The sequence below is a fragment of the Nomascus leucogenys genome, unplaced genomic scaffold (assembly GCF_006542625.1).
Source record: "Nomascus leucogenys isolate Asia unplaced genomic scaffold, Asia_NLE_v1 Super-Scaffold_258, whole genome shotgun sequence".
Lineage (NCBI taxonomy): Eukaryota > Metazoa > Chordata > Mammalia > Primates > Hylobatidae > Nomascus > Nomascus leucogenys.
The window spans coordinates 3,560,719-3,628,592 of NW_022095769.1; the positions used below are offsets into that span (position 1 = coordinate 3,560,719).

The 67,874-nt window shown below is 50.1% G+C and overlaps 1 protein-coding gene across 2 annotated transcripts; it reads right to left on the bottom strand.

Annotated features, from left to right (window-relative positions):
* Positions 1-1,156: 1,156 nt before the first annotated feature.
* SP2 (Sp2 transcription factor) lies at positions 1,157-34,275 on the bottom strand. 2 transcript variants are annotated; one of them, XM_030808015.1, is made up of 8 exons: positions 34,111-34,275; positions 20,574-20,640; positions 14,946-15,022; positions 13,204-14,178; positions 6,845-7,157; positions 5,008-5,182; positions 4,560-4,753; positions 1,157-2,397 (listed from the first exon to the last, which is right to left on the bottom strand). In XM_030808015.1, the coding sequence occupies exons 3-8, from the start codon at positions 15,006-15,008 to the stop codon at positions 2,297-2,299; spliced, it is 1,821 nt and encodes a 606-aa protein (XP_030663875.1). In that variant the 5' UTR covers positions 15,009-15,022; positions 20,574-20,640; positions 34,111-34,275; the 3' UTR covers positions 1,157-2,296. The 2 variants fall into 2 exon arrangements, with proteins under 2 accessions (XP_030663875.1, XP_030663873.1); XM_030808013.1 differs by lacking the exon at positions 20,574-20,640 and having other exon boundaries at positions 34,111-34,274.
* Between the last annotated feature and the right edge of the window lie 33,599 nt (positions 34,276-67,874).

Below are 67,874 nucleotides of genomic sequence, written 5' to 3' on the forward strand. Positions count from 1 at the left end.
GTGGATTCAGCTGGTGGTCTAGTATTGCCCAAACGGCTTCCGTAGGGATAGGAAAGGCCCCCTGCTTGTTAACAAAGAAGAGGGGAAGGACAGAGAACCTGGATCCATCTGAGATCTGTGGGCTTTTTACTTTTTCAGCCATTTGAGGGTTGACTGGCTCTAAGGAAAAGCTGTTTGCTGGCAGACACAGGTGGCTGGTGACAAAGAGAACAGAGCAGGGGAATGGATAGCTCAAAACGAGCCTCACCACTTCTGAACAGAACAGCAATCCCAGCTGTGTCCTTTCGAGGGAGAGTGAAAGCACATGCTGTCCTCTACATGCTTGAGGCGGACTTGCCTGTCTCTTCAGGCTGGATGCTCTTCAGGGCCCTGTGGGGCTTAAACACATGTACTGAACTAGCTCCAATCTTAATCTGCACAACATCGCAACCCCTGAGTTCCTATTAGCTCTGCAAAACAAAGCAAAACAAATCTCCACCAAAATTTCAGATTTGTAGCATCTGCTAAAACCAAAAGGCACAATCAACTTCTTGTTCTCTCTGGGTTACTGGGCAGGGGATATAGAAGGAAACAGAATCTGTGGCCAGAGTCCTCTCTCGGGTGCAGCTGGGCTCCAGGCCTCTCTAGATGCCAAGCCCTCCCAGGAACCTGCCTCGCCCTTCACTTTGGGAAGGGACCTTGGCTCTTGGGGAAATGCATTTTTGCCAGACTGTAGCCTTCTGGAGGGGACTGAGCCAAGGCCCCATTGGCTCTCCTCTCTAAGCTTCTTACTAATGGGCTCTGAGGCCAATGCCTTCCTCCAGGGGTTGGGGAGGTGGGTGGAAGAGTTAACTTGCTGGCTGAGGTCACTGCTGTGACTTGGCTCTTCGTATCTGCTTTGTGTACAGGCAAAACTGGCTTACAGAAGAAAAAGGCAGGAACACCCGCATTGGGCCCTGGCCCTTGGAGGTGCTCTGGGGGCTCGTGCCAGTGTCATGAGGTACATGTGGCCGAGGCCCTTTTTGGGCATGTGGCCTGGGTTTGCCTGGGTTTGTCAGGAGGGCAAGGTCCTACCTTGGTCCCAGTGTGGATCACTCTGAGAGACCACAGCTCCCTCCTCTGGAGTCTCCTCTCCGAGCTCTCCAAGGGAAAAGACAAAGGAAGCCGAACTGCCAAGTTGAAGATTTTGCCTCAGGCAACTAAATTTATTAGCAAGAAAAAATTTTTGTCAGCCCAGCGCTGACCAACAAAGTACGTTAATAAAGGGTAACAAATCTGTCACTTAATTCATAAAACATACCTCAAGCAGTTACAACTAAAAATAAAGTTGGATTTTTGTTTAATTTAAAAGCCTCAAAAATAACAAGCAATATGTTTTTAAACATGTAGTAGACACAATTGTCTATTATACAATATACACTGTACACAAGTAGAGCTTGGGCCGGGCAGGGGTGAGGTGAAGGGAGAGGGAGGAGGTGCAGGATGTGCAGGTGCTGTTATCTGAATCCAGATTTGAGTTTAAATGCTGTGTCATTTAGAAAAGGGAATTGCTAGAGTGAGAAAAAAATTCATATGCTCATCATTGCCCCCTAACCCTCAACTGAAAGCAGGCATCGGGGAGGTGAATAACAAGGAAAGGAAGAGGGGAGCAATTAAATAAAACTTCTTTAAAGCACACACAGTACACAGTGTTCATCATCTGAAGTAGAGAGTATAAGGCAACGTTCTCCATAGAAAAAGAGGGGGATCAGGAGGAGTCGGTGGGTGTCTTTACTTTTTAAATAGAGCTGGAATGTGCTGGAGGAGAGGTTGTGGCGGGGCTGGGCACATGGAGTGGAGGTGGCCCCGAGTCTCTCCAGAGGTGGGTGCCGAGCCCCAGGGCGTCCACAGTGGCCGGCAGGGCCAGGGAGGTGCAGGAGAGGGGACATGGCACGATGCGACTCCGGCAGTGTTGGGAGCGGGGATCGGGGTGGGGGGTAGGGGCTCACTTTGCTCCTCGACGGAGTGAAATGCATGTTTTTCCTTTGGAAATAAGGGTTCCCACGCGTCCTGGTTTAGAACGTCTCATTGGGCACGGCCAGTGTCCACAGTCTGGGCAGGCCGGGAGCTCGTGGTGAGGGGAAGGGCCAAGGCGGAGCCAAGGGGCTTCAGAAGGAGGACAGTACAGGGAACAGAGCCCCTTCCTGTGGGGACAGTTGCAGAACAGGAGTGGGGCTGAGGGCAGGCCCAAGGCAGCCACAGGGCTCCTTTCTACCAGGGGCCCAGGGAGGACACAGGTGGGGGATTGCATCTTCAGGGCCTCCCGCCGCAGTTGGCCTTACAAGTTCTTCGTGACCAGGTGGGTCTTGTAATGCTTGGTGAGGTGGTCACTCCTCATGAAGCGCTTCTGACACTGGGCGCACTCGAAGCGTTTGTCCCCTGGGAAGAGGAGATGCCCATCACCCACAGACCCTGTGCACAGACCCTGTCTCTGCCCAAAAAGGTAGGGTGCGTGTGAGGTGCACCCAATCAAGCTGACATGGCCTTGTCACCACATTCTGCCCACCTCCTGCTCTCACATTTGCTCACTGGTGCCTACTCATCTAAATCTTTTTTTTTTTTTTTTTTTTTTGAGATGGAGTCTCACTCTGCTGGCCAGGCTGGAGTGCAGTGGCACAATCTCCACTCACTGCAACCTCCACCTCCCAGGTCAAGCAATTCTCCTGCCTCAGCCTTTCAAATAGCTGGGACTACAGATGTCCGCCACTGCGCCCAGCTAATTTTTGTATTTTTGTAGAGGCAGGGCTTCGCCATGTTGGCCAGGCTGGTCTCGAACTCCTGACCTCGTGATCCGCCCACCTTGGCCTCCCAAAGTGCTGGGATTACAGGCATGAGCCACCACGCTTGGCCCCTACTCATCTAAATCTTTTTATCAATTCTCATTTCTCTCTGACCCCCATTTGACCTCTCCAGTCTATTTCGTTCCCATTCCTTGTCCCTGGAGCCCATGCACCTAAGAGTCTTCCCGTGCAGGGCTGTCTGCCTGCTTTCTTCTTTTGTCCCTCTGACTTTGAACCTGGATCAGCATCCTCCCCATCGCAGGAAAATCCCGCTCCACCCTGACCTTGCCAGCCCTGAGCACTCACTTAGTTGGAACCATGTTGACCCCAACTGCTTTTCTGTGGAGTGTTGACTCCTCTGCCTTTTGGGGAGTAGGAACTGTCCCACCACACTGGCCAGGAGCCAGAGCTCTGGGTCACGCTTCCCTCAGCCCTCTAGCCCCAGGACAGGTATCTGCTCACTGCAGGCATTCACTATAGCACTGTTTGCCAAAGTGTATGTGTGGACCACTGTGGATACCCAGGACAATTTCAGGTGGTAGATGTATGAATTTTTTTTTAAGAGATGGGCTCCCACTATATTGCCCTGGCTGGTCTCGAACTCCTAGGCTCAAGTGATCACCTGCCTCAGCCTCCCAAAGAGCTGGGATTATAGGTGTGAGCCACTGTGCCCAGCTTGGATCAATATTTTTAATAGTTTTGCATTGATTTGCTAGTACCTAAAACTATAACTGTGATATCTCACTTTGGGAGGCAGAAGAGGGAGGATCAACTGAGTCCAGGAGTTTGAGACCAGCCTGGGTAACAGAGTAAGACCCTGTCTCTATAAAAATTTTAAAATTAGCCAGGTGTGGTGGTGCATGCCTGTAGTCCCAGCTACTCAGGAGGTTGAGGTGGGAGAATCGCTTGAGCCCCGGAGTTCAACACTGCAGTGAGCCAAAATTGTGCCACTGCACTCCAGCCTGGGTGACAGAGTGAGACCCTGTCTCAAAAAAAAAAAAAAAAAAAAAAAAGCCATGGCAGGGCCTGGGTTTAAACCTGGCTACACCAGTCACTAGCTGTGTGACTAGGCCACCTCTCCATGCCTCAATAAAACGGGCATCAACAGGCCGGTGCAGTGGCTCACGCCTCTATTCCTAGCACTTTGGGAGGCTGAGGTGGGTGGATTACCTGAGGTCAGGGGTTCGAGACCAGCCTGGCCAACATGGTGAAACCCCATCTCTACTAAAAATACAAAAATTAGCTGGGTGTGGTGGTGGGTGCCTGTAGTCCCAGCTACTTGAGAAGCTGAGGCAGGAGAATTGCTTGAACCCAGGGGGTGGAGGCTGCAGTGAGCTGAGATCGCACCACTTCACTCCAGCCTAGGCAAAAGAACGAAACTCCATCTCCAAAAAAAAGGCATAAACGAAGTATCCTCCCATATAGTCCTTACCGGGATCAACTGAGGTAATCAGTAAAGTGCTTAGTACTGTGCCTGGCACACCATGTCAGTGTTTGTTAAATAACTATGCTGACATGGCAAAAGTCATCAGGTTGTGTCATGCAACGACAACTATTCCTTTCCCATTACTTGGGGAAACAACAGTGATAACAGAATGGCTTGAAAATAATTTCCTATGTCATCCTTGGATAGTCTGTAGCTCTTGCTCAGTGTGGCAGTTCCAGGAGTGTCAATGTTGCTAAAGCCGGTAGAGTGGGGGTGGGAGGAGAGGCAGGAAGTTGACCTGGGTGGGTGGAGGGTCCCGAAGGCAGGGGGCTGACCTGTGTGGGTGCGAGCGTGCCGTTGGAGCTCGTCACTCCGTGTGAACCTCTTCCCACAGAAGAACCAGTTGCAGACAAAGGGCCGCTCGCCAGTGTGCAGGCGCACATGGGCACGCAGCAAGGACGTCTTACGGAACGTCTTGCCACAGTCGGGGATGTGGCACACGTGCTTCTTCTTGCCCTGCTCTCCAGACCTGAGAATTGGGGTGAGGGTGGAGTGGAAGGAATAGGAAGAGGAGAGAAAAGAGGTAGAGGATGGGGCAGGAACAGGATGCAGTGAGGATGTGGGGTCAGGTCAGAGAGCACAAGGAGGCAGGGGGCAAGGTGGCACAGAGCTGCCAGCTCTTCCCTGCCTGGTCTGTGCCAGCTTGCAGCTCTGGACAACTGTCCAGGAGGGGCTTGGGGAACACAGGCCAGCCTTGTGGCTTGGGCCCTCTCCTTGAATTACCTCTTCTCCCCATCCTTGCAGTTGGGACACGTGCAGGCCATGCGGCGCCGCTTCTCCCCGGGCTGGGTCTCTCCGGCCAGGGCTTGTTCCATTTGCAGCTGGATCTGGGTGGGGCTCAGCCCACTGATGGTCAGGTTGTTCCCAGAAACATTCTGCACTGTCAGCTGCTGCTGCCCTGTGGGGACAAAGAGGGCAGAGTTCAGGTTGAGGAAGCCTGAAACCTCGAGTCAACCCTTCTGCCCTTCTGCACATGACAAAGATGATAATCACAGCAGCTATTTTTGAGAGCCTGCTATATGTTGGATATCATTTTAAGGACCTTTGTATAGGGACTCATTTAATCTTCATGACCCTATAAAATAGGTACTATCATCAGCACTTTACAGATGAAGAAACTGAGGCTCAATAACATATCAAGATCACCCAGCTAGTAAGTGGTAGAACCCAGATCTGAACCCAGGAAGCCCATTTCAAAGTCAGTGCCCTGAACCACTGTACTATGTAGGCAGAATTTGCTTTAGAATATTGCCCACATGATTTCAGCTGGGAAGGGTCTTAAGACATTTCTTCCTGAATCTCCTCCAACCGTAGGCCCTTGTGAGATACCAACTCTACTTTTAGGAAAGTCTCCAGGGATTTCTGTTAAAAAGACAGAGGTCACAGGCTAGGTACAGTGGCACATACCTATAATCCCAGCACTCTGGCAGGCAGGACAATTGCTTGGGCCCAGGAGTTCAAGACCAGCTTGGGCGACATAAGGAGACCCTCATCTCTACAAAAAACTAAAAAATTGGCCGGGCATGGTGCTACATGCCTGTAGTCTCAGCTACTCATGAAGAAGAAGTAGGAGGACTGCTTGAGCCCAGGAGGCTGAGGCTGCATTGTCATGATCGTACCACTGCACTTCAGCCTGGATGACAGAGCGAGGCCCTGAGGCCATGTCTTAAAAAAAAACAAAAAACAAAAAACAAAAAACACAAAAGAGGACACAGTTCTATGGGCTTTGGGAAAAATCAGATCCTCTAGGATGCCTTATCCTCTTGGGGGTCACCTCAAGAGGGAAAAGCAAATGTGTTAAAGTGCTAAAAATTCATTAAGGATAGGCTGGGTACGGTGGCTCACACCTGTAATCCCAGCACTTTGGGAGGCTGAGGCGGATGGATCACCAGGTCAGGAGTTCAAGACCAGCCTGGCCAAGATGGTGAAACCCCGTCTCTACTAAAAATACAAAAATTAGTCGGGCGTGGTGGTGGGCGTCTATAATCCCAGCTACTCGGGAGGCCGAGGCAGAGATTGCGCCACTGCACTCCAGCCTTGGCGACAGAGCGAGACTCTTGTCTCCAAAAAAAAAAAAAAAAATTCATTAAGGATGAAGAGAAATTCAGAGAGCTCCCAATACATAAGGAGCCATTTTTGCTAGGTTGCTCCAATTTTTCCTTTGGTTATTTGCAAGGCTGGTTTCACAGCATAAATCTCACCACTGAACTGAAGTGCAGCACAAACTATTCCGACTGCCAGGGAATCCCTTCTTTTCTTACAACCTTAACTCAAGGCTTTCTCCTCCAAGAAGCCGTTTTTGCGTTTGGATGTTAGTTGGAAAGTTTTCCGAGTACATCTGTCTTCTCTGTCTTCAGCTGTCAGATGGGGACATGTGCCTTAAACTATCTCTGAGTGCTATTGTAAGGACTAGGTGAGAAGCTGCAGGTGGACATACCCTTAAGTTATGATGGACAGCGTCCTCACTATTGTTACTGGAAATCCCGGGGCCAGCCCATAGTTTCCACCTGCTAGGAGCAGGTACCACTGCCAACACCCTGGCCACAGGGGCCACACTCACCGCCTGTGTTGGTGATGGTGACAGGCACACCCTGGACCTGGACACCATTGATGTTGATGGTCTGCATTGCCTGGGCAGCTGCCGCCAACTGGGCTGCATTCAGGCTGATGATGCTCCCGGCGGGGGCAATCTTTGGCAGGGGACGCTCTTTTCGGAGAATTGCAGCTGAGTGCTTTTTGCTGGTCCCACTCAGATGGGGAGCACGGGATGCAGGGCTGCTACAGGTGGTGTTAGAGGTGGCTGCAGCTGTTGCTGGGGGGCTGTCCTGGACAAGGACTGTCTGCACCTCACCGGAAGGCGTGCGGATGTAGACCTGGGAGGGGCCAGAGAAAAAAAGTCAGTGCCTGGAAGAGACTAGGTTCCTGGGGCCTTCAAATGTCCCTGCCCAAGTGAGAACTGGGGGCGCCTGTCCACTAAAAGTCTCTTCAATTCACCCAAACCTACAATTATACACAGCTAATGCTCAACAAAGGGCTGCTGGCATCCTATACTAAGCTGGCGAATGTCGACTATTGATTTGAAATCAAATGTTGAATTTTACTTAGCATGGAAAAAGTAATTGCCAAGAATCAGAATTGGAGATTTAGAAGGCAGTGCACTGTGAATGACCATCAAACAAATGACACAGGTTCACTTTAGTTTTTAAGAGCCACATTTTAGAGCCCAGGAGTTCCAGGTTATAGTAAGCTATGATTCCTCTACTGCACTTAGCCTGGGTGACAGAGCAAGACGCTGTCTCAAAAAAAAAAAAAAAAAAAAAGTTTCTGGTCTTTGTAATCGGAAAAAAAAAAGAGCCACATATTAATGAAAAACAACTTTTCTCCAATTCAGATTGACAAACATGGAAAAATAAAATATGCTCATTGTTGGTGAGACAGCAGGAAACAGACACTTGTATATTAGGAGTGGAAGTATGATGTGGGCTAACTTTGCTGGAAGGAAATTTGGGAATATGTATCAAAAACCTTAAAAATACGCATATTAGAGGCTGAGCAGGACAAGGAGGGCGTTTGTAGCGGGGAGGAGGGTGTCCGTGGTGGGTAGGGAATGGCGGCGGCAGGCTGAGGAGGGTGTCCCTGTGGGAGAGCTAATGGCTGTGGGAGACTGGCTGCATACCAAGGACTTATCCAGAAAGGAAGCATGTTAAGGATAATAGGAGTGAGGGCTCTCACTGTCACAGAAGGGAGTTATGGAAAGGGAAAAGGCTAGACGGAACACTGTGGTGCTAGATGGGAATTAGAGACATTAGTGGAAACTCATGGGTTTCAATATATATAGACAGAAATATAGATTCAAATGTGTGTATATGCGTATGTGTATATATGTGTGTGTCCTTATATAAGTTTATCTACATCTATCTATGTAGACATTGCATAGGTATGTCTATTTATATATACTTCCTAGCTGTGTCCATTGAGAAGGGCTGGGACCAGCCATGCCCAGTAGCAATGAGCTTACCTAGCACCCAGGCCTTAGCTTGTAACTCATATGTTCCACTAAAAGGAACCCAGACTCCTTGGAGAAATAGCTGATTCCAGGGTTGGGGCAGGGAAGGTATAAGAACAGCTTGGAACACTTGTACCAGAAAGTAAAGAAACACTTACAGAATGGTGGGGACTTGAAAAGATACAAGCCAGCTTAAAGGGGCACCCACTGGCCAAATCTAGGTCAATGAAAACATCAAAATAATCTTAACAGATTATAACCCAGTGAATAAAACAAGAATCTGGCCGGGTGCAGTAGCTCACGCCTGTAATCCCAGCACTTTGGGAGGCCAAGGCAGGCAGATCACTTTAGGTCAGTGGTTCGATACCAGCCTGGTCAACTTGGTCAAACCCCATCTCTATTGAAAATACGAAAAAAAAAAAAATTAGCCAGGAGTTATGGTGCACGCCTGTAATCCCAGCTACTGGGGAGGCTGAGGCAGGAGAACTGCTTGAACCTGGGAGGTGGAGGTTGCAGTGAGTCGAGATTGTGCCACTGCACTCCAGCCTGGGTGACAGAGCGAGACTCCATCTCAAAAAAACAAAAAAGCAGCAATCCATGAGTCCATAATGACATAAATAAATAAATGGGGAGAAAGAGAATGACAGAATTAAAAAGAGGCAATCACATCCTTCAATGAGAGGAACCAGGAATCCGAGAAGAAATGGTTGACCCTAAGGCTGAGGTTGGGAAAATACAAGGAATGAAGTTCAGACACATGCTACAACAGGATGAACCTTGAAACATGCTAAGTGAAGGAAGCCAGTCACCAGACACATGCTACAACATTGGATAAACCTTGAAAACATTACAAATAGACTAGTAGTTGCCAGGAGCTGCAGAGAGGAGGAAATAAATGGGGAGTGATGGCTAAAGGGTAGAGAGTTTCTTTTTGGGGTGATGAAAATGTTCTAAAATTATATAGAGGTAATGGCTGCACAACTCTGTGAATATACTAAAAATCACTGAATCGTATATTTTAAAAGGTTAAGTTTCATAGTATGTGAATGTCTCAATAAAGCTGATTTTATAAAAAAAAAAAAAAAAAAAAAAAAAAAAAGGCCGGGCGCAGTAGCTCACGCCTGTAATCCCAGCACTTTGGGAGGCCGAGGAGGGCGGATCACGAGGTCAGGAGATCGAGACCATCCTGGCTAACACGGTGAAACCCCGTCTCTACTAAAAAAAAATACAAAAAAGGAGCCGGGCATGGTGGCGGGTGCCTGTAGTCCCGCTACTCGGGAGGCTGAGGTAGGAGAATGGCGTGAACCCAGGAGGGGGAGCTTGCAGTGAGCCGAGATCGCGCCACTGCACCCCAGCAAAACTCCCCCTCAAAAAAAAAAAAAAAAAAAAAAAATTAAGAGCCTGTCAGAGGGATATAAGAGCCGACCTGAAGGCTGGGCGTGGTGGCTCGCGCCTGTAATCCCCGCACTTTGGGAGGCCGAGGCGGGTGGATCACGAGGTCAGGAGTTCAAGACCAGCCTGGCCAAGATGGTAAAACCCCGTCTCTACTAAAAAAATACAAAAATTGGCCGGGTGCGGTGGCTCATGCCTGTAATCCCAGTACTTTGGGAGGCTGAGGTGGGCGGATCACAAAGTCAGGAGATCGAGACCATCCTGGCTAACATGGTGAAGCCCCATCTCTACTAAAAATACAAAAAATCAGCTGGGCGTGGTGGTGCTCACCTGTAGTCTCAGCTAGTCGGGAGGTCGAGGCAGAATTGCTTGAACCTGGGAGGCAGAGGTTGCAGTGAGCCGAGATGGCACCACTGCACTCCAGCCTGGGTGACAGAGTGAGACTTTGTCTCCAAAAAAAAAAAAAATTCAAAAATTAGCAGGGCGCAGAGGTGGGCATCTGTAATCCCAGCTATTCAGGAGGCTGAGGCAGGAGAATTGCTTGAACCCGGGAGGCAGAGGTTGCAGAGAGCCGACCTGAAAAGAGCTGCCAATGGCCAAAGTTGACCTTTGGACTTCAAAAGTGTCAAGGTCATGATGGTCAAGTAAAGAATGAGGAAGTCATCCTGGCCAACACGGTGAAACCCCGTCTCTACTAAAAATACAAAAAAAAAATTAGCCGGGCGTGGTGGCACGCGCCTGTATTCCCAGCAACTCAGGAGGCTGAAGCAGGAGAATCGCTTGAACCTGGGAGTTGGAGGTTGCAGTGAGCCAAGATCGCCACTGCACTCCAGCCTGGCGACAGAACGAGACCCCATCTCAAAAAAACAACAACAAAAAAGAATGACGAAGTGTTTCAGATCAAAAGAGACTAAGGAGACAACTAAACGTAATGTGTAATACTGGATCAGATCCTTTTGCCACAAAGGAATTAGTGGAGCAAGTGGTGAAAACAGAGTGGGGTCTTGGAATTAGTAGTGTGTTTCATTGCTAATTTCCTGGGTTTGACAATTGTATTGTGGTAATGTAGAATGTCCTTGTTTGTAGGAATTAAAGCATTCAGAAATGACAAGGGGGATCATGGTGGCAATTTACACTCAAATGAGTCAAAAGGAAAAAAGTGCTTTGTAAAAAAAAAAATCCTGTTGTCATTTTGATTGGGGTTATTTTTAATTCCTGGATCATTTATGACTGTGCTTCTTCTCACTTAAAAGCTAGCAAACATCTCATCTCTTTAAAAAAAAATTTTTTTTTTTTAAATAGAGACAGGGTCTCTGTCACCCAGGCTAAAATGCAGTAGAATGATCATAGTTCACTGGAGCCTCGAACTCATGGGTTCAAGTGATCCTCCCACCTCAGCCTCCCGAATAGCTGGGACTACAGGTGTGTAGCACCATGCCTCACTAATTTTTAAGTTTTTTGTAGAAATGGGGTCTTGCTATCTTGCCCAGGCTGGTCTTGAATTCCTGGGATTCCTGGGCTCAAGCAATCTCTAGCCTCAGCCTCCCAAAGTGCTGGGATTACAGGCATAAACTACCTCACCTGGCCCATGTCTTAGTAAATATGCAAATCTCATTCCCAGTTTTCTGATATGTGCCCCTTTTTCAAATCACTGATATTTTATGTCTGATTTTGTGTGTGTGTGTGTGTGTGTGTGTGTGTGTATGCATGCATGCGTGTGTGTGTATTTGCATCTGAAGGTTCAGCAAGCTTTTTTTTATAAAGGGCTGGAGAATAAATATTTTAGGCTTTGCGGGGCATATTGTCTCTGCTACTTAACTCTGCTACTACTGCAGTGCAAGGGCAACACAAATGGACGTGTCTGCATTCCAATTAAACTTTATTTACAAAAACAGGTGGGTGGGCTAGATTTGGCTTGAAAGTTGGTCACAGACTGCAAACCTCTAACATAGAATACAAATTTTTAAAAAATGTACGTGTCCTTGACCCACTTTCAGGGATTTATTTAGCTGTAAGATTGGAAACAGCCTAGATATATACAGTTAACAAGGTATCAGTTGTATAATAATCAGCATGTTGGGATGATATAAAGCTGTGTAGTCATGAAAAAATTATACTGTAGCTAAATCTTTCTGCATATGTATCATTATTTCCTTAGGGAAGACCTGGGTTTTGGTTCTGTCTCCATCAACCTCAAGATATGGGACCTCATGGAAGGGAGGGGAGGCCAATGCCGAGGACATGCTCCTGAGCAGGTGCCACAATTCTTCACCTGTAAGGTAGGTCTGATCATGGGAATTCACGGATATTGTGATAAATGACTTATAAAAAATACCTGGCAATATTAAATATGCCAGAAGGGTGAATTCCTGTGTGATTTCCATGTCCACAGTTCAAATTCAAGGGCTCTCTTCTCCACCCAGGAAATTACACAACTTCCCACTCTCAGTCATTCGGTTCTCCCTCTATAGACAACTAGGTCATACATTCCTCAATGGCAGGAACTGTTTTTTATATTAAAAAAAAAAAACTCCTCAATTTTAATGGTAGCACCTGCTACACATAAGACATAAAAGTCAAGGTGGAAGACGGAAGAGTGTGGGGTCTGAAGTTACAAATCTCAGTTGACTCCTGGTTCCTGTCATTTATGCCCTATTTGATCTTGGACACTTCATAAATTATCTGAGTTCTGGATTATCCATCTGCAACATGGACACAATTACTGGCACTTAGTAGGCATGCACAAAGAATAAAACTTGCCTCACAGAGCCAAAGAGATTCCACAGTATTAGAGCACATTAATAAATGCCAAAAATAAGAACATTCTTGTTGAATTCAGCATCCCAGTTTGGCAGGAAGCAGTGGCTCAGCCTGGCATGGTGGCATACACCTGTAGTCCTGGCTACTCAGGCTGAGGTGGGAGGATTGCTTGAGCCCAGGAGATTGAGACTGTAGTGATCGCATCACTGCACTCCAGCCCGGACAACATAGTACGACCCTATCTCAAAAAAAAAAAAACCACCCTAAAACAAACAAACATTCCAGATGAATCTAGCCTAAATATTCCTGCTATAAACTAGGCTGCTCTTCCTGTTTTTTTCTTGTCATTAATAATGGTCAGCATTTTTCTCATTAATTTGCTTACTTTACATAAAATTCTATGGACTGGAATGTTTTCATTCTTGCTAATGTTTTGAGTATGTAATTCTATAATCAAAAATAAGTGCTATTAAAAAGTATGTATCTGTCCCCTCGCCATCCCCTGAAAAAAAACAACCCATAAAGAAAAAGGGCCAAAATATCCCTATGTTTCATCTAATTTCTAAAGATGAGCAGTACTTGGCCCTATGAACTAAAGAGAGCCCATCTGTCAGGTAGAAACAGCCACTTACTGCCCACCCCAAAAGATACTGACTCTCAAAGGTCAGATCAAGCTGGGAGATGATCAGCATCATCTTCAAAGCAAGCCAAAAAGAGGTAACCAGAGGAGAAGAAGGAGGACAGTACAGGGGGTGTGGTACCTGAGTAGGTGTCGGCTCAGCTGCCTGGATCTGAAAGTTCTGGGAGGGCTTCTGGGGGACAGTGGGGAGGGTGGCAGATGCCGCCTGCACCACCCGCAGAGCCTGCTGGGGGATCTGCACCACCTGCTGCTGCTCGGCCTTGGGAGGCACCACCTGGACCTGCTGGACCACAGCTGGCTGGCCCCCACCAGGGCTCTGAACAATGAGCAGGTTATTTCCTGCCTGGATGATGTTGTCCGCGGTGGTCTCGATCAGCACCGTCTCCACCTGCTCAGCCACAGCCACAGGGGGCTGGGAGGCAGGAAGGCTCTTCTTCCTTGCTTTCTTGTTAGTCTTAGACAGCGGGGTTGGGGGGCTGTCAGTGAGGAGCTGAGTAGGGGCCCCGGTGTCACTGGCGTTCACGAGGTTGTTGACGGGCAGAGTGAGCGTCACATTGCCGCCCCCACCTGTCAACTTCACCACATTGGCCCCGCTCTGCACGGGGGTGGTGGTCGTACTCGACTTCTGGATGGGGGCTGGCTTGATGGGGACAGGCTTGTGACTGGACGGTGAGGGGGTGATGATGGCTTGGTTAGTGCCAGGGATGATCTGGATCTGGTTGGTGAGATTGGGTTGTACTTGGATGGTTTGGGAACTGCTTGCCTGAATCTGAGGGACTGCCTGGTACTGGATATTGGCATTTGATCGGGTCCCTTTGTTGATCATGGTGGGATTCTGGATAGCGAACACCAGCTGCCCTCCAGGATAGGAGGCGCTCAGTTGTGACCCCTGAATCTGAAGTATATTTCCTTTGGAGGACAAGATTCCAAAGCTATTCTTGCCGGGGCTGAGAGGGAGAGGGGCAGGTTTGATAGGGACAAGTTTCCGCGGTGTGGGCTGTGGGGGAGCAGGAGGTGTCACAGCAGCTTCAACTGCTGGAGGGCCAATTTTGCTACATGTTGCAGCAAGCAGGGCTAAGGGAGATGGCTGGGAGTCCTGCAAAAAAACAGCAGAGAAAAGGAGTGAGACAGGAAGGCCCACTGCCCAGCCACCTCTGTCCATGATCCTCTCCTCCTGGCGGCATTCCACGCCACTCTTCCCCACCTCCGGGGCAGGCATGTTGCCAGCACCCTCCCCTGCTTGGCTCCTGTCTCCTCTTCTCTATTGGTTTCTCCATTAAGTGAGGGAGAAAAGGTGGGCAATGTCTTTCTCAGGAAGGAACCCCTGGCAGCACCCCACAGACAGGGTAAACTAACAATGCGATCTGACTTCCTACTCCCCGCTGGCCTTGTTTCTAAGGACAGTGAAGCATGTTTGTCTCTTAGATGGAGTTTGTTAGCCCACCCCAGAGATTGAGGGGTCCCTGATTGCTCAACTGAGGAAAGGAGGGAAGAAAAAATTGAGGGGCAACAGGAGGAATAAATACTTCAGTAAAGTGCCTTTTAGTACTCGGAACATGTAACTTTATAGACTGGGGAGGGCTACACTTTCGAGACAATGGGAAAGCCTCTGTTTTCCTTTTCCTTTTTTAGTGAGGTCTGGTGGAAGGAACACAGAGTTTAATCCTTGTTTTTCCCCCTGGCCCAACTGCAGCACCTTAGGTAAATGGCCATGGTTTCTCAGTAAAGAAAACGTGGCTAACTGAACCTTCCCCAGTCTCATAACCTAGGGTATTTATAGTGAGACAGTGAAGAGAGTGTGTTTTCGGTGAGTCTGTCCAGGATGCTGCAACCCTAAGCCCTCGGAGCCCACTGCCTACTCACCTGGGTGGTGGAGGCGGCGGGCTGCAGGTAGTCACTGGGACTCACAGCAGCAGTGGCAGCCATGCTGGTCTGTGGATCTGTTGGAAGAAAAGAGATGGAGTAATGTATAAAATGCCCAAAAAGAACGCAAGCCCACTTGCCTCAGATTTTCTCTTTTTATTTTTTTTTGAGACGGAATTTTTGCTCTTGTTGCCCAGGCTGGAGTGCAGTGGTGTGATCTAGGCTCACGGCAACCTCCCACTTCCAAGTTCAAGCGATTCTCCTGCCTCAGCCTTCTGGGTAGCTGGGATTACAGGCGCTGCCACCATGCCCAGCTAATTTTTGTATTTTTAGTAGAGATGGAGGTTTCACAACGTTGTCCAGGCTGATCTCGAATTCCTGTCTTCAGGTGATCCACCCGCCTCGGCTTCCCAAAGTGCTGGGATTACAGGCATGAGCCATTGCACCCAGCCAGATTTTCTTTTTGCCTCTATTTGTTGCTGCTTCTCCAAGGGAAGTTAATGACTTTTCCCCAGACTTCCCCACCCTGGGTTGACAGCCTTACATCTATTTCAGTAGATTACTTTCTCCTCTCCTCAGACTCAGCCATCTGAGGCTGTGAGGACAGCTGGTCCTGCTGTTGTTGGACTGCCCCCTCCAGCCACCATAGAGTCTGAGATAACACAAAAATAATCAAGATTATACCAGGACTCTCTTCTGTAACTCAGCTATGCCCTCTCTGCTGGGCAGGGGGTAGCTCCCCAGCTAATCCTCTAGCTCAAACTCAAGCCTCCTGTTCACTCCTGCTGTAGACAGATGCCAAAACTGGGAGGGAAGTATCGCTCAGCCAGGATTTCTGACAAGGAGGACATACCTGCTCCATTGCCAAGTCTTGGGTGTTTTATGCTCAGCCTTCACCACAAAGGCCGTTGTCCCCAGGCAGCATATACAGCACATGGGTCCATTCTTTTTTTTTTTTTTTTTTTTTTTGAGAAGGAGTTTCACTCCTGTTGCTCAGGCTGGAGTGCAATGGTGCGATCTTGGCTCACTGCAACCTCCACCTCCCAGGTTCAAGTGATTCTCCTGTCTCAGCCTCCTGAGTAGCTGGGATTACAGGCATGTGCCACCATGCCCAGCTAATTTTTATATTTTTAGTAGAGACAGGGTTTCACCATGTTGGTCAGGCTGTTCTCAAACTCCTGACCTCAGGTGATCCACCTGCCTCGGTCTCCCAAAGTGCTGGGATTACAGGCGTGAGCCACCATCCTTGGCCTCATAGGTCAATTCTTTACTTGAATTTACACTTTTACATAGTACAATAGGCATGGCCCCACAGGCATCAACCAAGACTCAGTAGAGCTAATGACTAACTGGATATAACAAGGAGAATGAAAACAGAGTAAATTCTATTTTTGTTTAAATGTGTATATATTTCTATATATTAATATAATCAAATAGGAAAAAGTCTTAAGCCATTATCTCCTAGTGGTTGAGTTTTGTTGGACTTAAACTTATTTTGCACCTTGTTTTTCTGTACTTTTTCATTTTCCCATGATAAATATATTCTATTGTACTTTTTTTCTCAAATAAAGATAAATAAGGTTGAGGAAGTAATGAAGGGACTCTCTACTGTGCACTTAAGTCATCCAAAAGAGGCCAGGTACAGTAGCTCATGCATGTAATCCTAACACACTGGGAAGCCGAGGTGGGAGGATCGCTTGAGCCCAGGAGTTCAAGACCAGCCTAAGCAACGCAGTTAGACCCCATCCCTAATAACAATTTTTTAAAAAGAAAGAAACACAGTATCAGGAAAATGAAAGTCATGAGAATTTTAGGAGAAAGAATCTATGCCATCTTAAAGTTCATAAATCACTAAGGAAAAGAACACCAGGCAGAGTCAGACTTCAATCCTGGACCTTTGGAAAGCAGATTTCAGTAAGTACAGAAATAAGAGGGGTATTACTTTGAAGACTCAAAGAGACAAAAAGGCTCAGGGTACATTCTGCCTGGAAGGCTGAGATGGAAGGATCACTTGAGGCCAGGAATTTGAGGCTGCAATGCCCTATTATCACACCTGTGAATAGCCAAAACACTCCTGCCTGGGCAACATAGCAAGACCCTATCTCTTAAAAAAACAAACAAAAAGGCGCAGGGGTTGAGTCCTTGTAAGGAATTTGGCAAAAAGAGGATAGATATTGGGCTGGGTGTGGTGGTTCACGCCTATAATCCTAGCACTTTGGGAGGCTGAGGGAGGCAGACTGCCTGAGCTCAGGAGTTAGAGACCAGCCTGGGCAACATGGTGAAACCCCATCTCTACTAAAAAGACAAAAAATTAGCCGGGCGTGGTGGCAGGTGCCTGTAATCCCAGCTACATAGGAGGCTGAGGCAGGAGAATCATTTGAACCCAGGAGGTGGAGGTTGCAGTGAGCTGAGATTGCACCACTGCACTCCAGCCTGGGCAAGAGTGAGACTGAGTCTCAAAAACAAACAAACAAACAAACAAACAAACAAAGGCTACATATTGGGAAAGCAGAAGTGTTCACATTTTGGCTGGCCTCAGGCTTCTCTGTTTGGAAGAACAATTCTTAAGTGGGGAAAGGTAAAGAAAAGGTGAAGGCACTGGACGCAGTGACTCGTGCCTGTAATTCCAACACTTCAAGAAGGTGAAGTGGGAGGATTGCTTGAGGCCAGGAATTTGAGACCAACCTGGGCAACATAGGGAGACCCTGTCTATATAAAAAATTTAAAAATTAGCTGGACATGGTGGCACATGCCTATGGTCCCAGTTACTTGGAAGGCTGAGGTGGGAGGATCGCTTGAACCTGGGAGGTCGAGGCTACAGTGAGTCATGATCATACCACTGCACTCCAGCCTGGGTGATGGAGCAAGATCCCATCTCCATAAAAAAAAAAAAAAAAAAAAAAGGCGAAGTGGAAACTGAAGCCCTGGATAGGTGATGAGCTGGTAAGAAAGCACACCAGTGCCTTAAATGTTTACCAGGCCTGAAGTCCACACAAACTGTACTCCAGAGGAGGGGAGACTTTGCAGACACACCTGCAAATGTGTATGGAGCTGGAGGGCAGCTCTGGGCAAAATTATATATGCAGATCCTGTAATATTACAGGCACTGATCCTTGGCAAAATCCTAGGACAAATGATTGAATAGTATTGTAACTACTGAGGAAAGGAAGGAGTGACCACAAGGAATAGCATTATAATATAGAAGAACAGGTCATGCTGAACAAATCTGTTTCTTTTTTGTAGGGTTTTGGATGGATACATCAAGAGCATGGTATACACCAGGTATTTTATTTCAACAGGCATCTGGCTGATATTTTCATAATATTCTTGTGAACAAACAAGGAGGAAACTTGGGCAATATGATAGTCTAGTTTGTCTGGGGCTAAGCTGAGCATGCCTCCACCTAAGTGCTGAGAAGTCTGCTGCTGCAAGGTGTCTTGAACTGGGGTGGGTCTCAGGACCAGGGTTCACAGGCATCTCCACAGAGGCCTTTTTATTCTTTTCTTGTGTTTTCACTGTGATGATTTTTTTTTTTTGAGACAGAGTCTCGCTCTGTCACCCAGGTTGGAGTGCGGTGGCGTGATCTCTGCTCACTGCAAGCTCCGCCTCCCGGGTTCACGCCATTCTCCTGCCTCAGCCTCCCAAGTAGTGGGACTACAGGTGCCCGCCACCACGCCCAGCTAATTTTTTGTATTTTTAGTAAAAGAGGGGGTTTCATCATGTTAGCCAGAATGGTCTCGAGCTCCTGACCTCGTGATCCGCCTGCCTTGGCCTCCCAAAGTGCTGGGATTACAGGCGTAAGCCACTGTGCCCAGCCAATCTTTTTTTTTTTTTTTTTTGGGATGTAGTCTCACTCTGTTGCCCAGGCTGGGGTCCATGATCTTGGTTCACTGCAACCTCTGCCTCCCGAGTAGCTGGGATTACAGGCACCCACCACTACACTTGGCTAATTTTTTTTGTGTTTTTAGTAGAGACGGGGTTTTGCCTTGTTAACCAGGCTGGTCTCAAACTCCTGACCTCAAGTGATCCGCCCACTTCGGCCTCCCAAAGTGCTGGGATTACAGGCATGAGTCACCATGACCAGCCAAAACAAAGATTTATTTGTTTGTTTATTTATTTAGAAACAAGGTCTTGCTGTATCACCCTGGCTGGAGAGCAGTGGCGTGATCTCTGCTCACTGCAACCTCTGCCTCCTGGGCTCATGTGATCCTCCCACCTCAGCACTCCAAGTAGCTGGGACCACTGGTGCACACCACCACACCCGGCTAATTTTTACATATTTTCTAGAGACGGGGTTTCGCCATGTTGCCCAGCCTTTTCTCAAACTCCTGGGTTCAAGCAATCCCATTGCTTTGACCTCCAAAAGTGCTGGGATTACACGCATGAACCACCACACTCAGCCCAATCATCTTTTTAAAGATGAACATATACCATAGATCACTAGGTAACTGCCGTATAACCAAGTCATGCACATTTCAGGGCCTGTGTGTGTGTTTACAAGTGCACTATGTGGGCTAATTAGGACAACTTCATTCTGCACATTTAGTTCACGATACATCTGTGCAAAGTGAAAGATGACATAACTTCAGAAGCAGTGGAAAGACTGTGTTACCCTGGCTGACATGCTACAGGATGGGTGTGCAGAACTCAAGGAGCCTAAGTGTCAAGTCTGTGCCATGCTTACAAGGAAAAGCAATGATTTGGGTTCAGTCGAACATCACTCTCTCAGACTGATGCTGATAATTTGAATTTTACTGGCTTTTTTTGTAGTTACATGTGTGAACTTTATAGGAGCTAGATCAATGAGCTGACACACAGATTCATGTTCATACAAAATTAAGTTGTAATATTATAATGAAAATAATCTAAGCCAACCCCAAACCATTTTTCCTTTAGAGTGGTAGTGTTCAAACTATCAGACCACGAACCACAGTTACAGAAACAATTTGCATCAAGACCCACCATATGCATACATACACCACACATTTCTGTCCCATGCTCATGCAATGAAAGTTTCCTGAAACAAAACTTCCTTATTACATATGATGGACCGTGATATTTTTCTATTCTATTTCATTTTTTTAAATGCTGGCTGTGACCCGCTAAATTGGTTTTGTGCCCTACAGGCTGGAAAACTTAGGCTTTAGAATGGTATTCACCACCCAAGTTTGGCAAAGATCTAGACGACAAGTAAAACTTGCAGATGTTGGCGGGGCGTGGTGGCTCACGCCTGTAATCCCAGCACTTTGGGAGGTTGAGGCAGGTGGATCATTTGAGGTCAGGAGTTCGTACCAGCCTGGCCAACATGGTGAAATCCTGTCTCTACTAAAAATACAAAAAAATTAGCTGGGTGTGGTGGCACATGCCTGTACTCCCAGCTACTTGGGAGGCTGAAGCAGGAGAATTGTTTGAACCTTGGAGGCGGAGGTTGCAGTGAGCCGAGATGGTGCCACTGCACTCCAGCCTGGGCAACAGAGCAAGACTCGGTATCAAAAAACAAACAAAAAAAAAACTTGCAGATGTCATGAAAGTGAGAAGGATTGTAAACACAATGGGTATCAGTATTAGGGTTCAAGGACATCTTAAAAAACTGGTAGGTACAACGTTTAAGAACATCAGGCTCCATACCTAAATGAGATTCTGACTGTGTGGTTCATTAGTGGGATGGTCCCTCTTAGCCTCCTCCTAGTGCCCTCTGTAAAACAAAGGTAATGTCATCCTTCTAGGATTTCTGTGAGGCTCTAATAACTTATATGACAGCATCAAGGGTTTAAAGGCATATATGGCTTTAAAGTTTAATAAGTCTTGGCCAGGTGCGGTGGCTCACGCCTGTAATCCCAGCACTTTGGAAGGGCAACGTGAGCAGATCACTTGAGCTCAGGTGTTTGAGGCCAGCCTGGGCAACATGGTGAAACCTTGTCTGTTTATTTAAAAAAATAAGTCCTCCACTTAGGTTAAAAAACCAATCACATGCATACAGGGCAGAAAGAGCCTAATAGTGCCATGTGGAAAAGCCCCAGAGGTTTTGACTTTAAGCTGAATGGGGGCCAGCACAATCTAGATATGGCTGCCAAAAAGGCTACTGCAATCTTGGATTGCATTTCTAAAAGGTCAGTCATAGAAAAAAAAAATAATATCCTCCTGTAGTTTGCACACTTGGGCCACATCTGGAGCATCAGGTTCTGTTCTGAGGGACATTTTAGAAAGGGGATTTTCAGCTGAAGCTTGTTCAGAAGACAGCAGCGATGGTTGTGGCCAGGGTGCCAGAGTGGGGACATGGGTTCAAAGGGTAGAACCAAGACTCCTGTGTGGACATTTTGAGGCAGATTTTAGTTAACACAAGAGAGAACTTTGAAAAGATGAAAATCAGTTGCCTTCTGAGGTACTATGTTCTCCCTTCTCTGGAATCACTTAACCAGAGGCAGGACACACGTGTCCCTGCTGGAGTCAGGATGTTGAGATGGGGTGGGAAGTTGGACCAAATGATCTTTAAGATTTTTATTCATGGCCGGGCGCGGTGGCTCACGCCTATAATCCCAGCACTTTGGGAGGCCAAGGCGGGCGGATCACTTGAGCTCAGGAATTCGAGACCAGCCTGGCCAACATGGGGAAACCCCGTCTCTACTAAAACTACAAAAATTAGCTGGGTGTGGTGGTGCGCACCTGTAATCCCAACTACTCAGGAGGCTGAGGCAGGAGAATCGCTTGAACCCGGGAGGCAGAGGTTGCAGTGAGCCAAGATCGTGCCACTGTACTCCAGCCTGGGCGACAAGAGCAAGACTCCATCTCAAAAAAAAAAAAAAGTTTGTATCACTGGGGGGGGGGGGGGGGGGGGGGGGGGGGGGGGGGGGGGGGGGGGGGGGGGGGGGGGGGGGGGGGGGGGGGGATTCAAAAAAAAAAAAAAAAAGTTTTGTATTCACTGGAAGAAAGTGCAGTGATTTAAAATAAGCTAAAAAATATATTTTTATACTTCTCAGACCATGTTGCTGATAAAAATACAAGATGAGTTTGTTGCTGGCAGCACTACAAAGGAAGGCAATGGCTCTTCCAGGAGGCTCCCCCAGGGCTCAGGTTTGCTTAGCTAAAATTAGTGAATGACTCTCTTAGACATCCTCTATTATAAAACAGAAGGGACATAGGATCCGTGCAGAGTGTAAATGAAATGAGACGAAATAAAAACTGGCCTAGCGTTTCTTCATCATCTCCCTTTCTCCCTCTCTGCAGTCCTTATTACCCTGGACTCAAACTGTTTGGACACTGGGCTGGGTTCTGAGTGACTCTTCAGTTAGGAGGTTAAAGCAGAATCTACTGAAGCAAGCTGCAGACTGCTGGCGCTGGACGTTGCACCATTTCAGCTTGGTTTCATTTTCCTCCCCAGCTGTTTCCTGAAATACTCCTATAGATCTCAAACCAATGTTTGCAAGTGTCTTCCCTAGTGTCACTCAGAGCTTTATGGCCACAGGCTGCAGACCGGGGCAACCAAAAGAGAGACCGATCTCCCTGCCACTACAGAATTAATCTCCTGGAATTAACCATGAAAAGGAAAAGAGAGGCATTTCCCACTGATGTTTGGAAATGAAAAGTGGTTAAGAAGAGGTAGCATAGACACCTAACTGTAAGACTATGATCAAAGGCACTTTAGAACCTCATTAATTTGGAACCTTATATTTAAAATATACAATTTGGACATAAATTATGCTTAACTTTTCTTTCATACTATTTAAAGCGAGCCTAAATGGTGTTCAAAGATTGCAAAGGGACCCTTAGTCAGAATAATTGTTTTATACCACTTCCGCCACTTTAATAGTGCCACTTGGTTTTAACAGTAGTTTACATCCGGTCACTGAAACCAACACTTAACAACATAGGTAAGTGGGATTAGTGCATATTCTTGAAAGAAAAAGCTGCATTGCTTTCAAAGTTATATCATTCAGACTTTTCATTAAGTTAGGTTGGCTAAAACTTTCCCAACAGTCCCCAGGCTAGTGAAGTTTTACAATGATTTACTATACAAGCAATAGTACCTCTCTTAGTCTCCAAGGAAAACTCCAGGGCATCAAACAAGGTTTGAAGGCAGCATGGGGTAGGGATGGGGATGCAGGTGCCTGATGGGACCACACACAACATTCCTTTCCCATATTGGAAACCAATCTAATTCCAAAACCAGCAGAAAAGCACCCCCTGAGTTTCTGGACTGATCATCCGCCTCTACCTCCTGTCCCCTCCAGCACAGCCTTCTCTTCCTACCCCCTTGGCCAAACTTGGTAGAAAAACTGCTGGCACCCTGCTGTCCCCTCCCTCCTTCCCTACTCACTCATTTCCCAGCAGCATTAGGACGTCCACCCTGGCACTGTGCTCATGCTGCACCTGCCCAGGTCGCCAGCGACCTCCTTGCTGCTCAATCCAACAGCCCCTCTGACCAGTGCCTCTTCCTCGAAATTCCCATGGATTTTCTCCCACCTCTCCTGCCACCTCTTCCCCTTGTGGGCTCCTCTTCCTTTGCCACCCCTTAAATACTGATGTTCCCCAACATCTGTCCTTTCTCCTCACCCAGCACCCTTTCCCTGGGTGACCATGCCTACTCGCACGGCTTTACATACCTTCCACAGGCTGGCAACTCATAGGCCTGTGTCTGGCCCAGATCTCTGCTCCACGTGTTAGACCTGTACATCCAGCCCTCTGTGGGTCTTCCATTAGGGCTGGCCACAGACACTCAGAGCACTGAGCTGTCAGCTTTGCCCATTCTTTCTCCAGCTTTCTCACCCTCAGCCACCACAGGCCTTCTTCCAGATCCTTGAAAAACTTGAGTCTCTGCAGCTGTCTGCCCTTGCTTATAGCTCTTTCTGTTCTCTTCATTAGCTAAGACCTCACCCTTCAGGTCTCTGGCTATTTGACTTTCCCAGCATAATTTAAGAGCCATTATGTACAGGCATGCCATTTCCTCAGAGAGGCCTTTCTGGACCCCTGAGATGAGGTTAACTCCTTTGGGAACACTCACCACCCATTAACTAATCACGAGCCCAGTGTATGTGAGGGCTCCCCAGGGTGGGCCATGTCTGTTTATACCACTGAACTGCAGACACCAAGGCCTGGCACATGGCTCACAGACACCTTCAGTGCCTATGGGCTGTATGAATATCCTGGGTTAAAGCAGCCTCTCTTATGGTATCTCCAATCAGGACAAAACCTGAGTATCCCCCTCACTGCCAACCAATCATCAAGTCCTCATGATTCCACCTCATAGACAAATCTCCCTACAGTGTACCCAGGCTCCCCATCCTCATCACCATGATCCACCTGAGATACTGCCCATGGCCTCTAAAACTGCTTCCTGGCCTCTGGCCTCCCCCTTAGCCAGCCTCCACAATTTGGTTAGAAGGCTCTTTAAAGTGCAAATCCCATCCAGCTACTCTCCTAATTAACCCCCTCAATTGTTCCCTGATGCTCTTATGATAAACTTATAAAGGCCAGAACAACCTGTCCCTCCCTGGTCCTCCCTCCTGACCTCTTTCCCTTCCAACTCTCCCAACACACACTTCAGTTTTTCATTTCTGGAATTAAAACATGCCACCCTGTTTCACTTGGAGCCTGAAGCACACTCTCTCCCATTTGCCCAGCCAGCTCCTGTCCTTCAGAGCTCATTTATACTCACTCAGGGAAAGCCTTTCCTGACCTCCTCCCACCTCAAATCTGGGGCAGGTGACCCTGCTACCCGCCCGTGCATACTCCAGGCACCCTTCGGCACTGTCCCATCGACACAGAGCTGGGAGTGTGTCCCTGTCCCACGGTCTTTCTAGGCCTGACTTGGGGAGAGCACGTAACAGGAAGAGAGACCTCTGAGCCCTGGCCACCAGGCTGCAGGCTGTTCGACTATTCTTTTCACTGAGAATGCTACTCTTGAGACCCAGCAAATGAGAAAAAGCGCCTAACAGAAATACCACAACAGTAGGCTTTAGGAAGCTTTTCCTTCTGGAGAGAACTAGGCTCCATCTCCACAACCCAGGCCTTGGGGGTAACTTGGCTTTTTTTGCCTGTGGGTTCCTGCCATCGTGGCTCTGGCTTTCTTGGCCTTTTGCTATGGTATTTCCCCTGGAGGAATTTCACACTGAGCAAACAGTCTTTCTCTTGGCTATTTTGGTCAGCTCAGCTGGGCCGTAAGCCAACAAAGCAGTTTCTAAGCCCAGGCTTTTCCAGTTGCCTAGCCTGGAAGAATTCAGAGCTGGTGAGGGAAAAGCATGCCCTGACTGGTTTTAGAGGACAAAGTTGGACCTCAAAGAAAGCTGACAAATGGGATAAGAGAATCCATTTGGATGAAGAAAGCAGCAACCTTGGTAGTGAAAGACTCCAAATTGTGCTGAATATTTCAATGAGAAGCAAACCTCAGTAATCACAATAACCATTATAAGGTGGGCACAGTGGCTCATGCCTGTAATACCAGCACTTTGGGAGGCCAAGACAGGAGGATCACTTGAGGCCAGGGGTTCAAGACTAGCCTGGGCAACACAGCAAGATGCCATCACTACAAAAAATGTTTACAAACTAGCTGGGTGTGGCGGCGTGTGCCTGTAGTCCCAGCTCCTTAGGAGGCCAAGGCGAGAGGATTGCTTGAGTCCAGGAAGTCGAGGCTGCAGTGAGCCATGATTGCACCACTGTGCTCTGGCCTGGATGACAGAGTGAGACCCTGTCTTTAAAAAATAATAATAAAAATTTTAAATAAACAAATAAATTAAAACCATGGTAAAAGAGCCCAATAACAGTAAAACAAATTTCAATGGCTTTCATTAAATGAGAACAACTCTGGGCAGTGGCTTGCTAATGCCACAGGCTGAAGGAAGCAAGAAGGTGAGTAAGGAATGGAGATCTTGTCTCCACATTAACCCTTTACTGAGCCTCCCATCTCCCCTCACCCCACCATCTCAGACCCCCAGCCTCAGGCAATGACCCTTAGGTATGTCCACAATTTCATCAAGAAGTTAAAATTTCCCTCATCAGCTAAGATCCATTATGTCTCCCCTTCTCTTCAAGCAAAACTCCTTGCAGGAGTTACCTATACTTACTGTCCTTAATTTCTCTCCTGCTAGCTTTTCTTAAACCTGCTCCAACCAGGCTGCACCCTCCCCATGCATGCCACCAAAACTGTTCACACCACCAGACACCTCCATGTTGCTAAAAACCTAATGGCTACTTCTACTTCTTTTTTTTTGGGGGGGACAGAGTCTCACGGTCACCCAGGCTGGAGTGCAGTGGCACAATCTCAGCTCACTGCAAGCTCCGCCTCCTGGGTTCATGCCATTCTCCTGCCTCAGCCTCCCGAGTAGCTGGGACTACAGGTGCCCGCCACCACACCCAGCTAATTTTTTTTTTTGGATTTTTAGTAGAGACAGGGTTTCACTGTGTTAGTCAAGATGGTCTCAATCTCCTGACCTCATGATCCGCCAGTCTCGGCCTCCCAAAGTGCTAGAATTACAGGCATAAGCCACCGCACCCGGCCTACTTCTTTTTTTTTCGAGACAAAGTCTCGCTCTGTTGCCAGGCTGGAGTGCAGTGGCGCAATCTCGGCTCACTGCAACCTCTGTCTCCTGGGTTCAAGAGATTCCCCTGCCTTAGCCTCCTGAGTAGCTGGGAATACAGGCATGTGCCACCATGCCCGACTAATTTTTTGTATTTTAGTAGAGACAGACAGGGTTTCACCATATTGGCCAGGATGGTCTCAATCTCCTGACTTCATGATCCGACCACCTCAGCCTCCCAAAGTGCTGGGATTACAGGCATGAGCCACCGCGCCGGCCATGGCTACTTCTTAAACCACATCATCCGTGTTGCTCTGACAGTTGATTGCTCTTCCTTTTGATCTTGGCTCGCTGCAACCTCCGCCTCCCGGTTCAAGTGATTCTGCTGCCTCAGCCTCCCAGGTAGCTGGGATTACAGGGGCCTGACACCACGCCCGGCTAATTTTTTGTATTTTTAATAGAGTTGGGGTTTCACCATGTTGGCTAGGCTGGTCTTGAACTCCTAACCTCAAGTGATCTGCCTGCCTCGGCCTCCCAAAGTGCTGGGATTACAGGTGTGAGCCACCGTGCCTGGCCTCTTCTTCCTTGAAACACTTTCTTTACTTGGCCTCTAGGACACACCTGCTAGTCTCTGGCTAACTTCTCCCATATCTCCTTTGCTGGTTCTTCCTCTCCTCTCAAATTCTAAATGATTGGGTTGCCCCAGGACTCTGTCTCAGGACCTTTCTTCTGTCTACACCTGTTTCCTAGCTGATTTTGTCTAGTCTCGTAGGTTTAGAAACCAGTAAGATACAGATTCTATATAATTTTAACTCTCACATTTCTATCTCGACTTGTATATCCAACTGCCTACTGATAGCTCCACTTGGATGTATTAATAGGCTTTGTAAAGCTAACTAGCCCCAGCCGGGCGCTGTGGCTCACGCCTGTAATCCCAGCACTTTGGGAGGCCAAGGCAGGTGGATCACCTGAGATCAGGAGTTGGAGACCAGCCTGGCTAACATGGCGAAACCTCATCTCTACTAAAAATACAAAAATTAGCTGGGCGTGGTGGCGCATGCCTGTAACCCCAGCTCCTTGGGAGGCTGAGGAAGGAAAATCGCTTGAACCTGGGAGGTGGCCGTTGCAGTGAGCCAAGATTGTGCCACTGCACTCCAGCCTGCGCGACAGGAGCGAGACAACATCTCAAAAAACAAAACAAAACAAAAATCTAACTAGCCCCAAACAGTGCTCCCGATATTGTCCTAATCCTGTGACGCCTTCAAAATTCCCCATTGCAGTGAATGAATAGTAACTTCATCTTTCCAGCTCCTCAGCCTTAAAACCTTGGGAGTTATCCTTATCTTTTTTCCACACCCTACGCTTCACAGCAAACACTCTATCTTCAAAATATATGCCCAATCTGACTGCTTCTACCACCTCCTCCGTCATCACCTAGGTCCAGGTTTCTATCATGTCTCCCATGGATTAACCTCCTAGCTGCGCTTCTGACCTTGACCCCATTAGTCTATTCTCAACACATCCAGAGTAAGACCCATCACACTTAAATGAAACCATGTTATTTCTCTGCTCAGAGGCCCCCAATACCATCCCATCTCCCACTCAAAGTAAGAGCCAAAATCTCCATTGTGACACATAAGGCCCCTGTGTGACCTGACCTCTTTCACCTGCCCTGTCACTCTCCCTCGCTCACTGCTTTAGCCATGGTGGCTCCCTGCTGTTCCTGAACATACCAAGTATGGCCCCTGCTGAGGGCCTTTGCATTGCTCTTCTCTCTGCTGAGTTCTCACCCTCCTCCCCTCACCCCAGATAGAAAAAGGCTCAATCTCCTCCCCATTCCTTCAGGGTTTTACTCAGATGTCACCTTATCATTGAGACCTTCCCTGATCACCCTATGTAAATTGCCACCCCCCTTTTATTCCTTATCCTCGTTTTGCCTCCTTAGCACTTTTCATTGTCTAACAAATATCTATTAGTTATTAATTGTCTCCCACTAAGATGTAAGCTTCCTAAAGGCAGGGACTTCTCTGCCTTATTCACTGATGTATCCCAGTCCCTGGCACATGGTAGGTGCTTAATCTATATTTGTTGAATAAGTGAATGAATAAATCCTGAAGGTTTTAGAGCAGGAGAGCCTAAAGCGAGTTTAGGAACCAAAGGAGAAAAGCTGCAGATTTGCATATCCTGGCACTAGGTCAGGATCCACTCCACAGCTGGGTTTAGCTGACCCAGACCCTGATGGAACCCTCAACCCCACCAGTCACCTCACATGTGGGCCAGTGCAGTCCAGTCCTGCCCCTGGCCAAAAACTTCACAGCGCACGCCTCTCATCACCACACACCGGGTACTACTGCATTTCAATGCTTCTCTCAGTTGACATGCATTAATGCTTCTCTCCATTGACATGCATTGGCGGAGCCGGGATTGCACCACTGCACTCCAGCCTGGTGACAGAGCAAGACTCCGTCTCAAAAACAAAAACAAAAACAAAACAAAGCCGGGTGCGGTGGCTCACGCCTGTAATCCCAGCACTCTGGGAAGCTGAGGCGGGTGGATCATCAGGTCAAGAGTTGGAGACCATCCTGGCCAACACAGTGAAACCCCGTCTCTTCTAAAAATACAAAATTAGCTGGGTGTGGTGGCGCGTGCCTGTAGTCCCAGCTACTCGGGAGGCTGAGACAGGAGAATCGCTTGAATCCAGGAGGCAGAGGCTGCAGTGAGCCAAGATTGCACCATTGCACTTCAGCCTGGTGACAGAGGGAGACTCTGTCTCAAAAAAAAAAAAAAAAAAAAAGATAACGAAGGCACTTGAATTTGAATGCCGCCTGTCTGTCTCCACCCTTAATTCTTCTTTCCAAAACGTGATTGTCATTTGCTAGTTTGCATCCTGACTGGGTCACATCCCATTGTACTGCAAGGGACTCTGGAAGTGTGTGGGGGTGGGGGCAGCATAGGGTGAAGAGAACCTGATCAAAGCAGGCCCAAGAAACAGCATCAAGTTTTTTTGTCAAAGAATACTGGGCCTCAGAATTTTAGAGAACAGGAGAAAAAAAAGAAAGCAAGATACACTTTTTCCCCTAAAGAATCTCATTATGTGCTTTGGCACATTTATTTGTGAGTTACTCCCCACATTTATCCTGGGCCATGATCAGCGTTTTTTTTTTTTTTTTTTTGAGACGGAGTCTTGCTCTGTCGCCCAGGCTGGGGTGCAGTAGTGCGCTCTCAGCTCACTGCAATCTCCACCTCCTGGGTTCAAGTGATTCCCATGCCTCAGCCTCCGGAGTAGCTGGGACTACAGGCGTGTGCCACCACACATGGTTAATTTTTGTATTTTTAGTAGAGATGGGGTTTCGCCATGTTAGCCAGGCTGGTCTTGAACTCCTGACCTTAAGTGATCTGCCTGCCTCAGCCTCCCAAAGTGCTGGGATTACAGGCATGATCACCGAGCCCGGCCCCAGGCCAGAATCAGCTTCTGAAATGAGTGGTGATTTCATTTCCCCTGAGAAGACAGGGCTGGCTTACCATTTACTTTTTTGGAGGCTGGGAAATGTCTTGGTCTGTTTTATTCTAGGCTGATCTAAGAAGATTCCTCATTATCAACTGGGAGCAGAGATATTCCACTTCCAATTACATGGCCCTGCCTGCTCACTCTTACTTCCTATTCACTCTCTCGGAGGCCACTTTGTGATTCTACCAAATCCTACAGGAGAGGTGACAACCCCAAAGAGAAGGCTCTAGAAAGATGACATTTGGAAATGTGTATGCTAGTGTCTGCTGGCTCCTCCTGGGCCACTTTTACTCTGTGATTGAGATGAAAGGCCACCTAACTGCCTAAATCACCACAAAGGGACAAACTGGTATCTCAGAGCACTCAGCAACAAAAACAAGCAAGCTAAGCCTCTGCACTGCAATGTGGCAGGGCTTCTGGCTAGGTATAGCAAGCAATTCTGATGTGGAGACAAACAGCAGCAATGGGAATGATATGCCAATGAAGGATTCCAACAGTTGGGTCTGCAAGCATATTTGTCCTGTGACACAAACAGCCTAGACATCTCAGCACTGCTTGGAGCTGCTCACTGGGGGAGCCTAAGAAACATCAGCCCTTTCACGACCCCTTGCTCCTGAGCAGAGCTCATCTCCCAAGAGCACATCAGCCCACAGCCCACTCTGACGAGAAGCACAGTATTCCCGTGCCAGTGGCAGCCTCAGAGCATCCGGAAAGAGCGCTTCCTAGACACGCAGTGGAAGCCATGACTTCCCCTAATCTGCTAGTGCTGCCTCTGAACTCATGTGGAGGTTCTTTTTCCAGTGTCCCCAGAGGCAGCAGAAAAACCTGTTTTCCATTTTGGAATCTATCAAGTAGGACAAATCCGCCACCTGGGAGCATCTCCTCAAGGGCAATCTCTACTCCCTTTCCTGCATAGCCTGACAATACCCTCGAGTTAGAAATGTCCATGTTGGCTAAGCACAGTGGCTCATGCCTGTAATCCCAGCACTTTGGGAGGCTGAGGTGGGAGGATTGCTTGAGGCCAGGAGTTTGAAACCAGCCTGGCATTGAGAGACTATGCCTCTATTATTTAAAAAAAAAGAAATGTCTCATATTTTTACCCTCTTCACTCATCTTTCCACCTTGCTCCAATAGATTGCTGACAGAAAAGTGAGACCTTCTCCACCCCAAGGTCTCCTAAAAGAATGCTGCTAGCCAAAAAAAGATCTGCTGATAATTGAGGAAGAGCATCTTTAAAAAGACACTCAACTACATTTCAGGAACATAAAGATCTAAGAGTTGGCTATATGAGGGAAGAAATTAAGAGAAAGAACTTTTTTTCCTCCTACAACAGGTCTAGACAACGTCATACAAGGAGTTGCACGCATATCCAAAACAAAAGCAAGGCAAAAACAAGCAAAAAAGCAACAAATGTATTCCAAAATGATGTCCATTTCTCAGCCCAGAAATGTACTGGATACTGGTTTAGTTCAGCCTGTAGGCGCTGGGAAGAAATTCACAAATCCAAGTCAGTTGCAAAAAGGGAAAACTCCAGACATATCACCCAATGAACTTGTAAGAAAGTATATGAGCTTCCCTGAACAGATTTTACCCCAGGTTTGCAGCCCACAAGGTTTAAGATCGGGCCATGAGGTTAAATCTTGTAAACTCAGAAGTGTTCATGCTACTGCATCCCTAAACTTTGTAATTCTCTACATACCCTTTAAAGCAGTGTTTCTCTACATCTTTCATTCCATAGCCATTGTCCACCTGATCCAAAATATCCTAAATTTTTCAGTGTTTGGAAGCAGGGTTTCCAATTTTTGTATATACAGAAAATGGGGGGGGGGGTGTGAAAAAATAAGTATTAGAAAAAGAACATGTTACATATCTATCACAGAAATGAGTGGGCAAGGTTTAGAAGATGGCTGAAACAAAGCCAATACTAAGGTCTACTGGTTGGCTGCAACAAGTTTAAAATGTCTTCATAAGGGCCCTGGTTGGGCAATACTATACTTGCTGACGGTACACTTGGGAACTGCCACAGACCTATAGCAAAAGACTGTTCAACTTCTCCAAAAAGCTGGTATTAACCACCAGAAGAAATAAGTTCAAGGCCAAAATATCCAAATGAACCAACCACTCTACTTGCTGAAATGCCATAAAGCTTCTTTACCCCAGACATTTGCCCAAATCTTATAATTTCTTTTCTCCTCTCTGACAGGCCTCCAGAGGCCCAAACTTTAATAGAATCTGAGAGAAAAAAGTGGCCAGTCTATCTGCTGTCCAGAGTGATGCCAAACTCTTTCTCCCGGAGCCAGTTCTCCCCGTTGGGCAGTCAGGTGAGGATCCGATTATTAACAAACTCTACTTGGGTCTCCTTGGCAAAGAGTTTCTGGCTTCAGCAGCCTAGCTCAGGGGGGTTCATAATTATGTCAGACTCCCTTTTTTCTTGTAGTTGCTTTTAACCAAAGAGGTTAAGCCTCTGTACAACCAAGAGGAAGAACTAGAATTAGAAAACTTACCAATCGTCCCAGCCAATGATAATCCATTTCCAACAGGTATTAACGCCTGTTAGAAGCCACTGGAACATTGACATCATCAGCCCAATTGATAGGTTGTCTGATAGATTCGCCCCCTTCATCGCACACAAGAATTTAAAACAAAACAAGACACTGCAGTTATATTCATTATTGCAGACAATGGGTTTCTTTGTGTTTGTAATTGAAATTACTGCTGTGGTCTGGACTCCACCATTATTCCCTTCGCAGCCTGTGAGCTAACCAACACTCTAAACTTTCTAGCCCTAAAAACTGCATCATCCAGAATACCAACTCAATACAGCCCTCCACTGTGAAACTGAATGCCTTCTGGGGTGCAGCATGAAACAGTTTTAGACAGTGCATGCCAGTGCACCTTGAAACAGTGTCCATCTGTAATGAAATCTGTAAACGGGAAACTTGGGCCAATTCATTGTTTAAAGCAGATCTACTGGCTCATACCTTTCTCTAGAAAACAATAAGTGAACAAGAAGTAACCTCAGAAGAAGAAAGAACTTTGGGAGAACGCACTGAGAAAGGCCAGACTGAGTCCCCTTGGATGAAATTAATTAAGAAACAAACATGACAGGATATTGCAATCAAAACCAAGGAATGCAGCGAGGACAGGTTTCTCAGTTGCCCAGGTTTCTCAGAGGAGAAAACATAGTTCCTTTTGAACTAAAATTAGAAAGCCGCTGGGAAGGAAACATAAGAAGCATGGGTAAGAGACTGAAAACCGTAAGTCAGCAATGGGGATGGAGGTGGGTGGAGGAAGAGGGCAAGTATCTATTTTGTTTTATTTCTTCTGTAATTCCTTAAGATTGTTTGCGCCTGAGCTTTGGGACTGCAGTAGTCTCCCCCACGGGGCGTCAGGTAACAGGCTGGGAGCTCTGGCAAGAAGTTCTCAAACTTCTCACAATTCTGCTAAGAGCTTGCAGATATCTGGCTGGAAGATCAAGGACCCAAGTGAAAATATTAAAGGAAGGTTTTTGCCTACTCCCCAGTGAGAGGTCATCTGCCCAGGGAGTGCCCTCGTGTCCTGACACCATCGCCCGACTGGGATACATCAGTAACCGGGCTGTCGTCGATGCCGAGCAGTGCCCATCTGGTTGGCAGCGTCCGGATCTCAAGCGTTCCCTCGCCCCTCTCTGTACTCCGGGGAGCCCTGAATCGCTGGTGGGCATCTACTATTAAAGAGTGCAGGAAGGCCTCTCAGACACGGGGCGAACACGAGGGCTGTTGGCTGCCTCTCCGGAGTCGACCCAGGCATAGTCCGCCCAGGCGGGAGAGCGGCGCTGAGGTGGGTAGGCACTCGTCTGAGGGGTGCCAGGCCACCCCGGTGCCCGCTCCTCTCACCGGCCCCCGGAAGCGCCGCCCTCCCGCCCGGCGGGCTCCGAGGGGGCGGGGAGTCGAACGCCCCCTTCCGGGTGCCTCCGCCCGGCTGGCCAGCCCCGCTCCTCCTCCGGGCGGGAATCCTCCCTCCCCCGCCCCTCCTGAAGCCGGGCCCCGGCGCCAGGCCCGGCCCCAGGGGGGAACCCCCGGCCTCGGCTCCCTCTCCCCGCGGCCTCTGCCCGTCTTCCCGACCCTTGGGGGCCGGGAAGACCCCGCCGGCAGCGGCCGGGACCCACCGCTCATTACGACATCTTCCTCCCTGGCCTCCGCCGCCTCCGCCGCCACCGAGAGCCTGACACCGCCCGCCAAGCACCCGCCAATCCCGGAGCCCGCCACCGCCCGAGCGACGGCAGCCTTCACCAATAGGCGCTTGGAACATTGGGGACCGACAGCACTATTAGCCAATCAACCAGAGGCGTCTAGAGCGACGTTGATTTGACCAATAGGTCTGTGCAATGTCACTGATGGACGGTAGAGTGCACCAACCGAAAACCAATTGAATAATGAATGACATGTTCATTAGCCAATTGGAGGGAGGCAAAGTCCCGCCCACTGGGTGGTTGATGGACAGCAACAGGAAGCTGGAAGGGGAGGGGCTTAGCCGAAGAGTGCTTTTGTATTGGTCGTGGTTGACCTTCCACCCACCTCTAACCCAGAGGATGAGTGATAGATCTGCCCTGAAGCCAATCAGAAGTCCTTAGGGTGAGGCCCGCAAATGCCCCAGAAATAGCATATACATTGCGCCTTAAGTCCAGTCTCGCCCAGGTGTGGCAGGAGCTTTTACCTGCTCTTCGGCAGTAGCCGGCTGCCACTCAACCCCATGCCTGGTGAGTGGAAAGCCATCAACCTTTTATTTAGTCCCTCGCTCGTTGTCGCCTCGGGAGGGGCGACTTTGTACAGTGAGGCACTGGGGTCCGGCACCATAGTGGGAGTTGGGGTTGTTTACGCGACACTACTTCTAAGGGGATTTTCACAATTGGTTAAGCCCCCGTTAATCCTCACATGGTTATTGCGGCGACCCCCATAGCCCACGGTCCCAAACGTGTGCATCTGAATCATCCAAAGCTCTTTCTAAAGGCAGGCTCCCCGGGCCGCCTCTCCTAATCCGACTGGATACTTCACGGGGCGTGCCTAGAATCTGCATTTTAGCAAGGGCCTCGCGTGGACAGAATTGCACGCTTGAGTTTGAGAAGTACTGCTTGGCCTCTGCCCCACTTACCCTTACCTTCTTGAGATGAGGTAAAGCACTCGGTAGGCACTATCCTGGTAGGTTTATCTTTGCTCCCAAGTCTCTTCCGAGAACTTGAGAAGGCTGCCTACCTTAGTGAGGGAATCCATTCTGGCTTCAGACCAGTCTGGGTTTGAAACCTACACATCCCACTAACTTAGGCAGGGTACTGAAACTCCCTGAGCCTCGTGTCCTCATCAGTAAAACGAGGTTAATCACACCTACACCTTAGCGCAATGGCTTTTTTTTTTTTTTTTTAACATAGCCCATCAAGAGAAATACATTTTGCATACTGACCAGTACACTGCTATTTGTATGAGAGTGTCATAAAGTTTCCGAAAACAATGCTTACTACTTGTGACGCACTGATAGTTTCTATGTGTATCCTATCCTATCTTATTCTCCTTCTTGTTGATCATGACTGGCAGTTTGAAAAACACTGCTAGAAAAGGTTGGTGTGATAATACAAAATGCAGAGCAGAATACCGGGTACACAGTAATTGCTGAATAAATGTTAATAGCCTCTTCCAGCCTACTCCTCGCAGTGTTAGCCTTTGAAAAACAAGACTTTAGACGATAGCACTCCTCTAGTAAAGATCCTTCATGGGATCCATATCTCCTAGATAAAGCCCAAACTCCTTTCTAGGCAAAGTCCTCCCACTCTTTTTTCTTCTTAACCTCAGCATCCACCAGAGGACACACTCTTACTGGTGTATCTTTCATGCTTTATCTCCTCCCTCTACCCACGTTCCCTTCCTACAAATCCTACCCTTTTCCCTCCAGGAAAGATTCCAGGTTCCTAAACACTTACGCTTTTTTCCACTAATTGACTTCCTGTCTGACCCTTCCCTTCTGGTAAACCCCTATGCATCCATGGCTGGATGTGGTGGCTCACACCTGTATTCCTAGTGCTTTGGGAAGCCAGAGGCAGGCGGATCACCTGAGCCCAGGATTTCGAGACCTAGCCTGGGCAACATTGCGAAACCCCGTCTCTACAAAAAAATCAGCTGCATGTGGTGGTGCGCACTTTTAGTTCTAGCTACCTGGGAAGCTGAGGTGGGTGGATCACCTGAACCTGGGAGTTTGAACATAAAATGAGCTATGATCACAGCACTGCACTCCAGCCTGGGTGACAGAGCGAGACCCTGTCTCTCAGAAAAATAAATAAACTCCTATGCATCCTTCAAGACCCTGCTCAAAGTCTGCATACCTCACTCCTGCCCAGCCATAGCTTCTTCCTCCTCTGCGCTGCCCTGGCACATGCAAAAGAGCTTCTCTCTCACACACTATTTCCACACTTTTATTCTCACTTCTTACTCTCCTGCTAGACTGAGCTGTGGTAGAAGGATTGAGGCCAGCACAGAGGAGGATCAGCAGGAAATGTAAGCTGAGTTAAAGAATGAATATTTGCATACAATGACATCTGCAGGACTTGTTTGTATAGTCCATACATTCTGTTCCCAGGCCATTTTTCAAGTTTAGATTGCTTCACTGTCAAACCAAGGACTCCACCCGGGTTCCATGACTCACCTGTATTAGGGTGCAGGGGCTTGGGGGTGAGGTAGGTGGGGTTGAATATCCTGCTGGGCCACTGTCAAATCTCTTCTGGGAGAAAAACGGGGTAGCTATGCTTCTCCTATTCTAGAGGCCCCATCATGAGGACTGCAGAGGTGAAAAAAAAAAGTGCGCACACGCATGGCAGAGGACAGGGTGCGAAAACCTGGAAGAATTCTGTAGTAGTTTTGAATTATTTGATTGGTTTTGCCCTTTTAAAGGTCACCTTATCCTTGTTTTGTTTTGTTTTGTTTTGTTTCTAGGCTGTCTGGCTCTTCTTACTAGAGACACAGGCAAAGAAGCGGACCCTTTTTTTTGTTTGTTTGTTTGTTTTTGTTTCTTTCTTTTTTTTTTTTTTCTCGAGATGGAGTCTTGCTCTGTCACCCAGGCTGCAGTGCTGTGGCGTGATCTCGGCTCACTGCAACCTCTGCCTCCCGGGTTCAAGCGATTCTCCTGCCTCAGCCTCCTGAGTAGCTGGGATTACAGACATGCGCCACCACTCCCAGCTAATTTTTGTATTTTTAGTAGAGATGGGGTTTCACCATGTTGGCCAGGCTGGTCTCAAACTCCTGACCTCAAGTGATCCGCCCACCTCAGTCTCCTAAAGTGCCGGGATTGCAGGTGTGAGCCACTGTGCCCGGTGGAAAGGGACACTTTCTAAGAAGAAAACCCTGTTATACTTTTGTCAGGCCCACTGGAGTCTTAGAGCCTGGTTGACAAACACCCCCGCTCCCCCAGTGACCACACAACTCCTCAGAGATTTCTTCTTTCAAGATGGCCCCTGTCTTCAACAGAGAGGGAGAAGGTCAGGCAGCGACTTGGAAATGCTCGTGCTCTCCCTGGCCACACTTTATTTATTTATTTATTTATTGAGAGACAGAGTCTTGCTCCGTCGCCCAGGCTGGAGTGCAGGGGCACTATCTCAGCTCACTGCAACCTCTGTCTCCCGGGTTCAAGCGATTTTCCTGCCTCAGTTTCCTGAGTAGCTGGGATTACAGACGCGCGCCACTACACCCGGCTATTTTTTGTATTTTTAGTAGAGACGGGGTTTCACTGTGTTGGTCAGGCTGGTCTCAAACTCCTGACCTCACGATCCGCCCGCCTCGGCCTCCCGAAGTGCTGGGATTACAGGCGTGAGCCACTGTGCCTGGCCTTTATTTTTATTATTTTTGAGACGGGGTCTCTGCAGCCTCAACCTCCTGGGTCCAAGTGATCCTTCCGCCTCAGCCTCTCAAGTAGCTGGGACTACAAGTGCGCACCACCATGCCCAGCTAATTTTTAAATTTTTTGTAGAGCTGGGGTCTCCCTATGTTGCCCAGGCTGGTCTCAAACTACTGAGCTCTAGCGATCCTCCTGCCTCAGCCTCCCAAAGTGCTAGGCTTACAGGCATGAGCCACTGCACCCAGCCATGGCCACACTTGAGACTCACTAAAAGAGCTTTTAATAGATTCTGAAGTCTGGGTCCCATCCCAGGAAATAAAAATCTCTGGGGGCATCAGCATTAAGGAGTTCCTCAGGTGATTCCAATGGGCAGCCAAATGTGGAGAAGGACTCCTTAGCCTAAAGATACCTTCCCACTGGGAGTGCCCAAGTAAAAAACAAGGAAAAGTCTGTGCCCTCCACCCCCACCCACTCCTGTCCCTCCCCTTTCTGAATTTCTCCTCTTTCTACCCTACCTGCTGCCATCTTCACAGAGCCAGGGCCAGTGGGTGGTTCTGGCTGTGTCTGTCAACCTTAACCAGGGGTGACATCTCCTCCCTGGTGTGTCTGGAGGCAGGTTCTCTCAGTGATATTTCCCTTTTGTCTCCAACTGCTTTCAGTTTCTTTCTACCCTACGTTGTCACTTTCTCTCCATTTCTAACTTGCAAAGTTACACATTCTCCACCGCTAGAAACTCCATGCTTGTCTTGTCTACCATGGCACCTTCCGTTCCCAGCACATTGCTTGATTATAGTAGGTGCACAGTAAATGTTTGCTGACTAACCAAATGACTATATCCTTTTAACACTTCTCAGGGACTTAGCCCTTCTCTTTCAGGCCCAGCTTCTTCCACTTCCACTTTACTTCTCCTTCCATGTCTACCTCTGAATCCCCTTCTTTCTTCACTTTCCTGTGCTTTTCCTGCTTCCTGACGTTCTCTTTGACCTTTTTTGCACAGGATTGTCCTCATCTAATCCGTCAGTACCAGACAGTGAACGTCTCTCCCCCAGGATGTTGAGATGTGGAACTACAGCCTCTGCTCTCAAGAAGCTCAGATCTGGGCAGGGAACATCACACACCAGGGCTGTCGGGGGGTGGAGGGCTGGGGGACGGATAGGATTAGGAGAAATATCTAATGTAAATGACAAGTTGATGGGTGCAGCAAACCAACATGGCACATGTATACCTATGTAACAAACCTGCACGTTGTGCACATATACCCTAGAACTTAAAGTATAATTAAAAAAAAAAAAAGCTTCAGATCCCTCCTGTAGCCTCCTATGAAACTTAAAGTATAATTAAAAAAAAAAAAAGCTTCAGATCCCTCCTGGAGCCTCCTATGAAACCACATGGCATAGCTGGTGCTGTTGGTCCAGAAACTAGAAGAATATCAGGCCAGCCCCCTTGACTCTCTGTTGGTCCTCACTCATAGCTACAACCCAAGCTGTATTGTTGGTGTTTATCTTTTGAAGAGTTACAGCCGACCCAGCCTTCTAAAGACTGCTTGTTTTGCCTTAAGGATTTCCCAGTAACCTCTGCTTCTCCCTTTTCCCTCCTATGGTTTTCTATTTTCTCATCTCTTCCCTTTCTACCTATGGGGAAATCAAAATTGTAGACTTTTTTTTTTTTGAGATAGTGTTTTGCTCTGTCGCCCAGGCTGGAGTACAATGATGCGATCTCGGCTCACTGCAACCTCCGCCTCCTGGGTTCAACTAATTCTCTTTCCTCAGCCTCCTGAGTTCAACTAATTCTCTTTCCTCAGCCTCCTGAGTAGCTGGGATTACAGGTGCGCATCACCATGCCCAGCTAATTTTTGTATTTTTAGTAGAGGTAGGGTTTCACCATTTTGGCCAGGCTTGTCTCGAACTCCTGACCTCAGGTGATCCACCCGCCTCGGCCTCCCAAAGTGCTGGGATTAGAGGCGTGAGCGACTTCTCCTGTCCCAGAGTTGCAGACTTTTCTAACCCGGACTGTCTCATATGCAGACCCACAAAAATATTTGATGGGACAAACACCTAGCTTGGATGAATTTGGGTTATTTTTTTTCCTCCTAGGGTCCATCAATGATTTCAGGGATCTAGGCTTCCTCAGTCTTCTGTGAACATGAAACATTGACAGAGGCTGTAAGATGTATCTCCCTGTTACACCACACCCCTGGTGCACACATACAGACACACCTCTGTCTTCACTGCCGGGGATGCCACTCCTGACCCCTGCCCTAACGCGCGTCAACTTCCTCTGCCCCTGGTTCCCGTGTCCAGGCCGATGGCTCCCCACCAACTGCCATGGAATCTTCCAGCAAGGACATTCCACTCATCCTTCCCCACAGGGTTCTTCCTTCTTTGCTGCTTCTTTCTACCCCCAGTCTCCCTGGGGTGAGATCTGTGGAGCCTCAGGAAGAAAGGGCAGGGCCCCAGGTAAAAGGAGCCCTTTAAGGTGGAAGGCACGGGTGCCTCCTCAGCCTTTGTGTGTCACCACCAGGGGGCGCGCAAGGCATTTGAAAGCAGCTGCCCAGCGTTCACCTTACAGTAACACAGGGCGGGCAGGGAGATCCAGTTTAACAAGCAGCTATTGAGTGCCTGCTATTCCCCAGGAATAGGGCCTGCTTCATTCGGAGACTGAGAGTGGGTTCCAGCCTCTACAAAGAAACTCCTTAAAAAGAGCCATTTGGGGCCGGATGCGGTGGCTTACTCCTGTAATCCCAGCATTTTGGGAGGCCAAGGTGGGTGGATCACCTGAGGTCAGGAAGTCAAGACCGGCCTGGCCAACATGGCAATACCCCATCTCTGCTGAAAATACAAAAATTAGCCGGTTGTGGTGGCGCGTGCCTGTAGTCCCAGCTACTTGGGAGACTGAGGCAGGAGAATCGCTTGAATCTGGGAGGCGGAGGTTGCAGTGAGCCGAGATCTTGCCACTGCACTCTAGCCTGGGCGACAGAGTGGGACTCTGTCTCAATAAAATAAAATAAAACAAAAAAGACAAAACAACAAAAAAAGAGCCATTTGGGCTGGGCATGGTGGCTCATGCCTGTAATCCCAGTACTTGGGGAGGCCTAGGGCAGGAGGATTGCTTCTTGAGCCCAGGAGTTAGAGACTAGCCTGGACAACTTAGTGAGACCCCAATCTCCACAAAAAAATTTAAAAATTAGCCAGGCTTGGTGGCTCTCAACTGTAGTCCTAGCTACTTGGGAGGCTGAGGCGGGAGGATCCCCTGAGCCTAGGATTTGAGGCTGTAGTGAGCTGTGTTTGCGGCACTGCACTCTGCCCTGGGTGACAAAGCAAAACCCTGTCTCCCTGTCTGAAAACAAAAACAAAAAAACCAACACCAAGCCTCTTCAAGGAATTGGTTTCCTACCAACCAGCTCCTCTTACCTCCCCGGGTAGCAGCATCTTCTCTCTGCCTCAGCCCCTCCCCTGCACTCCCCTGCTCCCCACCTTTCCCGACCCCATTGACCACAGCTCCATGTGGTGCCCAGTCTGCTTCTCTGAGTCCCAGCTGCCCACCGCAGACTAGAAGTGTCCCCAGGGACAAAGGGAGGCTGAGAATGTAGGCACTGCCCTCTCTCCCTCTGCCCTTCTCCCTCCTAGGCCCTCACTTCTGTCAAAACCACATCTCCGTCCCATTGCTAGCCTGCTGAGGGTTCCCCAGAGACCCTGAGTGTGGAGGGTGCGGGTTCAGAAGGACCAGGGCTGGGAACAGGGGCTGGAGGCTGGGCTCAGAAGCAGCACTTGTCACCTGAAAGCACTGACCCGGCTGGGAGAGACTCGGGAAGTGGGCCATGGGGGCGATAACAATAACGATAATCATATTAATAATAACACTGGGGCCCACAAAACGGCTGTGAAATGCCCACTAATGATCCCTTATATTTATAGATCTCCTTCTCCTAGACACTTCAGAGCCATTGCCCAATTAACCCTCCTAGATTCCCTAGAAGGGACAATTAACCCCATATTTTATGACCAGGGGAATCCTAGGCTCTGAGAATGTGATGGAGTTGGCTGAGGTCATCCAGTCCATTAGTGACAGCAGAATTTGTGGAGCAGCCCTCTGTCCTTCCTTTCGTCTACATCCACATGCACTTATGCTGGGGCAGTGGCTCATGCCTGCAGTCCCATCAGCACTTTGGGAGGCTGAGGCGGGTGGATTGCTCGAGCTCAGGAATTTGAGACCAGCCTGGGCAATATGGTGAGACACTGTCTCTACTAAAAATTCAAAAAAAAATTAGCTGGGCATGGTGGTGCATGCCTGTGTTCCCAGTTACTCAGGAGGCTGAGGTGGGAGAATCGCTTGAGCCTGGGGGGCGGAAGTTGCAGTGAGCTGATCTCGAACCACTGCACTCCAGCCTGAGAGACAGAGCGAGATCCTGTCTCAAAGAAAACAAATGGCTGGGCCCGGTGGGTGTCTCATACCTTAATCCCAGCACTTTGGGAGGCCAAGGTGGGCGGATCACCTGAGGTCAGGAGTAGGAGACTAGCCTGGACAACATGATAAAACCCCGCCTCTACTAAAAATACTACTAAATCTCTACTATAAATAAAGAAAATTGTTTTCTTTTTCTTTTTTTTTTTTTTTTTTTGAGATGGAGTCTTGCTCTGTCACCCAGGCTGGAGTGCAGTGGCACTATCTTGGCTCACTGCAACCTCAGCCTCCCGAGTAGCTGGGATTACAGACATGCGCCACCACGCTAGACTAATTTTTGGTATTTTTAGTAGAGACGGAGTTTCTCCATATTGGTCAGGCTGGTCTCAAACTCCCGACCTCAAGCGATCTGCCCGCCTCAGCCTCCCAAAGTGCTGCGATTACAGGCGTGAGCCCCTGCGCCCAGCCCCAAGAAGGTGCATTTTTCATTTTTTTCTTTTGAGATGGAGTTTTGCTTTTGCCACCTAGGCTGGAGTGCAGTGGCACGATCTTGGCTTACTGCGACCTCTGCTTCCTGGGTTCAAGCGATTCTTCTGTCTCACCCTCCTGAGTAGGTGGGATTACAAGCGCCTGCCACCACGCCCAGCTAATTTTTGTATTTTTAGTAGAGATGGGGTTTCACCATGTTGGTCAGGCTGGTCTTGAACTCCTGACTTCAGGTGATCCACCTACCTCGGCCTCCCAAAGTGCTGGGATTACAGGTGTGAGCCACCTTGCCCCGCCGAAGGTGCTTTTTGCTAATCTGAACTCGGGCATGTAAAGTGGGAATATGCTCTGTTTGAAGCAGGAGGGAGTAAAGTTACCTAATCTAAGAACTTCCTTGTTATATAAGGTTATGCAGCCTAGGCAATGTAGCCAGATGCCCCATTTCTACACACACACACACAAAAGTAAAAATTGGCTGGGTGGGTCAGGCGCGATGGCTCACAACTGCAATCCCAGCACTTTGGGAGGCTGAGGCGGGCAGATCGCTTGAGGTCGGGAGTTTGAGACCAGCCTGACCAATATGGAGAAACCCTGTCTCTACTAAAAATACAAAAATTTGCCAGGCGTGGTGTCATGCGCCTGTAATCCCAGCTACTCAGGAGGCTGAGACAGGATAATTGCTTGAACCCGGGAGGCGAAGGTTGCAGTGAGCCGAGATCGCACCACTGCACTCTAGCCTGGGTGACAGAGCAGTGAGACTCCTGAAAAAAAAAAAATTAGCTGGGTGTGGTGGCACGAGTCTGTCGTTCCAGCTACTTGGGAGGCTGAGGTGGGAGGATCACTTGAGCTCAGGAGGCCGAGGTCACAACAAGCACTGATGGCTTCACCACAGTCCAGCCTGGGTAACAGAATGAGACCCTGTCTCAAAAATAATAATAAAATTTAAAAACAGGCCAGGAGTGGTGGCTCACGCTTGTAATCCCAGCACTTTGGGAGGCTGAGAATGGCGGCTCACCTGAGGTCAGGAATTCAAGACCAGCCTGGCTAACATGGTGAAACCCCATCTGTACTAAAATTACAAAAATTAACTGGGCACAGTGGTGAGTGCCTGTAATCCCAGCTACTTGGGAGGCTGAGGCAGGAGAATCGCTTGAACCTGAGAGGTGGAGGTTGTAGTGAGCCGAGACCGTGCCACTGCACTCCAGCCTGGGTGACAAGAGTGAAACTCCGTCTGAAAATAAAAATAAAAATTAAATTAAATTAAATTACGATAAAATAAAAAGGCTGGGCGTGGTGTCTTATGCCTATAATCCCAGCACTTTGGGAGGCTGAGGCGGGCGGATCACGGGGTCAGATCAAGACCATCCTAACACAGTGAAACCCCATCTCTACTAAAAATACAAAAAATTAGCTGGGCGTCGTGGTACGCACCTGTAGTCCCAGCTACTCCGGAGGCTGAAGCAAGAGAATTGCTTGAACCCGGGAGGCGGAGGTTACAGTGAGCTGAGATCGCGCCATTGCACTCCAACTTGGGCGACAGAGAGAGACTCGGTCTCAAAAATAAATAAAATAAAGTGATGCACTGGAGCAGGTGACCAATGGGGGCAGTGAGGCAATGGGGGCAATATGAACACAGGCCTGGAGAGAAGTTTCTGAATGGCTTGCATGCTGGGGTGTGGGGGGGTTCCGCGTGGGTGGGTCCCTGCATTGAGAGAGCTGTGGTGCACACCAAGGTGACCATAGACTTGCCTGCATTTTTCAAGTAGCTGGTTCTTCTCGCAGGGCCCCACCCACCAGCTCCACTCCTGACTCTTCTTCTCCTCTGACCCGTGCAGCCTGGGCCTGAGATGGTCCCTCCCCCAGCTCCTGGTTTCACCTCTGAAACTCCAAGGCTCCACATTGCTGAGATTTTACTATGGCTCCCAGCTGGGTCCCACCTTTGATCTGGCTTCAAAAAATAAAAAGCAGTACCAGGAGAGTAATTTTCCCGACCTGCTCGGGAGGAAGGCAGGCTGGAGGCAGGTCCTGACCAGCCCGGCCCACTCCTGGAGCCTGGAGTCAGAAGCTGGTGGCAGAGGGGGCGGGGGCCAGGGGTGCAAAGCCACCTTTCCTCATTAACTTCCTCCCCTTCCTTTCTGGGGCACTGACCTGTGTCTTCCTTCCTTTCCCAGCCTGCCAGTCAGCAGGAAAAAGGATGATACAGCGGCTTCCCCCACACCCCACCTGAGGCTCTCCCCACTCAACCTCTTGCCTCTTGGGCAGCAGTGTCTCAGTCCTCTCTCCCCACTGTTCCCCTGGCCTGTCCTTGGGGGGTGGGGACGGAGCAATCAGGGTGGGGCCTAGTAAGGGACAAGTCTGTGCCCCCTGGCTGAGCACTTGAGACATTACTCAGTTGGCTGTCTCAGCACCTTGAGGGACTGGACTGAGGGGTGGGAAGGGGAAGGTCCAGCTTTTTATGGGCCTTCCTGCCCACCCCTCTCCCATGGCGCTGCAAGCCATGGCCCAGGATTTCCATCTTTCAGCAGCAGCACCTGCCCCTCCCAGTTCAAAGGCTCTGGCTCCTCACCTGTTCTCAGGGTGCTTGCCTGGCCCTTTTAAGTGGTTAGCAATGCACCCCACCCCCACCCTGCTGGGGGTCTGGGCTTCTCCATGCAGGTGGGGGACCAGGGTGATGGGGCACAGAGTCCAGAAGAGGCAGAAACACCCTTCAACCAGATGAGCTGTCCCCAGTAGGCACAGGTCTACCGCCCTTCCTTTCAGTGGGTAGGGAAGGAGCCGGGGTCTGGCCCAAGAGAAAACTGGCAGCTGGGTTTGGTGGAGCAAGGGCAGAGGGCATGGGGCTGGGGCCGGGCACTTTCCATTTGAGAAATTCCCATCTCAGCTTTTTGGCTCATTGGCTGAAATGAGAGATGGCCGCTAAGCACAAGGGACGGTCTGTATTTCTGTCTTTATTTTCCCATCCTTGTCGCCGTCAGGTAAGACTCCTACCCACATGCGCATTGTGAAAGCATTCCCTAAATATTGGAGCTGGCAGAACCCACTCACTGCCCCCTTCCAGGCCCCTGGGCTTGTCAAGGGTTCTGGCCACTGCTGTGCATTCCTTGTCTGGGCAAAGGAACAGTGAAAGCCCAAGCCCCACTTTCTCCAGGGGGAGGCCCCTTCTGGAAGTTGCCCCACCTCCACTCTCCCCTCGTCTTGCCCCAGGCACCTCTCCCTGACCTGGGGGCAGAGAGGAGAGTTCAGGGAGGGGGAGGAAGTTGGGAGCCACCTCGTCTCCAGGCGGGGCGGGGTCCCAGCAGTGATAACCATCTTCTTGGCAGCTCCAACCTGTTCTATTGGTATTTTTTTTTCCTAGAGGAGAAAGGTGAAGGCCTTGGCGGGGAGTTATTCTGGCTCTGAAGTGTCCTTGCAGCTCCCCAGGCCCCTGCAGGCCTTGTGCAAGAGCTGTAAATCTCTCACCACCCACAGGCCTGGGGGGGCCTGCCGCTGGGACTTTCATGTCCGGAGGTTTTATGCCTTTGCTCCTCTGTTGGGCTCCATAGCTCCTGCCTGGGGCCTCTCCCTACCCTGTAAAAATCCAGTCCCATAAATCTCTGCTGCCCCCCAGGAGCCAAGCAGAGTTCTTCCCACTCCAACTCCCACCCATAAGCATCTCTCCCCTCAAGAGACCGAAGTGAAGTGGCAAGGTGGAGGCAGAAGGTTTGCAAGAAGGGCAGCAGCTAAATGAGGGTCTTCCTGGGACCTCCTCCGGCATCAGTCTCTGCTTGGGTGGGATTGGACTCTGTAACTGAATGGTTTCCAGCTTCAATGCTGGAGGGGCTTCTGGGGGTCTCTGGTGGGGAGGCCCTTGGCCTCCACTGCCTATTAGTATCCACCTGAGCCTCCTGAGACAGGTGGCTGTCTGTCTGCCAAGCCCCCAGGTGCCTTGGAAGTGGCAGGCAGCCCAGTGACTATGCTGCTTTCCTGGATCAGAATGGGAAACCCAAGGAAAGGGAAAGGGGTAACAGTGGCTGAGGGCTGGAGGCTCATGGATGGACTGCATGGTCCAGTGGATTCTGGGGTAAAACACAGTGCTTAATTTCTTAGTCAGGGGGAGACTGCGCACTCGTCCAGGACCTGGGCATTGAGAAGGGGGCCAGATTGCCGGCACTGGGTAGGACTTAGGGCAGGGATGATACTGTGCCTGGGAACGTCCCATTAGAGGAGAGGAGCACCAGACTGGCTTGGGAAGGAGGAAGAGGTGAGAGCTGCAAAGGGAGCAGGGTGTCCCCAGCAGAAAGAACAGTTTGTTCACAGGTTCCTAGGAGAGAGGATGTGACCTGGGTGGGGGGATGCCAGCAGGTTTGCCAGGAAAGTGAGGAGCCTGGCTCCACCCTTCCTGGAAAGACAAGGAAAGGAGAGAGCAGCCTTCATGCTGAAGGTGGGGAGAGGCAAGGTGGGCGGTGGGAGGGAGAGCTCTGTGGTGGAAGGGCTTGAGTGGGATGCAGCTGCTCAGGAGAGAACCCAGGCCAAACTCTTACTGACCCTCCTGGCTTACTGGGATCTCACTGCCAGAAGAGCAGACATTGGGAAGCCCGGGATCTCTGTTCAGAAGTCATCTCACTCACCCACCCCCATCCCCGCCATGTCCAGATTCTGACTTGCATCCCATCTCCCCATGCCCACTGCCAGGCTGAGCTAGTGCTCATGGCTACCATTTATTGAGTACCTACTGCATGCCAGGCACTGCTCCAAGCTCTTTACATGCATTGACTCATTCAAGCCCATTTTCTCTATGAGATAGGTCCTATAATCAGCCCCACTTTGCAGATGAGAAAACTGAGGCATAGTGAGCTTAAGTAACTTGCTCAAGATCACACCACTGGGCCGGGCGCGGTGGCTCACGCCTGTAATCCCAGCACTTTGGGAGGCCAAGGCGGGCGGATCACGAGGTCAGGAGATCGAGACCATCCTGGCTAACACAGTGAAACCCCGTTTCTACTAAAAAATACAAAAAATTAGCCGGGCGAGGTGGCGGGCGCCTGTAGTCCCAGCTATGCGGGAGGCTGAGGCAGGAGAATGGCGTGAACCCCGGGGGACGGAGCCTGCAGTGAGCCGAGATCGCGCCACTGCACTCCAGCCTGGGTGAAAGAGCGAGACTCCTTCTCAAAAAAAAAAAAAAGATCACACCACTGGCTTCACACAGTCAGGATTCCAGCCAGGCACCTGGCTCTAGAGCCCATGTCTCCACCTCTGCCCTCTGCTGCAGAAGAGGCTTCACCACCAAGGCCCGGGGAAAGGGTGTCCTCTGTGCCTCCTCCCAACTCCTTCAGAGGCCAGTGGGGTTGGCCCTGGGCATTTGGAGAGAAGCCTGCCAGTTATCCTCTTTCCACAGGGAAGGGGCAGTTGTAGCCTAATGTTCTGGTGCTTTCTAGGGGTCCTCTGCCTTTTGGGGGATGCTCACCTCAGAGGCAGCATCAGGGACAAGCTCCTGATTCCCACAGGGTGCCCTGCTTCCGCTAGTGCCCAGCAACCATGGGGAAACTGGGCAATAGCAAAAGTGAAACTGACTCAGCCGGTTTCCCACCCCCGCCAAGGGAAATGGGGAGCAGCCTCGGCTGGACAACAACCAATTAGGCACTTTTTATTGCCCACGCTGTCATAATCCTCAGAGCTTGGCTAGGATGAAGGAGAGGAAATAGGATAGGATGGAATTCCAAGATGCCTTTAGAGTTCATCCCAGCCATTCCCCTGCTTCTAGATGGGAAAGTTCAAATACCATCCACAAGAACTTTCCCCAAGTGAGGCCCTTAGCCCTGGAAGTCAATAGGCCTTTTCATCTATTGCATCTAATAAGAATCCTTCAACCTCATAGAGGGGTTTTCTGCTGTTCTTTGCTCCGGCGACTCAGGGAAGAGGAATCTTATTTGTGTTTTTTCCCAGGACACGGTGGGTGGGGAGCTAGGCTCATGCAGTCATGAAGACCTCTGGTACCACCTGGATGGTGGCATTAGGGATCAGGGAACTACTGATTTTTCAAGTGCAATCTGACTCCTCTCTCAGACTAGCAACTCCCAGAGGACAGAGGTCTTGTCTCCTCCCTCAGACTGAAAGCTCCTGGAGAAACTGCCTTCCCTCACTTCCCTCTCTTGTCCCCTGCCCGTTCTCTCAGTTGCCCAGGGCAGAGCTTTGTCCAAAGAGGGCCACTCCTGCTGTGTGTAGAACCTTGACTCTGTCGGTGACTCAGAGGGGGCTGCATTCTGACTGGGAAGTGCTACCGTGTTCTGTCGGTGCCTTCATTTCCTCTTGTGTAGAATGGAGTTGTAATGAAGATTAAATTTTTTTTTTTTTTGAGACGGAGTCTCACTATGTTGCCCAGGCTGGAGTGCAGTGGTGCGATCTCGGCTCACTGCAAGCTCCGCCTCCCGGGTTCACGCCATTCTCCCACCTCAGCCTCCGAGTAGCTGGGACTACAGACGCCCACCACCACGCCCGGCTAATTTTTTGTATTTTTAGTAGAGATGGGGTTTCACCGTGTTAGCCAGGATGGTCTCCATCTCCTGACCTCGTGATTCACCTGCCTCAGCCTCCCAAAGTGCTGGGATTACAGGTGTGAGCCACCGCACCCAGCCATGAAGATTAAATTTTTAAAAAGCATGTGCCTGGCTTCTGGTAAGGGGTCAGTAAATGAGAACTTTTATTGCCTTCAGGACAGCTGGAGCCCCTCCTAGCTTTCTGCTTATCAGAAATCAGGATTGGAAGATCCAGCAGCCTAAGCTTAGAAAGGTAGCCTTCAAAATGAGAATCACAGAAGCCAGCCAGCCTAGCAGCCCTATGCAGGTCTTGGGCCGAGACCCTGGTGGACAAGTGAAGTCCATTATCTCCAGGAGGTAGCAAGGAGATCAGTGGTCAGTGTGGGCAACCTCAGAGATCTTCAGCAGACAGGGTGGCAACGAAGATGGATTTCAAGTTAGGACCCAACTGCCAAGGCAGGGCAGAGCAGACAAGGGAGAGTACATTTTGTTGCTTCAGAAGACCTGGGAGGGGTATGGTGGTTCCTTTTCCAGGGTGGTGGTGGTCTTAAACCTAAAAGAGATGTTCATCAGCATGCTGGGGGGTTGGGGCAGAGGCTGCGGGAGGGATGAGTGACCTCTCCAAGACCACGGATTCCATAATCACCTGAAAGAAGGGGAGGGGACAGAGAGAGGTGAAAAACACACCCAGGCTGAGCAAACATCCACCTTCCCTGTCTTTTTTTTTTCTTTTTCTGAGGCTGAGTTTCACTCAGTCGCCCAGGCTGGAGTGCAGTGGCGTGATCTCAGCTCACTGCAATCTCCACCTCCTGGGTTCAAGCAATTTTCTTGCCTCAGCCTCCCGAGCAGCTGAGATTACAGGCGCATGCCACTAAGCTGGCTAATTTTTTGCATTTTTACTAGAGACGGGGTTTCACCATGTTGACCAAGCTGGTCTTGAACTCCTGACCTCATGTGATCCATCCGCCTCGGCCTCCCAAAGTGCTGGGATTACAGATGTGAGCCAATGTGCCCGGCTACACCTTCCCTGTCATGGGCAGACAAACACCCCTGGGTTCAGAGTGTGTTCATGCATGGATGGGTTCGGGGCACAGAAGGGGACCTAGAGGTTGGCAGCTGCCGTGAGGAAGAGGAGACATTGTCTCCCCAGTTGGTTCTGTCCTGAGTAAGCACCCTAGATGAGGCTGAGCAGGTGACAGCTGGCATGGAGCCAGGCCCTCAGGCGAGCAGGGTAGGCAAGTGGGTGGAGGGGAAGTGCAACGCGACTTTATGAGAGATGAGGTGGACCCCTGCAGCCTTCTGCCTTGGGCCTCCAAGGAAGGAGCAAGTGGGAATGGGGAGGTGGGGCAGGAGGAGGGATTCTGAAGCTCTCTGGAAAATCCTGAGTGTGGGGGAGAATAACTCACTCTTCTTTTTCTCAGCATGGACTTAATAAGTCATGTCCCAGACTGGGCAACATAGCAAGACCCTGTCTCTAAAAAAAAAAAATATAAATAAAAATTAGCTGGTGTGGTGGCACATGCCTGTAGTCCTATCTACTCAGAAGACTGAGGCTGGCGGATCGCTTGAGCCCGGGAGTTTGAGGATGCAGTGAGCTATGGTCACACCACTGCACTCCAGCCTGAGTGACAGAGTGAGATCCCAACTCAATAAATAAATAAATAAAATAAAATCATGTTCACTGCTAAATATTTACAATTGTAATTGGCCAATTAAACAAAAAATAAGCTGGGTGCAGTGGCTCACGCCTCTAATCCTGGCACTTTAGGAGGCTGAGGTGGGAGGATCACTTGAACTCAGGAGTTCAAGACCAGCCTGGGCAACACAGGATGACCCCATCTTTACATTTTTTTTTTTTTAATTAGCTGGGTGTGGTGGTGTGTGCTTATAGTACCACCTACTTGGATGGCTGAGATGGGAGGATTGTTTGAGCCCTGGAGGTTGAGGCTGCAGTGAGCTGGGATCACACCATTGCACTCCAGCCTGGGTGACAGAGAGAGACCCTGTCTCAAAAAAAAAAAAAAAAAAAAATTGAAATAAAAAAATGTCACCTCCACTGGGAATTCTTTCCCTTATGCTTCTATGTTGCCCTGACTTCCTTTGGGTGATCTGTCTACTTGTGAAAATCTTTCCTGAGTGGAAAGGTGGATGGGCCTCCCCTCTGCCGCCTCCTCCCCTGCCAGCAGTCAGCTTCCTGTGCTCAGTGCAGGGAGAAGATCTAGAGGAAACCCCGTGAAGGAGCAGTGGTCAGATAGGGGAGGCGTAGTTCTTGACCACAGAGATGTCTCAGCCTGAGTGGGAAGACAGAATACATCCCTGATTCATCAGCAGAGACCAGAAACAAGGGCAGACAGCAACCGAATGGAATTATTGAGGTAGTGCTGGGAGAATGGGAAGAAGATACAGGGAAGGGGCTGAGTGGAGTTATTGGGGAAAGCTTTCTAGAGGAGAATCTGAAATTGATTTGGCAGGAGATTGGGGGAGAGGCTAGTAAATGCCATTTACCCCCAAACTATGCCCATTCACCGGAGGAAGAAACCACCTAGGACTTCACTGTAAATCTGAGCCAGGATTGCAAATCACCCCCTTTTCCCCAGGCTCGAGTGTGTGTGCTCAGATAAGGTGCCAACAATGGGGCGGGGCCATGGGAGGGGGAAACTTGGGCTCCCTGGCCCATGGACGACCCAAAGTCGCTTAAATGAAAAAGAGAGGGGCGAGTTGAGCAGGTCTCAGTCTGGGTCTGGCCACTGTGAGTCAGGGAGCCGGGCAGTCTGATCCCATGAGCCAAATCCCCGAATCTCTGGGGCTTTAAAGGCTCTGAGTGTCCGGCCTCAAAGCCACTGACAGGTATGGATCTGCCCCCTCCCTGACCCCCTCTGCTTCCTGCCCTTTTGGTGCTCTCTGACCTCTGACCCTGGGGCCCAAGGAACCCATTCTGTCTGTAAGGCTGAGTTCACTTCTGCCCCAATGCAGAGATTTGGGGTAGACCCAGGTAAAGATGGCAGAATGAAGGGGTGCTGGCAGACAGACACAGGGCAGGGAGAGAGAACTGAAGCAATCAGGGAAGTCAGAGAGCCCCATGTTTCCCAGCTGATGGGAGGCGGGGCTATTCCTGGTGGCCCCTCCAGCAGCCACAGTGAAATTTAACCCTTCACTGGAGGGTGGCAGGAGGTGGTTTGTGAAAATGTGGATGGGTAAGGAGAAGGTGGAGGTGGAGAAAATGGAGCAATTAAGATGGGTCCCCAAAGACCCCTTTATTTGAGTGCTAATTGCTGTTAGAGGAAGTAAATTTGAAGGAAGCATCAGGAGGCAGCACCCTTCAGCTCTGGGTCTGACCCCGTAGGGACATCTTGGGGTCCCCCATCAACCGCTGCTCTGGATAGACCCAAGTCAGGGCAGCCTAGGATGTCTCTTCAGGGACTTCTTAAGTCAAGGCCTTTGAAGTGTCCACCTTCTCAAGGGGAAGGACACCCTGTTTTGTTGGGGGAGAGAGAGAGAAGGTGTCTATTGAGCCTCTGGACACCCCTCTAGCCCATGGGAGCTGGCACTGCCTGACCACCTAGGGGAGGCTTGGAGCCTGGCTGAGCCCCAGTCTTAGGAGGGAGGGAAGAGGGTGGCGAGGGAGTGGGATGTCTCTTCCGCCTGGTAGATTAGTGACTCTGAGACAGGAGAGGGCCTGTCACCAGGCCCATAAATAAAGCAGCCGAGTCTCTCCCTCCATCTGTGTTTATCTGTCTGGCCTTGAGTTTCCGGGAGAGGAGATGTCTCGGCACCCCCAGCATCAAACACCAAGCGCTGGAGGGGAGGAGGGGCGGCCTCCCTCCCTTCGCCTTCCTCAGCCTCTATTCCTGCTTCCTCAAATCTCATCCTCTCAGGCCCTCCCTCTTCAGCCTAGACAATGACTCCAGGATGCCCTCTGAGACCAGGGGGTCGGGGCTACAGAGTGGGGAGTGTGGTCTGGGGTCTCTGCCACCTTTTCCCATTAGTGCCCACCCTTTGTAGACTCAGGAGAAAGTGCCCTGGGGCCCGGAGAGAAATGAAAGGTGGGAATCAACAGGGTGCTGGGAGGCCTCAGTGAGGAAGACCCTCTCATCCCAGGGAAGGGTCCAGGGAAGCCCCCAAGTGATGGTGAAGGGCCGGGGGGACCTGCAGGCAGAGAGAGCCTGGTGGATCCCCAGCCCCTCTCAGGGCATGGCAGGCCATGAGGAGAAGACCCTGCCTGTCACCTCCTACCCTGGCTAACTCTTCTTGACAACACTCTCCTCCCTCCCTCCCTCTTTCTACCTCCATGGATCCCTGAAACTCCAGGCTGTTCTTAGAACCCAGGACCTGCCACCAGGGCTTTTCAAAGTGTGGTCACCAGACCACCTACAGCTACATTACTGGGAAGGGGAAGGGGAAATGCTTGTTTCTTTTTTTCTTTTTTTTTTTTGGGACGAAGTCTTGCTCTGTAACCCAGGCTGGGGTGCAGTGGCACGATCTCGGCTCACTGCAAGCTCCGCCTCCTGGGTTCACGCCATTCTCCTGCTTCAGCCTCCCGAGTAGCTGGGACTACAGGTGCCTGCCACCGCACCTGGCTAATTTTTTGTATTTTTAGTAGAGACAGGGTTTCACCGTGTTAGCCAGGATGGTCTCAATCTCCTGACCTCATGATCTGCCTGCCTTCGGCCTCCCAAAGTGCTGGGATTACAGGCATGAGCCACCGCGCCCGGCCGGGGAAATGCTTGTTTCAATGCAGATTCCTGGGCCCCCGTAGACTCACTGGATCAACAGAGGCTTGGGGACTTGGGTTTTTGTTTTCGTTTTGTTTTGTTTTGTTTTGTTTTTTTGAGACAGAGTTTCACTCTTGTTGCCCAGGCTGGAGTGCAATGGTGCGATCTCGGCTCACTGCAGCCTCCACTTCCCGGGTTCAGGCAATTCTCCTGCCTCAGCCTCCCAAGTAGTTAGGATTACAGGTATGTACCACCACGCCTGGCTAATTTTTGTATTTTTATTAGAGACAGGGTTTCACCATGTTGACGAGGCTGGTCTCAAATGCCTAACCTCAGGTGATCCGCCCACCTCGGCCACCCAAAGTGCTGGGATTACAGGCGTGAGCCACCGCGCCCGGCTGGGAACTTGGGTTTTAATGGTCATCATGGTAATGCTGGTGTAATTCAAGCTGGAGAAACACCTATTTTCCTACATGAAGCCAGCCACTCTTGTTCGCCCCATCCCCACTGCCCAGCTCGGGGCCCAGGACATAGTAAGTGTTCAATAAACATCCATTGATTGAATGCATTTCTAGACAGTATCTATTCCTTTTTTCACTCCAGGTCTTCTTCTCTTCTTCAACCACCTCAAATCTACCAGAGGATCCCAAGTCCCTGCTTTCTGCTAAGGTGATAATTCCAGAATATGTCAGCCAGACCCACAGTGACACATGTCTTTAAACAGAACATGGTACTCACAGAAACACTCTAATGCTAGGGATTTTTTGGCAACAGGGCAGGTTAGTGGGGAGCTCACTGGGACAGGGGAGGCTCCTCAGCTCTTCTCAGAGTCCACAGGAGCCACCTGCTTCACTCACCCTCAGGGAATGATGGTGGGGTGCAGGGCTCCTGTGCTGAGGGCAAGGAATGTCAGGACTCAGGGAAGGGGAAGATCAGAGGGAAGGAAAAAGATCGAAAGTGTGTGAAAGAAGAGCCACAGTTAAAGGAGGTCTAAGGGCAAAAGGAGAGCACTGTTACACAACTCAGGTCAGTGGCCCTGGAAAGTTTGCAGAGAATCAGGCATCCCAGCCAGGAATGCACAAGCAAGGAATGCACTTCTTTCCAGCCTCGGTTTCCCTGAATGTCCATCTCTGGAAAAAGAGGTTCTTCCAGATGTTGATTCGTCTCCTGGCATCAGGGCCATCCAGTGTTGCTGCTTCATTGCCTCTGGTTTGGATTGCATTTGCATTAATTTGCTTAGGCTGGACCAACAAGTATATGCAAATGGATATGAAGTGGTGGGGTCTCAGGGCAGGGAGTCTCCCTGAGGTGAAGATGGAGACCTGAAGGAGGGAGGCACCGGGAGTTGCCGGCGCTAGAGGGGGCCCCCTAGGCTTGCTCTTTTAGCCTCTCTGGCTCCAGAGGGGTGAGGGCAGCCTAGGATGTTAACAGCCCTGGCACTGCAAGCCGCAGGAGGCCTTGGGGGGGACTGGGGAACAAAGGACTCAGGCGTTCTGAGGGTAGCAAGGGCAGCTCTGATGGTATAGGGCAGATGATCAGGGTTCTCAGGCCCCCCAGGGAGCAGGGAGCCTGGGAGCCAGCCCCAGGAATGCATGGACATGGCAGATGGCAAATACTTGCCCTGAGGCCCTGGAGAGGGATGAGGGTGGTGGGAAGCTGGGAGAAGAGGAGGAGGAGGCAGATGCCAGGCCAGAGTTTCTGAGAAGAGAAGAAGCTGGGTGGGAGAGGGGAAATGACAAAGCTGCCCCCCTGGTGGTGGCAGGGGCCCAGAAAAGAGGGCTGAGGGGGGAGCTGAGAAAGCAGTCAGTGAAGACCTGGGAGAGGCAGCTGTCTAGGCCCCTCTCCCCTGTGGAATGGCTCCTGCTGACCACAGGCTTGGGCAGGTGGAGGGGGCAGAGTCCTCAACTTTAGGGAAAAGTATTAATGGTAGAGACACAGTCCCACCCTAATGGGGGCTCTCTGGCCTCAGAGACCTACAATATACTGGAAAAGACGCAGCCTGTGTTCTTGCGAAGCCCCCAGTCTAACATAAGAGATAGTCTCTGTCTCCATCCTGGGTGCAGGTGGGGGCACAATGAGGATCCCACATACACTCTCCAAATTACTTAGGAGCTCTCCCAGCCCATATCAGCAAGGGCAAATGTACAGGACCAGTGAGCCCTTCCTAGTTGGAGAGAACCCCAACATCAGCAGCAACCAGAGGTCAGCAGGGCTAACCCAGTGAGGCCTCCTGAAGGGAATTGCTTTTTCTTCTTTTAGAAAGGAGGTCTTGCTGTGTTGTCCAGGCTAGACTCGAACTCCTGGACTCAAGCAGTCCTTCTACCTCAGCCTCCCAAGTAGCTGGAATTACAGGCATGTACCCCCTGCCTGGCTCCTAAAGTGAATTTTGAGGAAGATTGAAAATGAGGCTGGGTGTGGTGGCTCACATCTGTAATCCCAGAACTTTGGGAGGCCAAGGCAGGAGGATCACTTGAGCCCAGGAGTTCGAGACCAGCCTGGGCAATATAATGAAACCCAGCCTCTACAGAAAAAAATTTTAAAAATTAGCCGGGTGTAGTGGTGCACGCCTGTACTCCTAGCTACTCAGGAGGGTGAGGTGGGAGGATTACTTGAGCCAGGGAGGTTGAGGCTGCAGTGAGTTATGATTGCTCCACTGCACTCCAGCCTGGGTGACAGAGTGAGACTGTCTCAAAAAAACAAAAAAGAAGAAGAAGGAGGAGGGAAGAAGGAGGGAGGAATGAGAAGAAGAAGAGGAAGAGGAAGAAGAAGAAAGAGAAAGAAAGAGGAAAGGAGGAGGGAAGAAGGGGGGAGAAGGGAGAAGAGAAGGAGGAAGAAGGAGAAGGAGAAGGAAGAGGAGGAGGGAGAGGAGGAAGAAGAAGAGGAGGAGGAAAGCGAGAAGGAAGGAAGGGGTGAGGGAGGGAGAGAGGGAGAGAGAGAAGAGAAGAAAAGAAAAAAGAAAAGGGGAGGCCAATGGCTGGGATTCATCCTCTGTTGGCCTGAAGCAGAGAGTGGTGAGAGCTGGGGAGGGTGACAAGCAGAGCACTTGGCTCAAGGACCCTTGGCAGCAATGCTGGATGGCCCTGACACAGGGAGGGGCTCAACTCGGGAAGAGCCTTGTTTCCCAGAGATAGCCACTTGGTATTCAGAGAAACTGAGGCTTGGAGAAGATAAGTAACTCTCTCAAGATTACCCAGCAAGTCAGAGGCAAAGCCGAGACCAGAGATCAGATTTTAGGACTCCCAGTTCTGTGCTCTTTCCCCTCCCCCAGCTGGCATGCTGTTAACCTAGGGCTGTTGTCAGAAGGTTCCAGGAGGCCTGTCATCCTCCAGGTGGGCTGTTAGAGCGGGGGAAAGTACCTTAATCTCTTAAGGCCTCTTTTTCCCCATCTATACTTTGGGCTCTTTCATCTAAAGAGGGGAAAGTCCTTTGCAGGTGGGTCCCAGGTGAATCTAAGGTATTGCAGGACTTAGTTTTCCTGTAGGGATGGGTAGGTGGAAAGGGAGAAGGAGGCAAGCAGAGGCTGGGGGTCCTCCAGCTGATCAGGCCTGGCCTTCTTCCAAATATGCTTGATTTGATGATTTTTGAAGGAGAGATAAAAGAAGATGTATTTGCATTTCGTTTGCATAGCAATCGTGTGAATTCCAGGCCTAGGCCGGAGCTCTGGAATCTCCCTGGCTCCTGCTCCCTTCTCTGTGGTTTCCCCACCTGCCTGAGAGCCTCCCGGTTGCCAGTTGTGTGGCCACAGCTGGAGAAGGGGGGTTCAGATGTTGGCCACTGGCTTCTCCAGGACCCAAAAAGCCCCTTCCGCCCTCTCCAGCCCCGGTCCCAGGACATTCTCGCTTCCCTGTGGAGTCCCCAGGAGGTCTCCTGGAGGCCTTGTGGGAGGCTCCGGGCTGGCTGAGGGCCGGCTCTAATCAGGCTGGGGCCTCCTACGGCTCTGCCTTCCCAAACAGGGACCTCCTCTAAGGGTAACCCAGCGGGAGTCCCTCGGGGCCCTGCCTCTGCCACCGGGGGGCTGGTGAGAGGGGTCTCTGCACCCCACCCTCCGCGTCCTCAACGGAGGCTGGGTGCTCAGCTGCAGTGGGCTGGCAAAGGGCTGTCCCCTCCCACTGGAGCCAAATAATTGCCTCCTGCTTTGTTGTGTGGTGTCTGGGGCCCGGGGCCTCTCATTTGTGGGGACGTGCTGTGGCGAGAGCCTCCCTGCTAATTACCCTCCTCCCCATCGCCGCCGCCGCCGCCGCCACTGAGCCTCCTGCGTCCGCTGGGCCTTACTCACCCCCGCCCGGCCTGTAGCTCCCCGCACGGCCCAGACGCAGGGAACTCCCCTCCCGGGTCCCAAACTGTCCTTTCCCGGCAAACAACTTCGCTGGCTTCCCCCTACACGCCTGCAAGCCGGCTCCGGGAGGAGCAGACCCTGCCGGGGTTTGTCTCGGAGAGAGAGACCTGAAAGGATATTTCTGGTTTGGATACATCCGCAATCCGGACCTCTGCACGGGAACCGATCTGGGATTGGGCTCTGGGCACGCGCCTGCATTGTGCAACATCTGGACAGGGGTTGCACCTGTTAGGACTTGTTCCCAGTTGAGGTTGGAACTACCTGCGACCCTGATACCTGAGAGAAAACACCCCATGATAGCTTCTCTTTTTTTCTTCCCCTTTTCCTATTTTTCAACCACTTCTTTACCTATTTGCTGTAAAGGAAATGAAAGAGAGGGAGACAGAGAAATAGATCGGGGCTGAGACAAACCCACACCCCAAGGAATCAAACCTAGAGAGGGGATCCCAAGAAAGAGCGACTCCCCCAGCAAAGAAACAGACCAGAGGCCGGGTGCGGTGGCTGAAGCCTGTAATCCCAGCACTTTGGGAAACCAAGGCAGGCGGATTGCCTGAGCTCAGGGGTTCAAAACCAGCCTGGGCAACATGGTGAAACCCCGTCTCTACTAAAAATACAAAAAAATTAGCCGGGGGTGGTAGCAGGCACCTGTAGTCTCAGCAACTCGGGAGACCAAGGCAGGAGAATCGCTGGAATCTGGGAGGCAGAGGTTGCAGTGAGCCAAGATCATGCCACTGCACTCCAGCCTGGGTGACAGAGCAAAACTTTGTCTCAAAAAAAAAAAAAAAAAAAAGAGAAACGGAAACAGAGACCAGATGGGGATACAGAGGCAGGGACACATGCTATGCAGAGAGTTGGAGGCACAGAGACAAAAAGAAATGGAGAGGTTTTCACTTCTCTTAAATGGAGACAAAAGAAGAACTAGAACAAACAATTATAATCACAGAAAGCAAGCTTCCCATTCTTATTAAATCTTGAGTAATTCTTAAGAAAATGGGCCAGTGAGGTTGAATGAAGACTGGACTTGGAGGGAGAAGTGGGGACAGATAGTAAGAGGTATTGGGATGAGCCAAGACTCTTAAGTTATGAACAGACAGTCACATATCACAATGGTTTGCACACAGTAGGTGCTCAATAAATGATGACTGATGCAGGCAGATAGCTGACTCCTCTCTTCTAGGGCCAGAGCTGAAAGCTTAAATGATAGCAATAGGGATATAGGATGGGCTTCAGGAGGAACTTTCCAAGCGTGAGCACCATTCATTCATCCAGTAAACATTTATGGAATGCCTACTGTGTGCCAGACACTGTTCTGGGTGCTTATGATACACTTAGTGAACAAAACAAAAATCCCTGGAATACTTGAGGGTTGTGGACTCCACCTGCTAGAATGAGGGTTAGAAGAGAACAATCCCTCTTCTCAGCACATTTTAGGGGAGCTAGTTAGGGAGGATGAGTTTGGGGGCAGGGGGTACGAATTTTCCAGAAAACTAGGGAAGGTGAACCCCAGACTCTAGGTTATAGAGCCCATCAAACCAGTGGAGATGAAGTTGCCAGTGGGACATCACTGAGTTCAGCGCAGGAGGAGGTGGATGCTCCTGAAGTCACACAAAACCAGCAGTTTCAGTCTCTGGCATGGCTGGGGGTTCTGGGGTGCCAATTAGGAAACCCAGATGTTTAGGATCCCTTCCCAGCTGGATACTCTATGTCAGGAGCAAGTACCTCCATGTATTCATGCTTGGGTGGTGAAGTTCTTTGCAGTGAAAACCCAGCAAGCTTAGGACCTCGTAAACTGATCTCATCTCTCCCTGTCTCCAGACAGGTCAGTCTTTAAATAATCCCGGCTTTTGTTCACCCCCTCCAAGGACTTCTTACCACCCCAGTTATCAGGAAGTCCAGCTCAAAGCCCTCTCCTTCAGTGGCAGGAAGGGAAATCAGTGCCTCCTGCCTTTTTCCTGGGTGGAGGGAAAGAAGCAGGGATGTCATTTGATGAGGTGGGGACCAGCAGCTTCTTCACAAACACCTTCCACCCCTCCAAAGCTATCTCTTTTAGACCCTGAAGCAGAGGAGGGAGATGAAAGGGACAGAGCTGACCACGAGAGGTGGAGAGGGTAGGACCCTCACTGGGAACAGATTTCAGGAGCAGATAGTGGGGGCAGGGCAGAGGAGAGCAGGGATCCCGGTGATCTCATTGGTTCCCTTGGCATCAAAGCATTCACTGGTTTTTAGCAAAGTGAAATAGGTTAGTGTGTCTGAGGATTGCAGGGGGGTAGGGAATAGGGTGTATCAATGTGTTGGCTCTGCACAGCCTCCTGTCTTTCTTCCCCGCCACACATACACAGTCCAGAACTTCTCTGAGAATCTGGCCTCACCAGGTCTTCATTCTGGAGCAAACTCTTTGATCTTCCAGCTGAGGAAAGAGACAAATGTGAGAGCCCCTTAAAGGAATCATAAGACAAAGTATTGGCTTGATATGTAGAAATGTTTAATGTAAATGTTTATTGAACTATGAAATGCGTATAGAAAAGTGTTATAAATATAGAACATACATAAATCATAAGCACAAAACTGGATGAATTTTCACAAAATGAACATAACTGGGTAACCAACACTCAGCTCAAGGAACAGAAGTTTACCAACACCCCAAATCACCCATTATACCACCTTCAGGTTATTAAACCCCCTAAAAATAAGGAATCTCTATTCTGACTTCAAAGAGTATAGATTAGTTTTTCTGACTGTTTTTGACTTTCAGGTAGGTGGGATCGTGCACTGTGTTTACGCCTTTAGAGCCAGCCTCTTTCACTCTGAGTGTTCATGAGATTTGTCCTTTGCTTGAGTTTGAACCCAACTGCAATAGAAGGGACAGGATGCATCAGGAATTATCCCCCTTTGGGTGTCAAACTCAGGCTCTCCTGAGATCCCTGTCAGCCCCCTTTTCAGAGTTTGGTGTTAGCACCCTCAATTTGCTGTACCTCGACTCCCCAGATCCCAAACAGGATGAGGACTGGGAGATCCTGCCCTCTTGGTGCTCCTATCCAAGCTAAGATCTGGGAACTGCTGGTCCCAGACCACACCCCTCCAAAGGGACTCCAGAGGAAGTCCCCAACCTGGGCGGGGTTAATTAGATGGCGCTTTGAGATCTCAGGATGAAAGGACTGCCTAGGGCCATTGTCCTTGGCCTCCTGTCCAGCTTGGTAGGGGAGGGGAGGCAGTACCCTGTCCCTTCAGGCCCCAAGGATGCGGCATCAGTTTATTGGGAGTGGCACTGCCAGGCTCTGGAGGACTCTGTTCTGAGAAGCTCCTGCTCATAGAAGCAGGGAGCCCAGGGCCGAGATATGGGGCAGTGGGGAGTCAAGGGCTCACGCCCCTGGGGTCTGCCTCCCCGCCTCCTGGGCAGCACCCAGACAGCCCGGCTCTGGTGCCGTGTGTGGTTTCAGGATAAGCTGCCGATGCCACCCAGAGCGCCCTGCTGACAGACAAGGATCTCGCCTGCTTTCAAAGACGCCCTTTCATCTGCCAGGGCTAATTACACCTGCAGAGCGGAGAAGAGGGCACTGGAGCCAGCCCCCTCCTTCTTCCCCCATCCGGCTCCCAAGCCCCCTACCTCAGGAACCCTTCTCCTCCCTCCCCTCTGCCTGTTCCAAAGCTCCGTGGCAGCCTCAGCACCTGCCAATTATGGCTCCTCTAGTGACAAGTGGCCCTGGCTCCTTGGAGGGAGGGTGTGTGAGAGCAGAGGGCTTGAAGATGGGTCTATGAGTATGCATGACGGTCGGGGTTAGGAGGGTCTGGCTGGCATTAGGAGGCTTCTAGGGAGTAGGTGAGGGCCTCGTCAGTGTGAAAGCTCTGTCCCTGATGGAGGCAGCTTGGTGGAGGTCGGAAGCACTTCGGCTCTGATGCAGGCAGCTCTAGGTTGGCTGCCCATGTATGAAAGTGGGAAGGCTCAGTGCCCCCCACTGGCTATGTAGGCAAGTGGCTTCCAAGACTTGGGTTGTCCCCAAGGTACTTGATGCTTTTTCCTCTTCCAGCACTTTGAGTGCTGCTTTGCAACACTCTGCTCATGTGACTGAGTCTCCTGCCACCTTGTAAACACATGTATCCAGGAGGCACCATGTTGGTCCATCTTTGCACTTCATTATCATAGTATTTGCTCACTGCACACACTTGCCCGAATGGGAGTGGAGAGTGTGTGAGGGACCACTTGGGTGAAGGGGATCCCGGGAGTGTGTGGGGGCCTGTTGGCATGGCGAGGCTCTGTGCTGCAGTAAGTGGGGTGTGCCTGCTCCAATGGTCACTGTGGGCTGCTGCGGCCACAGTGTATGCCTGCACTGGGGTCTGGATGAACCTCTGGGTAAGTGATGACTTAAGAGGGCGTGTGACTGAGTGAGGGCGTGTGTGCATGTGTGTGCGCGTGTGCATGCTGGTGGAGGCTCTATGTGTGTGGCTGCATGTCATGCTCTGTTTGGGAGGAACTGTATCTACCTGTGAGGGGTGGTTGGGGGGCACACAGGCAGTGTGGCTGTGCTTGAGGATCTGCCAAAGGCTTCCAGTGGGGGTGAGATCTTTAGAAGGGCAGATGAATTCTTCAAACAGATTCTTCCTTCCCAGGCTCCTCACCTCAAAACTGAGAGAGAAAAAACAGTAAGAGCCCATTTTCTTCCCCAGAATGGGGTAAGCGAGAGGGAGCTATACCATAACCACTGTGCCTTACTCCGCTCCTGGTCCAAAGGAGCAGATGAAATGCCAGCAATAGGTTTCCACGGAGGCCCAGGAAGCTGAGTGGGTCCATGGGGGTGGGGGTGGGAGGATCGGAGCCTCCACTGGCTGTGTGGCCAAGTAGTGATCTACCCTTGCACAAGAGGCATGATTCCTCACTTTCTGAGATCATTGTGGGTTCTTCACTCAGTCTCTTAATGTTCCTGCCACCAAAAAGCAAATAAGTTATGGTGTCTAACCCAAGTCCTCTAGAGGTATTCCAGGCCTAGCCAGGGCCCTGCCCTCCCACTGTCAGAATTCTTAGATAGACACGAAGAATTGACAACCAGGACCCTGGATCCTCAAGTCAGGGTCACTGACATGACAGTTTCTCCACTTTCCCTCTAAGCCTCATCGCTTGTCTTCACCCTCCCATATCCCCTCTTCTGACCCCGCCTGTGTCTGGGAAATGTCATTCCCTGAGCTCCTCCTCACAGCAGGTCCTTCTGGCATCTAACCGACTTATCTCATGCTCTCAGGCCCTGTTTGGGGACTGGTGCAGGGGGACCCTCACTGGGGCAGCGCGATAAGACGGGGTCTGACGGCCTGGCTGAGGTCATCGGCCGCCGAAGTACGTCAGCGATGGGTGTGTACGTCCCAGCCGGCCGCACGACCTCGCTTTCATCCTTTGTTCCTGCCAGCCCGGCCCATTCCCACCACAGATTCTCAGATTCCCAGCGTGGCGTGTCCGATGAGCAGGAGTCTTCGCCCGGACACGATCCTCTCCTGGCCCTGCCCTCTGCTCACCTCCCCCTCCCTGTCTCCCTCCCAGCCACTTTCAGAGGGGCAGTCGCTTTCCATCTCCCCACTGCCCTCTCCTTGCCAAGCCTCCAATGGCCACCAGAGGAATTGTGGTTGGACACAAGAGAGAACGTTTGGGGATGTTGCCAAGCAGGGAACTTGGCAGGTGGTGGGCCCCCCTTTCCCGAGTGCCGATCAGCGGGTTGGGTGGGAAAGAAACACGCATGCCTGGGGAAAGAGGGGTGGGCAAGGCAATTTCTCCATCTCCCGTCAGGCCGCGGATGCGATCCCAGAGCCTTTGTTCACGGTGGCTGTCTGGCTGCTCCGGTCCGGCAGCCAGTCCCCAAACATTTCTTCATTCACCCTGGCTTAAAACTAGGTTTCCACATCACTGGAATGGTTGTTTGTATTTGGCCCTCCCACTTCCCTGCGTCATCTCTGGCAGGGATTTGAACCCTAACTCCTGGCTCCCAGCCCCTTCCCAGGCATCACCATGACCCCCAACCTGGGCCCATCTTCCTCCTTGTCTCCGGGCAGTCTGTGGCTTGGATTTTCTACTCCATACCCCTCCTCACATCTTCCTTGCCCTTATTCTCCAAGAAACCCTCTCAGAGACCCCTCCCTGGCCTTGCCTCTGACTTTCTTCCCTGCCCTCCCTCTCCTCATCCTGATACCCACATTCTTTCCAGCCAGAGTCCTCCCGTTTCTCTTCTCTTCTGGGTGCTTGTGAGTGTCGGGTCTGTATCCCCTCCCATCCCAGTTAGGTGCTCCTCAGGGACAGGAACCTTTATATTTCCCCCAATTCCCAGAAAAGCCATGAGACCAGAGCTTGGAGAAATGAGGGAGGGGAAGAGGGCAATTATCAGGGGAGGTGATGAAAAATTGGTAAGAGCTGAAGCATAAAGATTAAGCAAGTCTCCCCTGAGCCCTGGCCCGGTGATCAGTGTAGAGAAGAGCTATGAACGTTTAGTGGGGTAGATGGGATGGGAAGAGAAAAATTACCCATCATTCCTCTTGTGGGTCTGAAGGGAGGTCCCCTGGAAGTTTTTCAAAGCAAAGACCAGGAGAGGTGAAAGGGTATGTTTGGGGCAGCATGGGGGCCTGATGACTGGGGATGGAGGGAGCCCGCTGCACCAGCTCCTCTTTCTAGACTTTGCCCCAGGGATAGCAGCAGCATTTGGATGCCGTTTGCTCACCGAGCAACCCAGTGTCATAAAGGTGCTAACAAAAGTCCCCAGGCACCCTCCGATCTTGGCCTGGAAGAGAACTCACTGGTTCTTATCCTGGATCTGCCATTAATTAATTTGCTGAGTGATCTCTGGCAAGTCTCTTAACTTCTCTGGGCCTCCCTTTCCTGTCCTCACCCCTCCACAGCAGGAACAGGTGCCTGAGGGGGGAGGTGGAGCCTTCCCTAGGGTGGCTTGGAGGCAGGAGGATGGAGGAGGGACGGACCCTCTCAGAGGCTCTTTTGGTCCTTGTGGTTGGAGCCAAGCGGTACCTTCTTGGACCCTTTCCCTGGTCAGTTGGGGAGGTTGACAAGGGGGACACAGTGCTGTTTCACTCCTGAGAGGAGCACGAATCTCTTCAAAGCTTCTCTTCCTACCCCCTCTCAGGATGGTTAACAGGAATCCCTTTTGTACCCTGGGTCCCCTCCCCTAATGTTTCCCCTCCTCCTGCACAAGAGCAGGAGCACACCCTCAGGAGAGAGACTAGCCCAGCACTCCTGATGAGCAATAATTTGTTTTATGACAGAAAAGGAAATTGTCTTCAGTTTCACAAGAGCGAAACGAATTCGTTTGAAGTCGTTTGCCCAAGTAGTTTGCCCTGCGGCAGGCAGGAGAAGAAGGTTTCTCTCTAGAGCTTGCTTTCGCTCTCCTTCTCTCCCCCTCTCTCCCTCTCCCCTTCTAATTACTGCAGCTTCCAAGCTGTTGGCATGAGTCGATGCCAGGCTGTCAGATGCCAACTGCCCCAGGATCTCACCTCTTGGGTGTGGATAGGGGGATGGAGCCACAGAAACAAGGTGGGGTGGCTCTCAGTTCAGCCTCTGCCATGCCTGAAGCCTTACCTGGCACCATCAGGTAGAGAGGAGGAGGGCGGGGGCAAAGGGCAGCAAGACAGGGCCCAGGAAAGCAATCACGTCCCGGACCTTGGAAGACCACTGGCACGTTCAATGCCCAGAGAGGGCCTGTTAGAGGCTGGGGGGCTTTCCTGTAAGAGCTGCCCATATTTCTAGATCAGCCTTCCTTCTTCATTCTCTGTGATTGCAGCCTGGAAGCTGAAGTCCCTGTGGGCATCTGGGCAAGGAACTGGACCATAACCACCTACTGGTGTCAAGACTCAAAGATTCGGCAGGGTGCCATGGCTCACACCTGTAATCCCAGCACTTTGGGAGGCCAAGATGGGAGAATCACTTGAAGCCAGGAGTTTGAGATTAGCCTGGATAACACAGCGAGACACCCATCTCTACAAAAAAAAAAAAAAAAAATTAAAAATTAGCTGGATGTGGTGGTGCACCTGTAGTCCCAACTACTTGGAAGGCTGAGTCAGGAGGATTGCTTGAGCCCAGGAGTTAGAGGCTTCTATAAGCTATGATGGCGCCACTGCACCCCAGCCTGGGAAATAGAGTAAAATCTTGTCTCTTAAACAACAAAAAACAAAAAAAAAAAAAAAAAACAAAAAAGGAAAAAAGACTCAAAGACTCATTCAGAGGTGGACAGAATGGAATGGAGAGGACAGCACTTGTGGATAATCAATGCTGTCATTAAGAAGTCCAGTGTAGGCCAGGTGTGGTGGCTCACGCCTGTAATCTCAGCACTTTGGGAGGCCAAGGTGGGTGGATCACCTGAGGTCAGGAGTTCGAGACCAGCCTGACCAACATGGTGAAACCCCATCTCTACTAAAAAAAAAAAAAAAGCAAGGCGTGGTGGCTCATGCCTGTAATCCCAGCACTTTGGGAGGCCGAGGCAGGCTACACGGTGAAAACCCATCTCTACTAAAAATACAAAAAATTATCCGGGCTTGGTGGCGGGCCCCTGTAGTCCCAGCTACTCGGGAGGCTGAGGCAGGAGAATGGCGTGAATCCGGGAGGCGGAGCTTGCAGTGAGCCGAGATCACGCCACTGCACTCCAGCCTGGGCGACAGAGCAAGACTCCATCTCAAAGAAAAAGAAAAATACAAAATTAGTTGGGCGTGGTGGCACATTCCTGTAATCCCAGCTACTTGGGAGGCTGAGGCTGAGGCAGGAGAATTGCTTGGACCTGGGAGGCAGAGGTTGCAGTGAGCGGAGATCGCACCATTGCACTCCAGCCTGGGCAGCAAGAGAGAAACTCTGTCTCAAAAAAAAAAAAAAAAAAAAAAAAAAAGAAGTCCAGTGGACTGAAAAATAGCGGGACCCTCCTATGCCCGCTTAAGAGTCCCCTTCCTCCCTCCCTTCCTTCTTTCTTCCATTCCTTCCTTCCTTCCTCCATCTATTCGTCCTTCCATTAACTTATTCAACAAACTTTCAAAGCACTTACAGAGTCCCAGGCACCAATCCAAGCACTGGGAGTAGTGCAATGAATGAAACCCCCTGCCTCCATGAAGCTTACATTCTAGTGAGGATATTAGCTTCAGGGGGAAGAGGCTGTACCGAGCACATGCCTGGAACAGGGAAGGCGCTTAAAAATATCTGTGGAATGAGTGACTAAATGCCCAGAATGAATCAGAGGTGACACTGCAAATGTTCAGCTGGTGGGTAAAAAAGAATGGCTTGCTTAACCCATTCCCTGCCATGCTCCATCCCATCCTCCCTTCCTGTCCAGAGGGCCTTCCTGCTGTGGTCCAAGGGGCAGCTGGCTGTGCAGAGAGCAGGCAGACACCAGGCTCCAGGGCTGCCAACCTGGCACCGCTGCTTGGCGCTGGGCGCCCTCTAAAACAACAAACTTCGTGTCTCTAATTTGGCGCTTCCTGTTTATCTTGATATTATCTCCTGTCCTTGAAGCCCACAGGCCCAGTCGAGGATGTGGCAAAGGGCCAGAACTTTGGGGACTCAGAGATGGAAGAGGCAAGGGTGCCCTCTCTGCCAGGGTTCTAGGCTGTGCCCACAGGCACTGGGCAGAGGTCTGAAGTCCAATGCTCC

Excerpts from the sequence above, each read along its gene's own strand:
- SP2 (XM_030808013.1), bottom strand. Across the intron at positions 4,754-5,007 it reads TGCAAGGATGGGGAGAAGAG|GTCTGGAGAGCAGGGCAAGA; the intron begins GTAATTCAAGGA and ends CCCAATTCTCAG. Across the intron at positions 2,398-4,559 it reads GCACGCTCGCACCCACACAG|GGGACAAACGCTTCGAGTGC; the intron begins GTCAGCCCCCTG and ends TCCTCTTCCCAG.